General features: G+C 39.0%; 1 protein-coding gene across 3 annotated transcripts; it reads left to right on the forward strand.

Moving 5' to 3' along the window:
- The first annotated feature begins 6,978 nt into the window (after window positions 1–6,978).
- Window positions 6,979–33,239, forward strand: RESF1 (retroelement silencing factor 1). 3 transcript variants are annotated; one of them, XM_043562911.1, is made up of 6 exons: window positions 6,979–7,122; window positions 8,408–8,503; window positions 10,168–10,368; window positions 23,521–28,588; window positions 29,968–30,051; window positions 32,513–33,239. In XM_043562911.1, the coding sequence occupies exons 4-6, from the start codon at window positions 23,578–23,580 to the stop codon at window positions 32,677–32,679; spliced, it is 5,262 nt and encodes a 1,753-aa protein (XP_043418846.1). In that variant the 5' UTR covers window positions 6,979–7,122; window positions 8,408–8,503; window positions 10,168–10,368; window positions 23,521–23,577; the 3' UTR covers window positions 32,680–33,239. The 3 variants fall into 3 exon arrangements, with proteins under 3 accessions (XP_043418846.1, XP_043418847.1, XP_043418848.1); XM_043562912.1 differs by lacking the exon at window positions 6,979–7,122 and adding an exon at window positions 7,492–7,944; XM_043562913.1 differs by lacking the exons at window positions 6,979–7,122; window positions 8,408–8,503 and adding an exon at window positions 9,427–9,476.
- The last annotated feature ends 38,850 nt before the right edge of the window (window positions 33,240–72,089 follow it).

The raw sequence follows: 72,089 nt of genomic DNA on the forward strand, positions 1-72,089 counted from the left end.
TCTCAGACCTTCAGTGTCTTTAACAACATTCAATGTCATGTGGGATACCATCACTGAGAATTAACTGGCCCAACAAAACTGGGCTGAAATTCAGTCTTTAAAAACTAGTTTCCTGTGGTGGTAGAATTGATGGCCCCTTGGCCACAAATGTGGACAGAATAGTTATTTTTCAAAAAAGAATGAGCTGATCAGTTAGTAGCATTTTACATTCAGTCTCAAACTCAAAGCTCTTAGCATCTGAATGGCTGGTCTATTTTCTTTTTTGACTACTGAACCCTATGGCCACCTCCAACCCTTTTGCTCTTTGTTTTCCAAATTGACCTTGAATTTTGTTTTCCAGTTGGTAGTTCAACTCCAAATCTTTTTGACTGTTCAAATAAACACAACAAGGAGATCACTTTACATAAATTGAGAAGTTAATAGCCATTGTTAATGATGGGGAAAGGATAACTTTCTGGATGTTAATGCAAATTCTTATAGCCTTAAAAGGAAATAATCTGGCAATACCTGTTATATTAAAATCACATTTTAGTCCAACAATCCTCCTCCTGGGAATCCTTCCAATACTTGGGATTGTTCACCAGTGGCAAAAATGGGAGTTTCAATTGGGTAATGATGCATTTTAATTAATTATTAAAAATGACTTAGAGCTACTTCCATGACCTGGAGGATTGCTATGGCTTGTTGAATAAAGCAAGAATCAGAGAAATGTGTACTGTGCTATGTAATAAAATGATGACCAAAATGTCTCTATATGTATATTTATTAATACATGGTTGAATGAGCATGAAGAAAAGTACAAAAGTACACATGCATTAGGGTGAATTGATGGTTTATCCCTAAACCAAAACTACATTTATTATTATTTAGTAAGTCTTGAAATCAGGTTGTGAAAGTCCTTCGATTGTTCTTCAGGACTGTTTTTGCCGTTCTTGTTCCTTTCTATTTCCAGGCTCAGGTCTCCAATTATCCTTTCTTGTTAAATCCAAAGGATATTTTCCTATTTACTTTTCTGTGATATTTAACAAACTGAACATTTTTTACTCACCTGAACCAGTCTCTTTCTTTGCCTCTGTAACAACATTCTCCTTGTTTTCCATCTTTCTTTCTTGGCTATTCCTTTGGATCTTTAAGGCTTATCCTCCTCTCTTGCCATTAAACATTAGAGTTTTTTGAGGCTTGGTCCTAACCTCTTTTCTCATTTTACATTTCACATAAGGTAATACTCCTTCATATCCAGAGTTTTGATGAACTTTTAAAAGTCAGAAATTTACTTCTTTATTAGTAACAGTCTAGTTGGTCCAGGCTTCTTTACAGATATTTCTTCTTTACAGAGATTTCAGTATCTATTTTCCTTCCACTTTATTCCTTAAACATTGCCTTGGGTAGGGGTTATAACCTGGAGTCCATTACATTACTTCTCTATTACTGTCATCATAAGTTACCATAAACGGAGTTGCTTAAACAACACCTACTTACTATCTCACAGACTTCACTTCCAAGCCCATTCGTGCTGTTGGCAGAAATTACTTCCTTTTTATGTTTTCCATGCGGCCCCCTCCATTCAAACCAGCAACAGTGAAGTGAGCCTCTCTTATGCTTTCAATCTGATTTCCACTTCTGCCACATCTCTCTGGTCTCCTGCCCCATCTTCCTCTCCTGATTTTAAGGGCTCATGTCTGGATCCACCCAGATAATCCAGACTCATTTGCTTATTTTAAGGTCAACTGATTAGTAACCTTAGTTATCTGCAAAATCCCTTTTGTATGTAAGTAACATAACCTTTGGAGTAGCATCGGGAGGTGAAGATTATAAAGGCCAAAATCCTAACTACTACATTCATGGATAGGATTTAGTAATACCATGAAATTGGATGGTGAAAGGGTTTGGGACAGCCTGCCCCCTATGTGCCCCTTTGGTATGTTGACTATTTTGAACTGAAGGCAATCAAGACCCTGTGGGCTTAGGAGAAACTTTTGCCCCTCCCTTTACTACATCTAATCTAAATAGGAGGGTCTTTCTAGAATAAGGGTTATTAGCAAAGATAAATTTTACCTGAGTAACCCATCTGTATGGCAGGGCAAACATGTAATTACCAAACATCTGCTCTTTTCTTACTGCCCTGTGAATTACATTCCTTTCCTCTGAAGTCCCAGATCCCTACTTGCTTCTCCTTAGTTCAGAATGACATAAATATTCATTTTGCCTGTCTTTGAAATTTCATGTCTGTGTGGAGTCCTTATATGTATGTTATTAAATTTGGTTTTCTCTAGTTAATCTGTCTCATGTGAATTTGATTCTTTTTTTTTTTTTTTTGTAAGATTTTACTTTTAAGTAATCTCTATACCCAACATGGGGCTCAAACTCAGAACCACAAGATCAAGAACAGTTGGTTCATGCTCTACCAACTGAACCAGGCTGGCACCCTGTCAGTTTGATTCTTAATCCAGCTAGAAGGACCTTTGAAAAGGATATGAATAGTTGGTCCCCCATAATGGCAAAACAATTAACTCTATTTTCACTAACATTTTACTGAAATGTACCATATCCTTTGTTGATCTATCAAGAAGAGGCTGTAAATCAACCAAAAGATTTATTTAGGATCTTAGGGATTGCAATCAGGAAGACACAAGTGTCCACCAACATCCAAAGTATGCTTTGAATTGGGAATTTGTAAATTATGAGTGGGAAGTGCAGGCTTATAAAGGCAAAAACCACAAGGTAACATAATTTGTTTTGAAAGAATTATAATCAGTACTGGCAGAATTTAAACTAACTATCTAACACATGATTGGCTATTTAGCTAACAAGTACTAGATTATCTCTATTTCAGTCCATAGCAGAAGGATATGTTCCAGGAGATGATCCAGTTGCAACTGACAAGCTGCAATTGACAAAAGTCGAAAGTTCATGGTGTTCTAAGAATTGAAACAGGAGATGCGCATAGGCCTTACTTCTTAAATATCCTTCCAACTCTATTTTGAGTGACTATCTTAGCAATGGTTATTTCATCTTGAATCTTCTTTCATACCTTCAATTATGAATGTTGGCAAAAAAAAAAAAATTTCCACAGTAACATAACAGTATTAACAGTTAATTTGTCACCATTAAAATCACAGGTATTTTCCGGGCACCTGGATGGCTCAGTTGATTAAGCATCTGACTCTTAATTTTGGTCATGATCTTGGGTTAGTGAGATTGAGCTCTGTGTCATTATCTGTGCTGGCAATGTGAAGCCTGCTTGGAATTCTCTCTCCGTCTCTCTGTACCCCCCCATAAATAAACAAAATTTTTTTTTTTAAATCACAGGTATTTTCATATTATTAGAGTTAATGCAGATGATCTTGAAATATTTAAGTCCATTGGTTAAAAACAAAATCACAGTTGTTAGATCTTATCTGTTAACAAAAAAATACATATTACCATGTTACAATTTGTTTTTAAAAATGTTTTGAGAACTTTCAAATTGAATTAATTTCCTTCGTAGTCTTATGTATTTTATTTTAAGCATTCCCAAGCATTATTCTAAGTAGGGGTCTATGGGTTCTACCAAGCTGCTAAAGAGATTTATGGCCCCAAAAAAGAAAACAATTCCTGTCCTCAGGAATTAATCTTCTTTTGTATGGTTGAAATTTGGTTACTGCCTTTTCTACATTCCAACCCAAACAAATAAGAAAGATAGAGAACTTTTGGGCAAAAGCATTCCCTTAGGCGGAAGTTGTGTACAACATTTCTGCTCATAAGTCTTTGTGAGAGCTGAAATGTGGAAATACTTAGCTGCAAGGGAGGCTTGGGGAATGTAGTCTTCAGTTACATGTCCCTGTACCCAGCTAAAAACTACTAACAGGAAGGGGAAACAGAATATAGGGGACATTCAAGAAAAGAAAAAGAAAACCAATGACCCAATTTACAACTGAAATGAGTAAGAGTCATCTTTAGTACACCACTATACTTTTGTTTTATTATAGACATGCTAATGATGTCATGTACTTTTCTAAAACTTGTTTTATAAGTTTAGGAGTTAACCATCCTTGAGGCTAAGTATTATGCTCTTGGAAGATTGAGATAGTATCTATAGTAGAATTAAGTTTGAATTTTTGCTTTTGAATGTCGGGAAACATAGTGGGAGGATGTGTAATTTATGATAAGGGACATAGCATAGAACAATCTAATCTTTTGGGGGAATCTTTCCTCAGCCTGGCCAGCTGTGTAACAAGGTTCCTCGTTTGGCACTCAGTGTTACAAGTACCTTAAAAAGAAGGCAATGTAAAGTCGAGCCCTGGATTAAACATACTTTCAAGTCCTAGAGATTATGTCTTCTCTTTGCAAGTCTCTTTGCTGATGACCCTTCAGGGCTGCTATAATGATGAATGCCAGTTGTACTTTAGGATTTGTGGAAAGAAATACTTTTGGGAAATCAGACAAGCTTTACTTATCTCAAGGAGAAAGGAGAAAGTCAGCATAAACACAGACAAGGATACATGGCAGAGAGATCAGCAACTTCATCCCAAATACAGTTGTAGTTTCCTGGGCACTAAATCTTGCTGGGCATTAAGGCTTCCTCAGGCTCTATAGGAGTGGGGTCTGTATCAGACTTTCTGGCAATAAAACTCCCTCTTCCTTGGGTTGATTCCTTATTGCTGATCTGTGCAGCTTAGGCTCTGGAAAACCCCTTTTCTGAGCCAAGTGCACCACTCCACGTTCCAGGAGATGTTCTAAATTATGTATTAATTTATGGAATGACCTCAATAATCCTATGAAGTAAGTACAGGTGTAATGCCCGAAGTTCCGAAACCTCCCACAAGAGACCACCAGAGCCGTAAGCCAAAGCCAAGCGGCAAGGGTCGTTTACTGCAGGTTCGAACCCGGACCTCTGCTCACTCGTTGCCGGTGACGCTAAGAGGCCCCGAGTGAGGTTTTTACAGCCTTTTTATAGACAGGTACAAACAAGTTATGGGGAAGTTAGGGATTCTTCGAGGTTACAGAGCGGTTATTGGTTGATATCTTAATTTAAACACTTAGCAGAATTTAATTGGTCCCTGCCTTTAGGTCAAACCACAACTGGGGTGTGGGTGTCTTAATGATTGGTCAAGAATACGCGGTTACGCCAAGCAGTTGTACGGAAGCGGAACAAGCTGGTTAAGCAAGTGGATTTAAGCTAAGTTTGTTTTTCACAGACCAGGATGACTAGGCAAACAGTTTGCCCAGGTCTCTCATTTCTCCCCTTTCTCAAGTACCTGAGGAACCAAGGGGAAGGGGAAAATATGTTAAGCAAGCAGGTTTACAGAAGCGAGAAATGCCGGTTAGTTCATGTACAATCACTTATTCTATTACATACCAGACTACATTTAGGAAGTTTCACAACTTACTCTATTACATAGCGGGTTACATTCAGGAAAGGTTTCACAATGCTCGCAGCAAACAGCAAGCAAAACAGACTTCTCAGCAATTGTATTTCTTATCAAAGATCCATAATAAGCAGAAAAGAGAACTTAGCTTTAAACTAAGGCAGGGCTGTCATTTGGATTTAAAGCTGTTATTTTCACAGGTATCCCCTGCTTTTCACTTTTTGAAAGTTCTCCTTATGCCACTTTGCTTTTACAAAAGACCTACATTAGTTACCTGTTTTTGCTAACCCCAAAAAAATCTGAAGAGGATTTTTGCTTTCATGAAAAGAAGGTGAAAGGTGAATATAGCATTCATCATTTGTTTTGCACGTGCACCCTGAGTAGCGAGAGTGGCACCATTAAGTTCCTTCCTTGGGAACTACACTGTCTCAGCATCAAGCTGCTATATAGCTTTTAACTATGTCTGTGAGCATCTGTGCTTTATCGCCATTTATTTAACAGATATTAGCAAGATGTGTCCTAAGGAAAGCCTAAAAGGAGTTGTTTTGGGGGTCTGGGAATATTAAAAAATGTTCCCATATAAAGTAATGGTAATTGCTGCATCACTACACTATTTTGGATTCGCAAAGTTTTCATAGAAATTCTCTACTTTTGGATAGCAGGAGAAACCTGCATTCCTGTTATTCTCCTTTTATAGGTGAGAAAACTGATCAAAGACAGGTTAAGTGATTTTCCCAAGGTTGTAGATCTAGTGAGTGGGAGTGGCAGAGCCAAGATCCAAATCTTAGGTCAAAGGAATTCCCTGCCCACCCTTTGGCAAAAATTAACCACCTCTGCCCTTTCTTATTCTTTTTTTTTTTTTTCAACGTTTTTATTTATTTTTGGGACAGAGATACAGAGCATGAACGGGGGAGGGGCAGAGAGAGAGGGAGACACAGAATCGGAAACAGGCTCCAGGCTCCGAGCCATCAGCCCAGAGCCTGACGCGGGGCTCGAACTCACGGACCGCGAGATCCTGACCTGGCTGAAGTCGGACGCTTAACCGACTGCGCCACCCAGGCACCCCTGCCCTTTCTTATTCTTAACCACTCAGATGGGACTCCCTTATTTACTTCATATTATAAAAATCCTTGTATAGAAAACATTGATTTATTTAATTTATTTATTTAATTAATTAATTAATTTATTTATTTATTTGGAGAAGCTTCCTCTGCATTAATGGGCGTTCTCCCTATTCCATTGGCTTGGGGGAAAAAACATCTCCCTAGCTTCACTTTGTGTGCTTTCTTTCACATGCTTTATGGAAAGTTTGCCAACCCCATTCTCTACATCATTGGTTCTGAGACCAGCTGCAACAGCCTATCCTGGGAACTTGTTAGAAATCTACATTTTCAGTCCACTTTAGCCCTACTGAATTGGTTTTGCAGGTGGTGCTCTTCAATCCTTTGGACGATTCCGACGCAAGTGAAACGTAAAGTACCACTGATGGAGACGTTTTCTCCATAGGACATGTAAACCGGCCTTTGCAAATCTCGCCGCCAGGGACTGGAGGGCGGGGCTGGCCACAGCCGTTGTATACGTGTGGCACTAGGACCCGGGCGGCGCAGGGCTTACCGCTGCCGCTCACGGCCGGGGGCGGGGCCTAGCTGTTCGGGGAGCCTGGGCCTCGCTGATCGACCCGCCCCTGAAGGCGGACCGAGTTGACTTAAACTCAGGGGCCCGGGAGGCCCAGAGCGTCCTCCCCGCTTACCCGTGCTGGGCTCGGCGCCCGTCGGTAAGTGTGGGGCCGGGGAGCCCGCTGCCCCTCGCTCTCCTCAGGTCCCAGGCGCGGCGCTGGCCGTCAGGAGCCCAGGCGCCCGCGGGCAGGCGCCGCGCGCGAGGCGGCGGGCGCTTTTGTTCTGAGGCGAGGACGGAGTCTCGGGGTCGCGGGAGCTCGGGCGTCTCCGGGCCTCGGCCCCGCGACTCGCGCGCCCCACCGCGTGCCGGCCCCTTCGCTCGTGGCCCTGCCTGCCGCGCGGGGCTGGCCGGGGCCAGCCGCGGACGCCGAGCCCGAGCCGGAGGGCGGCGCCTCCTGGGTGTTTTCTTTAAATTGCCTCACTTCTTGCGGTGGAGGTCGGGGTGGAGAGAGCGAGTACGCATTTTGTTGAACTACGAGGTGGTGGGTGTGAGAGTACCTTATGTTTTTAATTATTTCCTGTCGGTGGCGTGGAAAAAAAAAATCTTTGTTTTGCATTTACGGTTTCTCGAGCGTTGCCTTCCTCCCCACCTCCATTATGCTGACCCTCCCGAAACAGAATTGCTCTGCTTGTATCTCCAAGTGGCCCGCGAACGCCTCTGTTCCGCGGATGCTTTCTGTTCCTCAGCAGTAGTTAGTTCCTCGAGGCATTTTTAAATGCACAAATGCATACCGATTTTAGGTGTTTTCGAGGGAGGCGAATGCTCTAAGCAAATGTCCTTAGGATCTTGAGTTCAGCAGCAACCTTTTGAGGAGAATCGTTTCAGTGAAAACAATTTATTTGTAATACTTTAAGGAGCCTACCTTCAAAATAAAGAGAACAGCCCATGATACGAGTCAGCTTGGGGTGCATTTGAATAGGTGGGTCGCAGAGCTTGTTTGGGGACTTTTCTGCTTGTAAATTGTATGTTTTAGTCATTGTTAGCATTCACGAATGTTAAGGTTTTAGTTACGTTTCCCCCTGTACAGTCGGATTCTCTTACTGTTCCAGTGAGGAAAGCTGGTAAGATAAAGTATTTCTGTTTTGGAATGGTAGGGCAATAGTGATCCTGGAGGACCAACTTGAATTCTAACTTAAACAGTGAATGGTATTTTAGGCCACACCTAGTTTCTATTTGTTACTTTCCACACCTAATGAGAATTCTGTAAACTTCGTATGTTTTTGGTGCAACCTTAAAGGAGGAACACAGTTTGGCACAGCGATGTCCTATCTAGCAAACAGAATAGCATGTGCTTTTATCATAAAGTAAGTTTCATGTGAATAAAAAAAATGCAGTTCATATTAAATTATCACTAATTATAAAATGTTTCTTGCTCTTCCTAGGACCAAAGAAGTATAATAAACACTGTGTGAAGGGGGACTGACATGCTTGGAGGGAAATGGGAACATAGTAGTAAAAGACTAACATTGTACTTAAAAGTAAGTATGTTACCTCCAAGTAGCCTGCTCTAATTTATTATGGAATTAAATTGTTAATTAAATGAATCAGCGTTGGTTAAATATTAAACAGTAGGGCACAATGGATTTGATGACAGAGCTTGAGGAGAAATATATGGTTGACATAGCATAGAGAATCTAGTTGTTAGTCTTTGCAAGAAAGAGTAGATTATGGGAGGTGACTGGTTCAGGTTACTCAGGCAGAGGTCTACTTAGGATTGCTCTATTTTTTAGAATTTTTGTAAGTTTATTTTATTTTATTTATTTGTTTTTGAGAGAGAGAAAGAGAGGGAGACCGAGATCCCAAGCAGGCTCCTTGCTGTCAGTGCAGAGCCCGACGTGGGGCTTGATCTCACAAACCATGAGATCATGACCTGAGCTAAAATCAAGAGTTGGAAGCTTAACTGGCTGAGCCACACAGGTGCCCCAAATTATATGAGTTTTAGTCATACAACACACGTGGGACAGCCCCTGTCTGTGAGTGGTAAGAGCTCAGTAAATTTTAGTTGTCCTGTTAGAGGAAAGATATTTTATGGCCTCAGACAGCATTGTATCTAATAGGAAATTCAGTTTGCTCCTTTAAGGTCTAAGTTTATCAGCTCTACGTTAATCAGTTTTGTGTTGATTAAACCCTTTACTGTAGATCCTGTTGTAGGTTATGTTTCTGTAGGGAAGTACTAGACACAACTCTGGTTTTTACCTCTAGGCTTAATTTGAAATCAAGAATATCTCCATTAAATTCTCCTTTTAAAAAAAAAATTTTTTTTTTGAATGTAATATTTTTGACAGAGACAGAGCATGAGCCGGGGAGGGGCAGAGAGAGAGGGAGACACAGAATCCGAAATAGGCTCCAGGCTCTGACCTGTCAGCACAGAGCCCAACAGGGCTTGAACTCACAGACTTCGAGATCATGACCTGGGCTGAGGTCGGCTGCTCAACCGACTGAGCCACCCAGGTGCCCCTCTGTTAAATTCTTAATTCAGGGCATATTTGCCCCAGAGCCTCGTTTTTCCATATTACTGTGTGATATTCAGGACTCCCTTACCATTTAGGTTATCGATGTCTTGTATAAATAGGAACCTAAATGTTTAGGGAATTGATCTTGTTGTTTGAAAAGGTATTTATAAAGATGAATTTCAAGGGTTTTGTGTGTGTGTGTAAGCAGGCCTTCTCCACCCTCCTGCCCCATCCCTCCCATTGAAACAGACATGGAAAGCATTCAATTTTTGAGATAAAGAGACAACGTTTACCAACTCTGTCTCTAGAATGCAAGTTAAAATTTACTTTGTAATAAGTCTTGTAAAGAAAGAACTAACTGGGGACTTTGAGAAATTCTAAATGCTTTGTTGGGAGGCAGCATTGTAGTGTGTATATTCTTGAGATCCTAAGTGTGCTTGTAAATTGAAGGGCAGTGTTAGAGGCTGGCCTCTTGAGGTAAATGTCGTGAGACATTTGCTCATAGTTCTAATGACTGCAAAGATTTAATGACAATCACTAAGATTCTCCTGGGATGTATTAAATTCTATGACTTCACTGTAAATTAAATCTTTAATTTATGGTTAAGATTGCAAAGTATTATAAGAAATTATATTGTCTACCCTATGTTTTAAGAAACAAATCGTAAGCAAATTATTATTTTTTTTAAGCCCTAAAAGATAATTTACTGGATCACATCATTAAGAAGTTCAAATAGTTCAACCTTCATGTTTGGCTGGATCCAGTATCTGAATATAAAGAAAGAAAAACTTTAAAGACTTTTGAGACCCTCCGTCTTTGAGCTCTGTTCTTCAGCATTGACTCCATTCTCAGGCACACCTTTCTTCCTTGAGTGGCTCTAGCATCTCCAGGTATGTATCCAATCAGCTTGAACTTAGACAGGCCTTTTGTATGGTTGCTCTACCAAAAGTCTATAATTTCATTGGCTTTCATTGGGTCATGTACCCATGTCGGTGCTATTGACAGGGAAATAACTATGTTTGGTTTTTAAACCACAGTTTAGGGATATAATTCATATGCCGTATTTATAAAATTCAGTTTGTCCATTTACAGTGTACAGTGTTTTTTGTTTTTTTTTTTAATTGTGGAGAGAGTGTGCCCTTGTGTCTGCGTGAGTGGGGCAGAGGGAGAGGGAGAGAGAATCTTTAGCAGGCTCCACTACTTGCTTGGAGCCAGATGTACGGGGCTTGATCCCAAGACCCTGGTAACTTAACCAATCAGGAGTCAAGACACGTAACCAACTGAGCCACTCAGGCACCCACTACAGTGTACAGTGGTTTTAAGTTATGTTCACGTGGTGTGCAACCATCATTGCATTCAATTAGAACAGTTTCTTTACTCCCAAAACAATCTCCATGCTCATTAATGGTGTTGATCCTAAAGGTGATGAATCTGCACAGCAACCAAAAAGGTTTATTTAGACCCTTAGGGATTGCAATCTGAGACACACAGAGTTGATAAAATCCAAAGTAAAGTGCTGCAACAAGTGGGGAGTGCAAGCTTACATAAGCAGAAGGCACAAGGTTACATAATTTGTTTTGGATGAATAAATGATTGGTTGATGGGTGCTAGCAGAGTTGAAACTAACTATAATACATGTTTGGCTTTTTGTAGGCTTTGGCTATTTAGCCAAAGTAGGACGATGCATTCCAGGAGGTGGTCCAGTTGTAACTGACAAAAGTCAGAACTTTGTGATGTTTTGAAAATTAAAACTGGGAAAAAAAATTAAAACTGGAGACAAGCCTCGACCCTACTTTCGATATTCATCTGACTCTATTTAGAGTGACTCTCTTAGCAGTGCTTACTCTGTTTCAGAATCTTCTTTCACAGATCACTCCCCCTTTTCCCCAACCCAAACATTCCCAGGCAACTATTAATCTAGTTTCTGTCTCTAGATGTGTGTACATTTCGTACAGATGGATTAATAATATGTGATCTTTTATGACGTCTCTCACCTAGCATTTTGTTTTCAAGGTTTATCTGTGTCCTTCACTGCTTTTTATTGTCAAGTAATAGTCCATTGCATGGATATGCCACATTTTGTTTATCCTTTAATCAGTTAGCAGACATTTGGATTGTTACCACTTTTTAGCTACTATGAATAATGCCCCTGTGAGCGTTCATGTGCAAGTGTTTGTGTAGACATACATTTTTAATTCCTTTGGGTATGTACCTAGGAATAGAATTGCTCCATCATATAACTACTTGGTCTTTTGAGAAACTGCCAGAGTGTTATTCAGAGTATTTATATATATTTAGATTTAGATTCTCAGCAGAAAGGCATAAGAGTTCCAGTATGTCCACATCCAGGGCAAACACTTGTCTTTTTGTGGTATGCTATTGTGGATTTTTTTTTTTTTTTTTTGCGTTTTTAAATGTATATTTATTTTTTAAAGATTTTTAAAAATACTCATTTTTGAGAGAGAGCATGAGTTGGGGAGGGGCAGAGAGACAGACAGACAGACACAGAATCCAAAACAGGCTCCTGGCTCTGAGCTGTCAGTGCAGGGCTTGAACCCACGAACCCGAAGATCATGACCTGAGCTGAAGTCAAATGCTCCACCCACTGAGCCATACAGATGCCCCTGCCACACCGTATTTTTGATTGCATTCTCCTGATGGTTAATGATGTTAAACATCTTTTCATGTGCATGTTGACTATATATCTTTGGAAAAACTTTCAATTTGAGTTGTCTTTGTATTGTTGAGTGGCAAGAGTCCTTTTTTGAATTCTAGTTCCTTATTGTAAATGTGAGGGTTTATTTTTGGATTCTGTTCCACTGATCAGTGTCTATCCTGTATCAGTGCCGCATGGTTTTGTTATCATAGTTTTGTAGTAAGTCTTGAAGTTGGAAAGTGTAAGTCCTCCAACTTTACTCTTTTCAAAATGAATTTCAGGATCAGGTTCTCGATTTCTAGAAAGAAGACATCTGAGATTTTGGTAAGGGTTGTACTGACTCTGTAGATGAATTTGGGTGGTGTTTCTACTTTAACAGTATTAAATCCTTTAATCCATCGAATGTGGGATGTTATCCCTTTTTTTAGGTCTTTAATTTTCTCTTCTCTTCTCCCCTCCCCTCCCCTCCCCTTTTCTTTTCTATCTCTGCATTCAGCATGGGGCTCGCTCTAATTCAAACCCTGAGGTCAAGAGTTGCATGCTCTTCCACCTGAGCCAGTCAGGTGCCCTTGGTCTTTAATTTCTTACAGCAATGTTTTATAAATTTTTCACTTTTGTTAAACTTATTCAAAGTGTTTGATTCTTTTTAATGTTACTGTAGTGAGATTGATTTCCAGATTAAGTGTTGTTTAGAAATACATTTGGCTTCTGTATACTGAGCTTGTAGTAGGCAACTGAGCTAAACTAGTTAATTAATTATGTTAGTTTTTTAGTGGATTCCTTAAAAGTTTTCTATATACAAGATCATGTCATCTGCAAGTAGAGATAGTTTTACTTCTTCTTTTCCAATCTGGATGTCTTTTATTTCTTTCTTTTCTTTCTTTTTTCTGAACTGCCATGGCTAGAACCTGTAGTACAATATGGATTAGAAGTAGCCAGAACAGGCATCTCTGTTTTTTCCCTGATTTCTTAGAGGATAAACATTCAGTCTTTAACTATTATGATGTAAGCTGTGGGTTTTTTGCAGATGCCTTTTATCAAATCAAAGAAGTTCCCTTCTTTTTCTAGTTTGAGTGTTTTTACCATGAAAAAGAGTTGGATTTGAAGATGCATTTAATTTCCATCCTGTTAGGTCCTTCTTCTGAATCTACTGAGATGATCATGTGGTTTTTGTCCTTTATTGTATTGATATTTTATATAACATTGATTTTTTTTATTATTATTTTTTATTATTATTTAAAAAAAATTTTTTTTAATGTTTATTTATTTTTGAGACAGAGAGAGATAGAGCATGAACAGGGGAGGGGCAGAGAGAGAGGGAGACACAGAATTGGAAGCAGGCTCCAGGCTCTGAGCCATCAGCCCAGAGCCCGACGCGGGGCTCGAACTCACAGACGGCGAGATCGTGACCTGAGCTGAAGTCAGATGCTTAACCGACTGAGCCACCCAGGCGCCCCTAACATTGATTTTTTTAAATCAACCTTGCATTTCAGGGATAAGTCCCACTTTGTTATGGTATATAATTATTTTTATATGCTGCTGTGTTTGGTTTGCTAGTTCTTTTTTGAGGATTTTGCATTGTAGTTGCATTGTGATTTCTTTTCTGGTTTTGCTATGGAGTTATCTTGGCCTCTTAGAATTAACTTGGGAAGTATTCCCTCTTTTGTGTTTTAAAAAAGTTTGTAGAATTGGTTTATAATATTTATGTTTTTGGTATGATTGTCCAGAGTGCCATTTGGGCCTAACCATTTCTTTTTGGGTAATCTTCTGGTTACTAATTCAATCTCTTCATAGGCCTAGTTAGATTTTCTGTATCTCAAGTCAGTTTCAGTCAGTGTCTTTTGGAGTTTTTTGGGGTTCTTCACTGAATTCCACTGTATGTGTGTGGAACAACAACAAGCAACAACAAGCAGTTCTCTGGGGACACCAGCTGGGTCTCCTACAATTCTGACACTATATACCTGGGGGGTAGCATCAGATTCTACAGGTTGAGGGCTTAGTCCCACAAGACTGCCTTCATCCATACTTGCTTGAGACACCAATCACAAACCCAGGTTATTCCCTGTGCTTCTGACGAACAGGTTACGGATTGGAGGTTTTTATAACTCCCCTCCTTGGACTTGAGATATGAGTCGCAAGTCTAGATTGTTTGTTGCCTGTACTTGTGTCTAACTGGCTATTGATTGGAGGTTTCCCCAACCCCTTCGTTGGAATCTATTAATTTGGTAGAGAGGCTAATGAAACTCGGAGAATCATTTTACTTACTAGGTTACTGGTTTATTGCAAAGGAATTTAAAGGATATGAATCAACAGTCTAGAAGAGCTGATAGAATGAGGTATGTGGGAAGTTGTGTGGAACTTCTCTGCTCCCTCTGGGCATGCCAAAGTCCCCAAATCTTCATGTGTTCACAAACCCAGAAGCCCTCTGAATCCTGTCCTTTTGAGTTTTTATAGAGGCTTTATTACACAGTCATGACTGATTAAAAATATTAGTCATTGATTTAACCTCCAACTCTCCATCCCTCCCTGGAGGTGGGGGAGGGCTGAAAGATCCAACCCCCTATTCACATGGATGGTTCTCCAGCCCGCCCCCACCTTTTGGTGCAGTCTAAAAGTCACCTCATTAACCTAACAAAAGGCACCTTTTTTCACTCAACACTTGGGAAAACCTCAGGATTTTAGGAATTCTGTGTGAGAAATAGGGACAAAGATCAAATATATATTTCTTTGTATAAATTACAATATCACAGGGAGCTTGTTCTTTTCTTTCAGATTATCGAATATATTGGCATGTGGTTGTTCATAGTATTCTCTTTTTGTTTTCAATGAAAGGTTGGTAGTAGTGTCTCTATTTCCTGATTTTAGTAATTTGAGACTTTTTTTTTGGTCGGTTTAGGTAAAGGTTTATTAGTTTTGTTGATCTTTTCAAGGACCCAAGTTGTGGTTTTGTTCCTTTTCTCTATATTCTCATGGCTAAAGTTGATGACAGCAAAGGATATAATATAGGACTAACAGAAAAGAGATGCATAGGCAAAGTCTGTGGAGGTGAGGCACATGCTTCCAGGTTCTTCCATGAGTACTGAATGGGCGTGCCATCTCTAGCTACAGTCAGCAGTGACAGATCAAGTCAGGAAGCATTTATATACATTAGAAATTCTTAAAAAAAATTTTTTTTAAATTTATTTTTGAGAGAGTGTGAGTGGGGGAGGGGCAAAGAGAGAGAGAGAGAAACACAGAATCGGAAACGGGTTCCAGTCTCTGAGCTGTCTGTCAGCACAGAGCTCGACGTAGGGCTTGAACATGAACAGCGAGATCATGACCTGAGCCACCCCAGCGCCCCAGAAATCTTTTTTTAATGTTTATTTTTGAGCGCACTAGTGTGAGTCGAGGAGGGGCAGAGAGAGGGAGACAGGATCCCAAGTTGATATCATAGAGCCTGACGTTGGTCTCACTAATCACGAGACCTGAGCCAAAACCTAGAGTCACATGTAACCAGTCACATTTAACCGACTGAGCCACTCAGGTGCCCTACCTCTCATACGTTAGAAATTCTTTAGGACCCTGAAGAATATTTATGTAGGTTATATCAAATCTTCTTCTGCGTTTAGTTTCTTGCCATGTGTTATTTTAGTTGAAGTAGTTGAGGGTGTTTATTGGAGGTCAGAAATTTATCTCAAGTAGGTCACTTTCATTATGGCCATAAAGATTCACTGCCACAACTTCTGTTGGTTTTTACATTTTCCTTCCACATGACCATGCTACTATACAAGGTGTTGTGGGTAAGGTGGCTTAGAGCATGGAAGTGATGAGTTCACAGTTGAGTGATTGCCATTCCTTCTCACCCACCATAACTTCCAGAGGTCCTCTATGCTAGTTGGAGAAGGAAGACCATAGACCTAGGGGATAAGGGTTGGAGGAGTAGGCAGAAACTAGTAATCTAATTTACCTCAGGCTTGTAGCTGCCTACTACTCTTAGTCAACATACTGCTGGCCAGTGGAAGATCTTAATCTTAAAGACTCTTAGAAACCCTCAGCAGTTGCTAATTTTGGGGGAATGAATGCTCTTGCGAGTGGTGTCCTTTAGGCCAAGACTCATGTAATTTATTCTGTTAGTCATGATTTCCATTGGTTTCCTGATTGAGGGAAAGCAGAATTCTCTTGTCTGTATCTTCTAGACTACAGTTATGGTTCTGAATTTAACTGGATCTGTCATCCCCTACCTGACCCTGATAATAAGAAAGTAGATTCTATCCTATAGGTCTCTTCTGGTACTTCAGGTCCCCTTGCGTCATTAGTCTTAACCTTTAGTTTTATAAAACCTGGATCTTAATGGAATGCCAACAAAATGCCTGTGTTAATATTCTTACAATCCTCCAAACAAAACCTGGTACAACCAGAGTAAACACTAGAGTATGGTCTATAATGACGAAGGTAACTAACTAGGTGTAACAGTTTTCAGATTTCTCTTCAAGGCAGTTGAGCCTGCTTTTATGGCAACTGTTTGGTTCTATTCAAAGAGTTTATCCATCTCAAGAGGCACAGAATTGGCTCATTCCTGTTGTAATAGTGGTATTTATCCTCCTAATACACTTTGTACTCCAACAGCATATTGCATCTTAGGTAGCTTATACTGGCAAACTACTCCTCTGTATTTGAGGCACTTGTCAGGAATTTCTAGATATTTGAGACCACCACCCCTCTAATGAATCTTGTTTGCTTAAGGTGGTGGGTACCTGGAGGGTTCTAAAATGAGTTGCTAGGCAGAACTCCCAGGAGGGATAACTGACTTTTTCATGTGTGCTCTCTGATATTTAATTCCCATTTTAGGGAATAGTACAACTCTAAAGTTAGTTTGAAATTTGTCTCTGACCTCTGCTCTGGAGACATAAGCGTAAACTTTCTAGCCTGAATGATAGATGCATTGCTCTGAACTTCCTACTGGCCAGTCATGATGGGGTATGTGTGATTGCCAGCATCCCACGCTCTGCTTAGATTAATCAGTGAGCAAAATTAGAGCAGTTTATTTCCCACTCCCTTGTTCTTCCAGAGAGAAAGCCATGTGACTCTTATTGGTGAGCCTTGATTATACCTGGGACGTTACATGGTTCTGTATGGGGAGCTTGTGGCCTGACCTCCACAAACGGCCTGATCATTCTGCCAGGGGTCAGGGTCAAGTCACTCTTTTCCAGTGTTGCCTAAGAAGAAGTACAGTTCGTTAGGGTATTTGAGTGTCCTGTGCTTCTGAATAGAATTTGTAGCAGGACACATGTAGGGTGGAGGGTAGAGATGTAGGGGGCAACTTCTCCATTGTACTCTGATGACCTTTGTCTATTCATGGGCCAAATAGGCAAAGTCTAATCTCTGTCTGACTCCTACCTTGGCAGGACACCCAGTAGGCCCTTCTGGAACAAAAGTTGATAAGAACTCTTGTGAGAAATAGCCACAGGGATGTTTTTTTTTTCCTGTTGAGCACAGGACTTTACCACCTCCCTTATCCTTGGGTTATATAGTCGCCAGCTATAAAATGGCTGCAGTTTAGAGTTGGCTTTTTGGCAACCTGTGTTCTCAAACACCTTGGGATCACCCTCTGGGAATAGGGACACTGATGTTATTTTTTTCTGTGTGGGTAAGTAATAAATTTGTATGTGAAGTTATATTCTTGTCTCCTTTCTGTCTCTGGCAATGTGCACAGCTGTGATAGTGGGATTTCTATCTAGCCTTGCTAGCCTTGCACTATTGCCTGGCTTCATTCATTTGTTGTGACAGTTGCGTGTGATCATGTATTTAAAGCATTCAGTGCAGTTCTTAACATATGGTAAACTCTCAAATGATAGCTGTTATTTATAGAATTGTATTATAAATAATGCAAAATTTAGAATATTCCTGAAAGCCTAATTCAAGGATTGATAGCCTAATTTCTTCTATGACTAAGGATACGAACAGCCAGAGCTAGAATAATAGGTTGAGAAAATCATGATACTTTTCGAATTTCTGAAAAGTGCATTTTACATTGAAGTGTTGGTATTGATGGTTTTGTTGATGTTACAGAAGCATCTATAGCTTTTGCTAACGTAAATCAGTTTTTTAGTGGAAAATAGTGGCTTTCCTCGTTTTGACCACATCAGCTGACACTCCAAATAGACTTTGGTTTGTGGAACACATTAGATGTCAAACTTAAGCCATAAGGGAAAGTTTCACTTTAAAATACCAGAATGGGGGGGAGGGGCGCCTGAGTGGCTCAGTCGGTGGAGCATCTGACTTCGGCGCAGGTCATCTCATGGTCTGTGAGTTCAAGCCCTGCATCAGGCTCTGTGCTGACAGCTCGGAGCCTGGAGCCTGCTTCGGATTCTGTGTCTCCCTCTCTCTCTGCCCCTCCCCTGCTTATGCTCTCTCTCTCTCTCTCTCTCAAGAATAAACAACATTAAAAAATTAAAAAAAAAAAATAAAAAATAAAATAAAATAAAATAAAATAAAATACCAGAATGGGGGGGCGCATGGGTGGTCCAATTGGTTAGGTGACCGACTTTGGCTCAGGTCATGATCTTGCGGTTCGTGGGTCAAGCTCCGTGTCAGGTTCTGTGCTGAACAGTTGCTCAGAGCCTGGAGCCTGCTTCAGATTCTGTGTTTCCTTCTCTTTCTGCCCCTCCCCTGCTTGTGCTCTGTCTCATTCTTGTCTCTCAAAAATGAATAAGTGTTAAAAAATTAAAAAAAAATACCAGAAGGGTTTTATGTTTTTTTCAGGTATAAGAAGAGTGTTTAATATATTTTTTAAGAAGTTCTATATTTTTGAAGTATTGAAATCATGTGATGTTTATGGCTGACACGAATCTGAAGGGAGAAGTGGGGACTTTTTCCCATCTGGAAGTTTAAATAGGGACTTCTTTTTAACTTGGTGTTCAGTACTTACAGATTGTGTTTATTCATTTAACAAACGTTTATTGAAGCCTGCTGGACATTGTCTAGGTTTGCATCTTTTGGGCTGCTCTGAGACAGTCTTTTTTTATGCCTATCATCTTGTCTATTAATAGCATTATCTTTCATTTTAATAATGTTCCAGTTTCTTTGACAAATTAACAGTCACCCTTGTATATAAAACAATTCTTGATGTGGCTCTGTTTGTCCTGTTCTATTTCTTACAATTTCATCTGACCTGTAGTAGGCAGATCATAATGTAACCAGTCTGTTTTCATAGAGTTCTGTACATGGGTGCGTGTGATTGTGTTTAAAATAGATACTAATATTACTATTCTTCCACAAGCTGTGATTTTTAGGTTATTTTTTTACTTTGAAATTTCTGTAATAAGGGTAAACTAAAAATAAAGTTGCTGGGTTGAAAATTTTTCTTTTTTTAAGTTTATGTTTTGAGAGTGAGTGAGCAGGGGGTGGGGGCAGAGAGAGAGAGAGAGAGAGAGAGAGAGGGAGAGAGAGAGAATCCCAAGCAGGCTCTGCAGTGTCAGCGTAGAGCCCAATGTGGGGCTTGAACTCACTAACAGTGGGATCATGACCTGAGCTGAAGTCAGATGTTTAATTACAGAGCCACCCAGGTGCCCTATTTCTCACAGTTTTAGAGGCTGGAAGTCCAAGATCAGGGTTATGGTTTCTCCTGAGGCCTCTTCCTTCTTGGCTTGCGGTCAGCCTCCTCCTATGTGATGTCACATGGTCTCTCTCCCCCCACCGTGTGCATATGCCTTTCTTATGAAGACAACGGTTGTTGTCCTGTTGGATTGTGGTCCTATCCTTCTCACCTCATTTAGACTTAATTACCTCCCTTAAAGGCCTGTTTTCAAATATAGTCACACTGGGGATTAGGACCTCAACATTTGAAATTGGTGGGGGGAATAATACAATTTAGTTCATAACAGCATCCCACCCCCAAGTACATACAAGAAGTAAGGGGAATTTATTAGGCATCATTAACTCTAGTAGAAAAGCTAGTTTGTATTATGCTTTGGCCTTTATTTATTTTTTTCTTTTTTAAGTAAACTGCTCTTAACATGGGATTTGAACTCACAGCCCCGAGACCAGGAGTTGCATGCTTTAGCAACTGAGCCAGCCAGGTACCCCTAGTCAGTTGTATTATTAAGGAGCTTTCCTGAGAGAAGGCATGTGAGGAATATACAGATCTGTCTCTTTTGGGGATTCGTTTTTAATTCAAAAGCATACATACCTTCTTCAATCTTGTTTTTCTTTTTAGTGAAAACACTATGACCCAAGACTTGATAGATGTAAAAGATCTGTAGATTGTTTTGGATTTAAAAAAATTTTTTAAATATTTATTTTTGAGAGAGAGAGAGAGAGAGAGAGAGAGAGAGAGAGAGAGAGACAGATCCTGAGCAGGGGAGGGGCACAGAGAGGCAGAGAGACAGCATCCTAAACAGGCTCCAGGCTCTGAGCTGTCAACACAGAGCCTTACACAGGGCTTGAACTCTCGAACCATGAAAGCATGACCTGAGTGAAGTCGGATGCTTAATCAACTGAGCCACCCAGGTGCCCCTGATTTAGATTGTCTACATAAACTCTGTGAACAGTTTTATGTTTTCCTTCCCAATTCTTATGCTTTCCAGATCTCTAGTACCATGGCGAAAAGAAGGGGTAATAGTGGCGTTTTCATTTTATTGTCAATATAAATGTTTGAAGCTGCTATTTATCAAAATTAAGGAAATTTCTATTGTTGGTTTGATATGATTGTTCTTCTAATAAATGGATATTGAATTTTATCAAGAGCTTTTGTACCTGTTGAAAATTTATCATCTGGGGCACCTGAGGGGCTCATTTGGTTGAATGTCCTACTCTTGATTTTGGCTCAGGCCATGATCTCATGGTTTGTGAGTTCAAATCCCGTGTTAGTCTCTGCACTGACATTGTGGAGCCTGCTTGGGATTCTCTCTCTCCCTCTCTACCCCTCCCCTGCTTGTGCTTGCTTGCTTTCTCTCTTAGATAAATAAATTATTGTCCTGTGATTACTTTGGTTAATTTTCAAATGACAAACTTTGTATTTTTGAAGTAAAGCCAGTTTGATCATGGTGGGTTATCCTTTCCATAGGTCACCCCATTTGGTTTGCTGACATTTTGTTTAGGATTTTTTTCATTGACATTTCTGAAAGAAATTATTAATTTTCCTTCTTTTCAGCATTTGGATGATAGCCTCAGTGAATGAGCTCTGAAGTGTTCTCTCTTTATCCTTTTTTTTTTTTTAATTTTTTTTTTTAACATTTATTTATTTTTGAGACAGAGAGCATAAACAGGGGAGGGTCAGAGAAAGAGGGAGACACACAGAATCTGAAACAGGCTCCAGGCTCTGAGCTGTCAGCACAGAGCCCGATGCGGGGCTCGAACCCACGGACCGCGAGATCATGACCTGAGCCGAAGTCGGATGCTCAACCGACTGAGCCACCCAGGCGCCCCTATCCTTTTAAAGAAGCTGTATGGGGATTGTTTTCTTTCATGAATGATTGTTGGAATACTCCAGCAAAGCCCATACAGGCCTGGCATTTTCTTTGTGAAAAGATACTTAATTATCAATGTAAGTTCTTTAAAGAGATAGGGTATTCTTATTGTGTTAGTCCTGGTTATATGTATTTTTCAAAGAATTTGTCTATTACTCCTAAATTTGAAATGTATTGGAATAAATACTTATTATTTTAGTGTCTATAGGGTCTATAGTCTATAGGGTCTAGTGGTAGCCTCTATTCCCAATATTGTGCTTTTAAAGTTTCATGATCCGTATTGTCAGAGGCTTAATGATTTTTATTCTTTTGAAAGAATCAACTTGTGACTAGCTGAATTTCTACATTTTTATTCATTATTTTATTTCAGTCCATCATCATTTCTTTCCTTGGGTTAACTTATTAGTCTTGTGATAAATACAAAGATTGTTTCTTGGTTATTTATTCATTCATTTATGAATGAATGCATGAGTGAGTGAATGTTTTTAAGTAATCTCTACGCCCAGGGTGGGGCTCAAACTCCCTGAGATTAAGAGTCACAAGCTCTACCGACAGAGCCAACTAGGCACCCCTCCCAGTCTCTTTAACATATTTATTTATGCTCTAAATTAGTGTTATGTGTTACATGAACATGGGGATAGGAACATGTTATGGACTGAATTGTGTGTCTTCTCTTCTCCCATTTGTATGTTGAAGCCCTAACGTCTAATGTAACTATTTGGAGGTGAGACCTTTATAGGTAATTAAGGTTAAATAAGGTCATAAGGGTGGGGCTCTGATCCAATAGGACTGATGTCATAAGTAGAGGAAAGAGGCACCAGAGAGCCTGCGTGCGCGCGCTCTCTCTCTCTGTCTGTAAGTGTAAAGTGTATTCTTTATTTCTCAATTACTTGGCAATTTTCTATTTACTTTGTTTTCTATAATTTCTAGATTGATTCCATCGTAAATTAATCTGAATAATTGAACACTTTGAAAATTGAGATGTGCTTATGGCTCAGCTAGATGGTCATGTTGGTAAAAATTCCATGTGCACTTGGGAAGAATGTATATTCTGCATTTAGGGTGTAGTATTAATATGTTTAAGTGAAGTTGGTTTTATTTTAATTGGTCTTTCCTCATTTACTATGGTTGTAGAATTGACCATTTTTAGATTTGTCAGTAGCTGTGGGTGAGAGTGTAAGTTATTTTAACCTTTTTGGAGGGCAGTTTGTATTGTTCGTGAAGATAATTTTAATGTCCTTTGACACATTGATTTCACTTCTAGGAATTTCCAGAAACATTTAGCCAAAAATGTAAAGTATAAATATAGAATCTTTAGGATAGTTTACAAGTGCAAAAACTTTATCTGCCAATAAAGGACTGGTTAAATGGTAATATATACTCAGAAAGTGTATGTTCTGCAGGCAATGAGGATAATATATTTGTAGTGAAATAATAAGGTATCCTAGGTATAGTAATGAAAATGAGGCAAAAAGATGAGGTTTCCTTTATGTATTTGTTTTTTACCTATAAAATTTTCTGTAAGAGGAGGTAACAATAGATACCTCTGGGGAATTAGACAATGGGGATAGACAATAAGGACTATTTGCCATGTGTTTGAAGTTTTTTGTTTGTTTTGTTTCAATGAACATGGGTACTTAGAATAAAGAGCCTGTTAAGATCAAAGTAATTGCCACTTAAATGGAGCAAGCAAAATACTATATTGTGTAGAATTTCTATAAAACACCCCAGAGATTTTATTGATACTTGCCATGTTTATTGTTAAATCCTTCTTTGCTCTTTTCTTTGTATCTCTTCCCCAAATTAAAGATGAAGTTTTGACTGGTCAGAGGTTTCTGGAATTCTAATAGACCATAGCATTGGTGTTAAGGTAAACTAATTTTCTTGAAGTTTTATGCAGACAAAACAAATTTTTAATGAAAGATCTTTATTTCCTACAGATTCCTGACATTCAAAACAACTGACTTTTAATACTCTGCTACTACATCAAATCAACAATGAATTGGAATGCAAAACCAGAGAATGTCACCTTACCACCACATTATCCTAAAAAGCCATCATCTTTTTTGGAGCAGGCTTTAATAAATACATTTAACACAACATCTCAAAGTTCTTTAAGCTATCCTGGAAGTAACCAAGAAGCATGTATGTTTCTTGGAAATTCAAATCCAGTTTCACAGCCACTGCTAAACATGAGAAATTATACAGCTCCTCAGCAAATCCCTATTTCTGATATACATACCGGGACAGTTGTGGCCTCACAAACGTCAGTAGAAAGAATAACATATGCAAATGTTAAAGGATCCAAACAACTAAATCACAATTTGCAGATGTCTTCAGGCGTTACCCAAAATGTTTGGTTGAACTCACCAATGAAGAATTCTGTGCATTCTCATACAGGGGCAACTGTATCTCATCAAACTAGTTTTGGAACTAATACACCTAATGTACATGCACTACAGAATCAATTTGTAACTTCAGATACCTGTTCTGTGCAACTACAAATGATCCCCTCCAATTCTCCAAGAGTTCCTATAACTTATCAGTGGACCCCAAGACTTAACCCATCTGTATCAGAACGACAGGTTGACTGGGCGCAACAGTATACATCCAGTGGACTGACTTATCCAGATTACAGACCGCTTCCAAAGCAATATAGTTACACATCACGAAGCTCTTTGCAAGATCCTTCCCTTCAGAAACAAAACCCTATGCCATCTGCATCATTGCAAATTAAAAATAGTCACCCTCCAGATCCTCCACAGACTTTACAGTCAAAGCAGACTGCAACTGTACATTCCTATCGATACGCAGTTCCTCAAACTGACAAAAGGCCTCCTCCTCCTTATGACTGTAGATACGCAAGCCAGCCTTTGCAAAGTACTCAGCATGTTATTAAACAGGCTTCTGTGGAAGTTCCTCAGAGTCAAGAAATGCACTTACCTGAAATGAGGAAAGACTTTTCTAGAAGTTTACAACTGCATTGGCAAAACCCTAATGAAAATGTCAGCACAGTTGGAAATTCCTGTAACTTGAAAGTAAATAGCAGTGTCATTCAGCCTTTTAATGAACCTGTTAGATCTTCTGTGGATGGTGTTCAGTCTCTTGCTCAAAATAATCAAGAGAGGAGAACAGACTCTTGTGATCTAACTTCAAATCAAGTATTGGACACAAGTGTCACAAAAGAAAAGTTAGTGAGGGATATTAAAACATTAGTAGAAATAAAAAAGAAGTTTTCGGAACTTGCAAGGAAAATCAAGATTAATAAAAATCTTTTGATGGCAGCAGGTTGTATTAAAACAACTGATACCTCTTATAGTGAATTAGCTCCAAATTCTGGATTGTCTCTGAAACAAACTGCCCAAATCCGGTCTGGACCACAGGTAACCCTAGTGACTCCAGAGAATAAACCACCAACAGTAATGGAATCTGCAAAAGAAACAAATAGAGCATACAGTACAATGAATTCCAACATTCAGGACCCCAATTGTGGAAATTTTAACCAAGTGAATTCTGTTTTACTAAATTCTGTCTGTTCAGAAAAGTTTCCAATGCCAGACGAGTTACAAGATTTGAAAGTTAGGACTTCTTTAAAGGCATCGACTGTTGAGATTACCCAGGCAACCTTAAATAACAGCCAGATTTCATCAGGAAATGTCAATGTTGAACTAAATGTGCCAACAAATTCTGAAACAACTTACGTTCCTCAGTCTGCGTCCTTTGAGGAATATGTTTCAAAATATCCAAATAAAAATACGCTAATTCTCAGTTTACTTACATGTAGAGATAAACCTCAGGAGAAGTTGTTTAAAAATGCTAGTGAAACTATTCAGGGTTCCAAACCACATAGTTATGAAGTTAATCCAAGTACCCAAATCACTGGTAACCAGCTAAATTTGAAAACAGTGGAAGCTCCAAGTACTTGTAACACAAATGCCAAGGTTTTAGATAACTCTTTTTCCCTTGAGCATAAATCCTCAACAAGTGGAATGCCTTCTAAAAGTGACAGTCACTTTTCCATGGAATTGCTAGCAACATGCCTTTCTCTGTGGAAAAAGCAACCTTCAGAACCTACCGAAGAAAAGCAGTGTAATGAATCAAGAAAAAATAGAACAGCAGTTGGAGTTTCCAAGCCTGTGGAAACCTGTGATAAGAGTCCATTTTCAGTTGTGGGAAATTCTCAGAATAAGGTGTTAAACAGCTCACAAGAAACAACTTTGTCAATGGTAGTACAGAATTCTGAGTCTTCAGGCACAACCAACACAAAAGGAACAGAACTTCAGGTGGCTGTAGTGTCACCACTAATTCTTTCAGATGTCAAAACCTTGTCTGTCAAAGGAACAACACCTGAAGCTTTATCTGAAACAATGTATCCAGTTATTAAAGAAGGCAGTGTTTGTAGCTTACAGAATCAGTTGGCAGAAAATACAAGTATTACTGCTGCTTTGAAAGCTAATGTTGATGAACCAGTAGCAGGTGCTACAACAGACACCAAGATGTTCTTACCAATTCAGAAGGAAGAGCAAAATGAGTCAACTAATGCAGCAGACACACCTCATGGCAATCAAGGAAAGCATATCAAATCAGAACCAGATACCCATTATACTGTGAGTGAACAGCAAGCTTCATACAAGCCAAGGAAAAGTGATATTGCTAGTGGTGATATGTTACATATTGAGAATATTTGTTCTCTTGTTGAAGGTGATACGTCTTATAATTCCCAAATAGCGGAGATATTCAACTTGCCGCCTTTGAAAAGAGTTGAGCCACAGAAATCTTCTCTCCCTAAGCAACAGGTGATTAGTAGTGGACAACAAAAAGAACATACAGACAATGTCACTGAAAATAAAGACTTTGGTTTTCAAAGTGATAATTTTTTAAAGTGCACAGATGTTTCACATAAAATAACTGACCAGGCAGAATCACCTCAACCTCCAGAATCATCTTTGAAGCATGTTAAAGCAAATAGTGGAATTTTAGAGGAAAGTGATTTGGAACATATCACTAAAAAAGAAAGCATGGCTAATGATATGTGTTCATCGGCAGCTATCCAACAGGGCAGTTGCCCTCAGGAAGCTGATGCAGTTTGCAATTACACTGCCCAAGATCCTACAAGAAATGAGATTCTTAATGATAAGGCATCCATCTTATACCTACATGATCAGTTGTCAGAACTTTTAAAAGAATTTCCCTATGGCATTGAAGCTGTGAACACACATGAAGGTTCTGTGGCCCAACAAATAACAAACCAAAACCCAAAAGGTCAAACTTGTGATAAAACTGGTTGTGACTCCAAAGACTCAACAGACCAAATACATATTACAATATTAAACTCAGAGCAAATGAAAGAATTATTTCCTGAACATGAAGATCAACTCTGTGAGGTAGACAAGTTGGGAGAACATCAGAAAGAAGAACCTGTAAACAAAGAAGGGGGCCAGTGTGACCCACAAACAGATACAGATGAAAAGAGTCATGATTCTATAATGGATTCAGAGAAAGATGATGTCCGTTGCTGTGCACTGGGATGGCTATCTATGGTTTATGAAGGAGTACCTCAGTGCCCGTGCAATTCTATCAAGAACTCAGCTTCAGAGAAAGAAGGGGAAGATAAATGTTCTCCTTTGAAGATCAACAGTTGTAAACAAGGAGAGAAAACTGATAGAAATGCCCCTGTTGAATGTAATAGTCCTCTAAATAACAATCCGGAGATTCCTTTGACTTGTCCAGATACAAAAAATCATCTTCCTGAAATAGAAGAAAGCAAAAATATAAATAAGCCCAAAACAAAACATCACAAATCACTGAGGACAGAACAAGAATTATCAGGTCAGTTTTTATCTAAAGGTGATAAAAAACTAGATTCCTTGCAAAGTCACAAAAGGAAAGGAAAACTGAAGTTTCATGAGATAACTTTTCATAGCAGTAATAAAATGACAAAATTTTCTCAAGAGAGCCTGCACCAGAAGCTCATGGCACAAAACTTACGTCCACTAAAACCAAAGGTGGGTTTTTTGACAAATAAAAATAAAGATCTGTGTATGAAGAATGGTTCTTTGGTACAGTCAGTATCCCCAGAGAAAATAAAATTGAAAGCAGGCGGCTTGAGACAAAAAGTTTTGGAAAAAAGGAAGTTAGATGATGGGGGCATACTTGATTCAAAGATAAAGAGGAAGAAATATGATAAACGAGAGCATAATAAAAATACGGGAGATGGTACATTTAAGTTGTGTAATTTTTTGTCACTCGCAAATGAAAGAGCCAGAGTTAAAGAAAAGACAGTATCAAATGCTAAGTCCTCAGGCTCCAAGGACGTTTCATCCAAAATGAGTAGAGTTCTGACACCAAAGGAGTATTTACAAAGGCAGAAGCACAAAGAAGCGATGGGTAGCAACACATCAAAGAAAAGCCACGTGAGAAATGTAACGTGTGATTCTCAGTACGTGAAGTCCAGTAAACTTTCCATGCAAGCAGGGAGTTGTGGGAAATCAAATGAGAGACACAATAGTGTACAGGCTTCTAAAGAATCATTAAATACTTCTTTAAGCCATGCTAAAAACCTCAAATTTCACCATTCTGAGGAGTCTAAAATGTGTATTTCAAGGAATGTTAAAGGGATAGTTGGTGGAAAGCAACTTGATAAAATGTGGATTGATAAAACCAGATTAGACAAAAGTTTGAACAGTATAGACAATGAAGTTCAATTCGGCCAAATGTCTCCCCAATCAAAGGATCAAAGGAAACTATATCTGAACAGAGTTGCATTTAAATGCACAGAACGTGAGAGCATTTGTCTCACAAAATTAGATAGTTCGCCCATGAAGCTTAATAAAGAGAGGACACCAGAAAATAAACCTCAGAGCTTCTTACCTGTGAAAGATGCCACAGAAAGACCAAACATGCTGGAGTTTAAATTATGTCCAGATGGACTGATTAAGAATACAAATTCTGATGACAACCGGAAGGATCTGCAGCCTTGTCCTAGCAAGGAGCAGGCACCTGTGCAAGGTCTGGTATGATTTTTTTTGATGATGTCTACAACATTGTAAGGCATGGTTTTAAGTTTATCTTCCCCTTACTGTAAATTGTATTCAATTTGTACTTGATGACAAGAGGTGTATGGAATTGTAAGGTTTGCCAAATACAAAGATTTCGTTTTGCACCAAGAAGCTGATATTATGAAAAATGTTTTTGTGCTAAGTTAGAAGAGTGTTAGTTATACATTATTTCAGTCTTTAAAAAAAATTTTTTTTAATGTTTGTTTATTTTTGAGACAGACAGAGCATGAACAGGGGAGGGTCAGAGAGAGGGAGACACAGAATCTGAAACAGGCTCCAGGCTCTGAGCTGTCAGCACAGAGCCCGACATGGGGCTCGAACTCATGGACCGTGAAATCATGACCTGAGCCGAAGTCGGCCGCTTAAACGACTGAGCCACCCAGGCGCCCCTCAGTCTTTTGTTGATTCTCATTTGGACTTGTGATTTCAAAGCTCTGTGAATTTGAAGCTTTGGTCTAAATATGAGGAAATAATCATTACATATTTGTGAAAACTTTTTATACATATGGAAATGGTTTGATTTACTATTATCTTTGAAGTAGTTGGTAACTGTTATCACGAAAGTTAAAGCGCTGTCCTGTAGTCTGCTCTTGAAATGGGAGGGCAACGGAAGCAGTCTTGTCCAATGTTAAATTACCAAGGCCAGAAGGAAGCATGACTGTCATTTGGCTGAATGATAGAATTCTCAGTGTAGTGCCAGGAGGGAAGGAGAAAATAGAGGACTAATTATTTGGTAGTCAGGAAACATGTAAGTGTTGTGAATATTACTTATAAAACATTGTGTTGAGAAATTCAGATTGGAAAAGTAAAGGATTTGAATGGCAATCTTCTTTTCTCCTGTGCTCTTCAGATGGTATCTGGGCACAGAAAGTTACAATGTAAATATAAGGTACATTTTCTTGGAAGGATATAGGGATGTATGGTAAAAATAGACTATAAAATTTATGTTGTAAAGTATTGGTGATTTCACTTGGCCATATAAATGTATCTGAGGCATGGGTGTAACAAGAACATTGGAAGTAGGTGGGGGCAATGGGAGGGGCTTTCTTTGTCTCATGTACCCTTAAATACCTTGGAATTTGTTGGTGTTCAGCCTAAGTGGGAGAAACAATTCCATACTGAAGATAAACTTTTAATGCAACCCATTTTTCATTTATAAGATACTCAGACACTTGAAATGGAAGGATTTTTGAGGCTTCTTTTAGACTTGCAGTATATGTGAATATATTTAATGCCTTCTAGGATTTATTTTATGTTTATATGACTTTCTTTCATTAAAGTACTAAAAGATGAATAGCAATTTCTAGAGATCTGAAAATGAATATTTAGTTTCAGGAATAAAAAGTACAAAAGAAGACTGGTTAAGAGGTGTAACTGAGGAGAAAAGGATGCCAGAAGCCAACCAAAAAATAGGTAAAATCCTCATGTATTTACATTTTTACTCTACGTATTGGGCACTTGGTCACACAGAAGCTGGATTATAGTTATGAAACTATTGTGAAGTTTGATTTTTATCCATATTTTTTGAATGATTGAGTGTATGGTAGGAAGATAATTTCTGATATTTTCTGTCATACTGTGGAGAGGGGAGCAGTGGTCTGTTTCCTGTTAACAAGAAAATATTTCTCCTCTTGATGAGTTAGGTAACTTTTCTGTGCAGGATTATGCAGTAAATACTAGGTTTTGCAGATCGTAAGGTTTCCTGAATACTCAACTCCGAGACTATAGTGAGAAAATGGCAGTAGAATAATAAATGAATGAGTATAGGCTATACTTGAGTATAGGCTATACTTCAGTTAAACTTTATTTACCACATTGGGCTAGAGGGTTAGCCATACCCTGTTTGCTAGCTCCTGGGTGGGGTGATTAGCAAGTTTAATTCATATAATTCTCAAAACCAGGTAGATGAGCATGTCCCCATTTTATCAGTGGGAGGTAAGGTCATTAGAAATTCCATAACTAATAACCAAATAGGGACTTGAACTTTGTCCCCTCTTTTCAAAGTTAATTCAGTGTGGAATTTGAGTTATTTTGATGATAAGAAACTGAGTCTCCTAGTTAAAATTTATTTCTCTTTGTATGGGAGGGATTTAGGCTGAGTGCCAACCAGAAAAACCAGAGCTTTCAGTATCTTACTTAGTGGAATGAATGCACTTTGTTTTTAGGGTTTTGCATTGAGAACTAGAAGCTAGGGTTCAGGAGTTTTATCTTAGTTTTGGTTAATTGAATATGAAAAGACAAGTGTTTAGAACTCATTGAAAATGGGTAGAAGCAGAATTTCACCATGAAAAATAAAGAAGCACATTTCTTAAAAGAGAGGAAGTGATGAAGTGGAAAAGAGAGTTTAAAACAAATATACATAAGCAGGCTTGCAGAAATCGAGTCCTGCACAGTAAAGGTACACATAGGAAAAAACTAAATTGATTTAAAGTCTTAAAGAAGAACTGCACTCTTCGTCAGAACAAGAAAACAGCTGAAGCAGGGCAAAATGAATTTTAAAAGTCCTAAGAGTGGAAAGCATACTTTTAAAGTTGGAACACAGGAATTCAAAAGTGAGAAAAATGGAAATGGGCATTGAGATTGGATAAGAAAGGTCCTTGGACATAGGAGCGATGTTACTCCATAGAGAAGGTAAGAGACATAATTGAAATATGAATCTGAAAATACTCATAGATGCCTGCGCAAATTGATCAGATATAAGCATGAGCTAAATGAGAGACATAAAGACAGCCACAAATAAGATGAGCAATAAACTGAAGTTGAGTAAACAGTGCTGAGAATCGTGATAAAAAAAACACAGACTGGGGCACAAGCTCAAGGAGATCTGCAGCAGGGTAAGGAATAGCCAAGATGCGAAGTGTGAGATGAATCACTATGTTGTACCCGAAACTCACGTAATATTGTATGTCAGCTATACTTCAATTAAAAAATAAAAGCAAATAATACTTACAATCCAAAAAAAAAAAAAGTCTGGAGATTCAGGAAAAGCGTGAAAGAACAAATACCAAGATGAAGAGGTGGAGAACATGAACCAGCGGGAAATGAGACAAAAAACAAATGTTGCAAACTCCCAAACAGATCAAAGAAACAGTTGAGATAATTATACATCTACATTTGGTAGCAAAGGTTTGAGTGTAGATGGAGCAAGTTGTGAAACTATCAAGTCAAGGTAAGGTACAGAGAAGAGGAAGTAACAGAATCCAGTGAAAAGTGACTTAGGAACCCATCTCGGATATCAGTGTCATAGAAGAAAGCTAATGAGGATATACAATAATTTGAAACTAAGAGGATAGAATGCGTGAGTTCCTAGGCAAAAAAAAAGTAAAACAAGACTATTATGCAGAAAGGAATGGCTATAGCAGGAATGAAAACCAAGGGAATTCTATTCTAGACCAGGGGAATTGGCTACTGAGAAGCACAGCCACATCTAGAAATGCAGGAGGTAGGAAAAGCTGGACCCATCAAAAAGATAGGCTAATATAACGCTGAAATGGTCTGACAACAGAAAGCTATAGACATGTCTTAGAATACAAAAACTTTTCCATTCACTGGTTGAAACTGGCTGGTTTGTGCTCTTTGTATTGCTAATTTAGATAGCTGTTAAAAAGGTCACATTTATAATAGTGTGCAAATGATAGAACAAGATAGCTGTGGGATGTGAAGATGGGATGAGAGTAGAAAAGAGTCCCCAAAAGAGGCAAGATGTCCTGTGTGTGTAATTTATAATTCTGTAGGTAAAAAGCCATAGTTTGTCCAACTCCTTGTCCTAATTTTATCCAAGAGAAGAGTGCAGGGTTACCCTCTCCATTTTAATTGATTGTATATTGGTCACAAACACTGAATAATAAAGTAAACAAAATTTCTGTTTCCTTAGATGATAATGTTTTGGCTAATGCAAGACTCTCCAAGAGAAGCTTCAGTGCAGATGGATTTGAAACACTACAAAATCCAGCAAAAGATTCAAAAGCAATGTTTCAAACCTACAAAAAGATGTATATGGAAAAGAGAAGCAGAAGCCTTGGTAGTAGTCCTTTAAAATAATTTCAAGGCTAATTTTTTTTGATGGTTCTGTAATGGGCACCAGGAAGTTTCTGCCAGTTTCTGTTTAGAATATTTTGCTGAAAATGCTCAGAATTGTAAAAAATGTCAAGAGAGTTTGGATACTACATAAGTTTTATACATCTATGAAATCAATTAAGTGGCTTGAGAACCTTGCTTGTGGGTACCAGACATAAGAGATAGATGGTATTTGTCAGCAAAACCATAAGGTATTGAATTTTGACATTACTGAACAAAGTTTACCATTGTTTATTTTGAAATGCTAACTATTGATCCTGAGGGAGGACAGTTGTTCTCAGTTAAGGACTTGTTTATTTTAGCTGGGACTGTAAATATATTTTTATTTCTAAAGCTTATTAGCAAAACTTATTTTTCAAAAATGCTCACTGTGAACGTCAAAGTATATTCTTAAGTATTTTATACCTAATTGTAAACTTTGTCAGAAGTCTTGTTTTGTACTTGTTAAGCTGAACATAATTTTTGGATAATGTTTAAACATTACTTTTCATACTTGAAATAAACATTTATTTTTTAAAAATATATATGTGAAGTCATAATGGATTGTGTTTCGTTTTCTACCCTCACAACAGGACACATTTTAGAAGGGTGTTTTTAAAAGGAGAAATGTTAAATTAAGCTGTCAGAAGTAAATATTTTCAGGTTGCATTCAGAAGAAGAGCAAACATTTTACTGGGGTCAGGAAATTGGAAGAAAGAAGGCAAAATGTTTCTGGGTTTTACTTTATGACTCCTAGAAATGTGTTGGTTAGTTTCATAAAATCTCAATGTCATATATATATTATATTTATTTATAAATTGTATATATTATATATGATATATATAATATATATGGCACTGAGATTTTATGAAAATATACATTATATATTATGTATAAATTATATATAACACATAAAAATAAATTACATATATATATATATGGTTCATACTTAACCACATTTCTGGGAGTAGGGAGAAATGGGGAGTTTAAGGGGAGTATAGTTTCAGTTTTGCTATTGTGAATATCCTTAACATCACTGAACTGCACACTTAAAAATCCTTAAGGGGGGCACTTGGGTGTCTCAGTTGATTGAGCATCCGACTTCAGCTCAGGTCATGTTCTCACAGCTTGTGAGGTCGAGCCCCACATTGGGCTCTCTGCTGACAGCTTGGAGCCTGGAGCCTGCTTCAGATTCTGTGTCTCCCTCTCTCTCTGCCCCTAACTCATTCATACTCTGTCTCTGTCTCTCTGAAAAATAAACATTAAAATCTTTTTTACTAAAAAAAAAGTCCTTAAGATAGTAACTTTTATGTGTATTTTATTACAAGTTTAAAAACTATGTTCCAAAGACTACAGAAGACTGGGCTTTTCATAAAATACTAAGCAGCTGTGCTCATTTTGACTATTTGATGGTTTCATGTCAATGATAAGATTCAGTTAGAAAAGCAGTGGTTGGGAAAACTGCTGGCACCATATTTTTTTTTTTTAAGTCTTAATGTCTTTGAAAAAGTAGTGAAAATTGCTAATATAATTAAACCTCAACCCTTGAGTACACGTCTTTTAAATATTCTAGGTGGTGAAATAGCAAGTACAGAAACTGCATTTCAGAACAATCTGAAGCAGAGATTATAAGCAATAATGATACATTGGTCATTGAGGAAAAATGTAACATTTTGACTTGGGAACTCAACCTTAGGATGTCATTTTTACTTGAAGGAATCATTGACATTTTTCTGAAAACTGCCCTCCTCACATTTCCATGAAAATAAAGATATTTATTACCAATGATAAAATGAGCTTTCTAAAAAAATTCAGATTTTGGAAAACTTATATCTGAGACCAAGTTTGATAGCATCTTACTACTAGACCTCTGGTCAGCTCAGTGAAAATGAGTTTGATCATTTAAAAAAAATTTTTACAGTAGGCTCCATGCCCAAAGCAGGGCTTGAACTCAACCCTGAGATCAAGAGTCACATGCTGAACTGACTCATCCAGCCAGGCACCCCTTAATGTAATTTTTGATGTATGTCAATATTTGGAAGATCTGCATAACTTAGTGAACCAATGTTTTCTGATGACCGATGCATGTTGATAAGAGATTATTGAAAATGCCAGGTAGACCAAATGGATTTCGATAGAAGAATGCAAAAAGATATCTATCATGTCAAGCTTCCATGTTGCAACTAACCTTTAGGGAACACTGTCAGCTTTTGGTGCAGTGTCCAAGAAGAATATTATGCGATTATCTGAAAAAGCTGGAAGAAAGCTCTTGTGCACATAAGCCATCTATGTGTGTGAAATGGGATTTCCTAATACACTTAAACCATGGCATGGCTCAACAACAAGCTGAATGCACAAGTAGGTAGGAAATTCAAGGGTCTTCTATCAAGTCAGACATTAAAGAGATTGGCAGAAATGTAAAACAAGGCCAGACTTTTCATAATTTTGTTTGGATATATATTTTTCATAAAAATGCTATTTATGTAACCATGTAATAGGTTTACTTTTAAACAAAAACACTTGTTAAATGTTTGAATTTTTCATGGAATAAATATTGACATATCTCAATTCCTCAGTTTTTTAAGATGGTTTAAAAAATCAGTGATTACAGTGGTGATTAAGGAGCAAGCACAGATGGATATGGTTAGTCTTTTTTAAAATTTTTTATTTTGTTTGAGAGAGCATGAGTGGGGTAGGGGCAGAGAGAGAGGGAGACAGAATCCCAAGCAGGTTCCATGCTGTCAGCACAGAGCCTGATGTGCTGCTCGAACCCACGAACCCTTAGATCATGACCTGAGCCGAAACCAAAAGTAGGACGCTTAACCACTGAGACACCCAGGCACCCTGAATGTATTCAGGCTTGCATCATTCCCAAAAGTCAACACTAACTTTCAAATATTTCAAAAAACTAGTATAGTATAAAACAGGGTTGTATATAAGGTTGCATGTAACAATGTTGAATGACTGCTTTTGTTATTCTTTAATACTTTTCATATTAGGAGTGCCTTTTACAATGTTAAGGCTAGAACCTTATAGGTACCAATGAACATTCTATGACAATGAATTTTCAAAGGACAGGAGAGAGTAGCCTGCATAAACCACTAAAATTAGTAAAAAGATAAATTCAGTCTTTTAGGTGTTTGAAGCTCTGAGCAGTGTGTCTAAAATATTCTTTATGCATAATACAGCAAAAGACAAACCCTCAATGAAAGAAAGACCAATGAAATTTCTTCAGGAAGAAGGGAACTGAAAATAGAAGTGAGATGCAAGAGTGAAAGGTCAAAGAAATCAGATATTCATCTAAAGAATGACTACAGAAAGAAAGCATTAATAAAACTGATTTTAAAGGAAAAAGCAAAAAATACATCTGGTAACATTGGGCAGCATGTTACATATACCTTAGTTCCTGGAAATGGAAATTTGCAAGTGTTAAATACCTATAATGTATGAAGCTCTGTGGAAAGTATGGTACTGCAACAGAAGCTGCAAAGAGGAGTAAAACAAGTTTTTCTAAGGAATTTCCAATCTGGAAGATGAGAAAAAGCAAGTGTCCAAATGTCAGTTGATATTTATGAGGGGCATAAATGTTAACAAAAGATGAAATACAATTACAGAAAATTTCTTACTTTGGAATGCCTTATATTACTTTACCACAGCCAGGTTAGTGCCTTCTCTTGCCTTTATCTAGATGGAAGTGGCCAAAACTACTACTCTTCCCAATTAATTTTTATCTGAGTTTCTTTTCAAGATAAGGGCCCAGAGAAAAGAGCACAAATAATATGTTGTTATTACAGTAGAAGCATAAATAATGTTGGTTTGTTACTATTTCCAGGTTTAAAGGAGTGCATTCAAGGTTCATTTTCTTGCAACTCTAGATGTTTAAAAATAGAACTCAGAAGTATTCAAAACTCTCCTATATCAAGTTTAGACTACAGAGCAGAGATTATGGAGTATGAATCAGGACTGCAGCGAAACTATAGTTAAATGAAGACTGTCACATCAAACAGCCATCGGGACTTGAAAGGCTTCTGAAATAGTCAAGAAAGCAAAGCTTGAGACTGAATGTCAGATTATTTTACATCAAGATTGGGAAGGTGCCCTGAAAAGGGTGTGAATACACCTTGAAGAAAGCTTTGCTGAGGAAGGTTAAGTGATACAAGCTGATAGCATTTCGATAGTCCTAGTAAACCTAGTAATCCTAGTAAACCTGCTGTAGATACAGGTAACCAGAAGGTAATCAATGAGCTTAATTGTTCAAAATGGTGGCCATTAGACATATGTGTCTGTATTGAGCACTAGAATATAAAATGCACTAGACAGTTTGAACCTATGTTCCAAAGGAAGAGCCAATGGAACTTGATGGTAGATTGGATAAGGGAGAACAAGAGGGAGTAATGTTTTTTCTAGATTGTGCCACTGAGTAGGTAGAGAGGCCTGCCTTGCCTGCGTAACTAGGGAGTTGAAGTCTTTAGGCTGACCAGGAATTGATTACGTTAAGCCTGTGTTCAGTTTCCATAGAGCTTTTACTTGGAGGCCAGCCTGCAAGGCAACAGTCTTGAATAAATTAACCCACACCTCTTAGTGGTTGAGTCAACTCAGCATAACTTTTAGAAAGGAATGGACTTGTACTCCGAACACCATTTTCACAGACATGATTATTTTCATAGCTGATATTTCAGGGTAAATTTCATAAAACAAATTGAGGTTTAATTTGAAATCTTTGTAGTTTCTCCCAACTTTTGCTTTGCTTAAGTAGAATGGATTTGTCTATGAGATAATTGTTGTTGTTTTTAATAGCAAGAAACAGACCATTGACCTAAATTGAAAGAGTTGGAAGGAGCAGGAAAGGAAATTGAGCATTTTCTTTTCTAAGTCCTTTTCAGTCACTTCCTTCCTGTCTTCTATTATCTGATCTCTCTGTAACTACATGTTGATAATGTTTGAGATTCTAGGCTGTTGTAATTGTGGGGATTTGATGATCAGAACTGTTCCTGTCACTTTGGGAACATTTTAGATGTGTTAAATTCCATTGGTCATTGGGAATTTGCCTGCTCTGATTGCTTTGAATTGCATATCCAAAATGTGGCTCCTATGTTGTTATTATTTTCTGGACCCCAAACACTTTTAATTATTTTTAAGACCTCATATCAAATGTAAAACATATACTTACTCATGACTGAATGGGCTGAGCAAAATATTAACTTCCTATGCATGGGGAGAATTAACTCCGTTCCTTTTGGATGCTTCAAAGAATCTTGTAGGAAACAAAACGTGTGGATAGTTAAGTTTTGTGCTCATACTCAAGTATGCCCTTTAGACCTTTACTCACTGCCTGTCATGAATGATTATTTAGTATTCATAGTAAACCAGGAAGTTATATTGTCCTTGTTATACATATAAGAAAACTGAGTTACAGAGAAATAAGGTCAAACAGCTTTAAAGTAATAAAGGAGCACCTAAGAATTAATGTAGTCATCAAAGAACTTCTAATTTGGTCCAAAACACCAAAATCGGTGATTACAATACATTCCTTACCAAGGAACGTTTCATTACATGATAGTTACGAACATTTGCCCTTTCCCCAGTATTAGAAGTGCTGGATTAATTTGCTTGAATATGTCTGCTATGTAATCCCAATATACTACTCCCACAGACGGCCCTTCAGCTTCCACCTCTGTTTGGCTTTGCACTTATAATTACTAGAGGCCTTGTGCTTCCCCCCACCCCCCACCCCCCACCCCCACCCCCAGCTTCACCTTGTGTCAGTGTGACCTTAACTTCTCTTACTCTTCCCTTCATTTGTGATTTAGTACTGTATACCAACTTCATAGATTTGGAACATACTATTATGTGTTTATCCTTTTGCAGACTGAAACTCATTGTTAGATTCCTCCATCAGGTACTGACACTATGTAAGGCTTAAAACATTATGTCACAGTTCATAAGTTTCAGAGATCTGGGTGTGCTGGGCTGAGTGCCTCCTTCAGGTCTCTCACAAGGCTGAATCATGGTTGTTGGTTGGGACTGTAGTTTCATCTGAAGGCTTGACTGAGGAAGGATCCACTTCCAAGCTCATGCATGTGATTGTTGTCAGGGTTCAGGTGTTTCAGGCTTTTAGACTGAGTGCTTCTGTTCCTTGCCAGCATTGGCCTGCAGCTTCCTTCAATTCTTTGCCATGCTGGTTTCTCGATAAGGCAACCTACAACATGGCAGCTGACTTTCCTCAAAGCAATAGAACATGAGTGTGAGAAAGAGCAGGCAAGAGGAAAGTCACAGTCTTTTTGTTACTTAATTTCGGAAATGACATCCTGTTGTTTTGTTATATTCATTTTTTAGAAATGAGTCACAAATTTCCAGCCCACATTCAAGGAAAAGGGGTTTAGGGGTCACTAGGGACCATCCTAGAGGCTCCCTACCACAGTCTTTACTACATTAAGCCCTAAATTCTTTTGTTGTATGGGAATGGAAGCATGACCTTTCTGTTAGATTTAGGTAGCTCTGTGTTTATTCCAGGGAAGCCTGGAATGGAAGTCTGGCTTCTTGGCCAAAATAAGAATAGACGATGATGCATATAGTTAAATGGTTACCTAACCTGGTTTTAACTCCCTAGTATATAGTATAAAACCCCTCAGTAAACTCATGCCTCAGCATCCCTGCTATTATAATATCTTCCTCCTATCTTGGTAGTTCATACTGCAAAGACAAAGTATGTTCTGTGTGATTAACCAAGGGCACTGGGAGCTGTGCCCTGAAGCCTCCGATCTCTATCTGCCTGTGCTTTCCTTCCTGTACTGTATCCTTTACTTTTACTAAAGCCTTATATAAGCATATCCCCTGGAGTCACATCATCCCTTTGAGTGATCCAGTCCCATGTGATCATTGCAGTTAGGCTGGTCTGTCCCCACACTGTGCACTTCAGATGTAGCCACTGTGTCTGAATCCCAACAGCATCCAGGTGGCTGTGGAAACTCCCAGCAGTAGTCAAATAACCCGTGGGGCTATGAAGAACCTCCTCAAATGCCTTTCCCTAAGGTCAGTTTTTCTGTGAGGGGAAGACCTCTTTCTATCCTGCTGCCCATGCCACTGTCCCCTATTGTTTCTTTATATAAAACCAGCTTGCTGAATTTTTATGTTGCTGTAGGAATGCTTATCATGTTATATTACAATTAATCTCAATCCCTAGACAGATTAGGAGCTTGAATGCAGGGACTCTGGCTTAATTTTATTTATATTCACAGTGCCTATTGTCTAGCACAATGCTGTGCAATAGCAATGAAATATGGGCCACATATGTAATTTTAAGTTTTCTAGTAATCCAATTAGAAAGTGTAAAAAAACGTCACTGCACTGACAGTATGGAGACTGCTTGGGATGCTCTCTCCTCCTCTCTCTCTCTGCCCCTCCCCTGTTCTCTCTCTTTCTGTCTCAAAATAAGTAAAAAATTTTAAGGGTAAAAAAATTGGTAAAATTAATTTTAATAATGTGTTTCATCTAACCAATATATTTAAACTATATTATCAACATGTAATATGAAAATTACTGAGATATTTCTTTTCTTTTGATATTGAGATTTTGAATTTTAGTGTTTATTTTATATTTACAGTACATCCTAATCAGATTAGCATTTCAGATTCTCAATAGTCATGTGTAGCCTGTCACCACTGAATGGGACAGTCAGGACATGTTAGCACATAAAAGGTGTTCAAGTATCTCTAGGTACATAAGAGGTACTTATTTGTTTAGAATTTACCAATTGCTATGCCAGCTTATTCCTTGACACTTAGCATATATTATCTCAATACACATACAATCTTGAGACACAGGAATCATTATTCTCAGTGTTAAACAGAAAACCGTTTTTTTTCCACCATTGTATACCCAATTCCTGGCTTATTTTTAAGATATTTATTTTATGAATAAATTAATGACTATTGATGAGTGAACATTTGGGCTTAAATGTTCAAAAGTGAGTGACAGTCTCAAACCCAGCTCTCTGACTTCATCCATGGGCTCTTCACTCTCCTGCTATACTTCCTCTATGGACAGGTGAAAGAACTGATATGTTAATTAATAAGGAGCATATTAATAAGAACCTGGAACTCTACCCAAAATACAAGAATCCAGCTTGTATCACTTACGTGAAGCACTTGTTGAATAACTAAATTATCCATCAGAAACTGTTTAAAAGTGGGGTTATTAGGAAAAATATGTTAAAAGACACTTGTGTTATGTCAATGACTAATAAAAAATGAATTCTTATTGCAACCAACCTTATTATGTATATCATGCCACTAGAAAGAGATGAGGATAACTCTTATTTTTATCTATTTTTTAGTTGAGGTATAGTTGACACACAATGTTAAATTAGTTTCAGGTGTACAACATAGTGATTTGACAAGTGCATACATTACGTTACAATCAAAACTGTAGCTCCCATCTTGTGTATGTTTATAAGTGTATCACCATACAACTCTATTATAAATACCACTGACTATATTCCCTATGCTGTACCTTTTATCCCCATGACTTATTCATCCCATGACTGGAAAGCCTGTACCTCCCACTCCCCTTCACCCATTTCACCCATTCCCCCCAACCACTGCCCCTCTGGCAACCATTAGTTCTCTATATTTATGAGTCTGTTTGTTCATTTGTTTTGGTTTTTAGATTCCACATATAAGTGAAATCATACAGTATTTGTCTTTCTTTTTCTTATTTCATTTCATTTATTTCACCTTCTAGGTCCATACATGTCACAAATGGCAAGATCTTATTCTTTTTTATGGCTGAGTAATATTGGGCTCTGTGTATGTGTGTGTATGTGTGTGTGTGTGTATGACATCTTTATTCATTTATTGATGGACACTGCTGCTTCCATATTTTGATTATTGTAAATAATGCAATAACCATAGGAACGCATATATCTTTTTTACTTTTTCTTTGGGTAAATACTCAATAATGGAAATGGATCATATGGTAATTCTATTTTATTTATTTATTTATTTATTTATTTATTTATTTATTTATTTATTTTTAAATTTGTTTATTTCTTAGAGTGCACAAGTGGAGGAAAGGAGGCAGAGGGAGAGAGAGAGACAAAGAGACAGAGAGAGAATCTTAGGCTCCATGCCCAACACTGAGCCTTCCATGAGGCTTGATCCCACAACCCTGGGAGCATGACCTGAACCAAAATCAAGAGTCAGACACTCAACCAACTGAGCCACCCAGGTGCCCCTATTTTTAATTTTTTAGGAACCTCCATATTGTCTTCCACAGTGGCTATACCAATTTGCATTTCTGACAATAGTACACAAGGGTTCCCTTTTTTCTACGTCCTCACCAACACTAATTGTTTCTTGTGTTTTTTATTTTAGCCATTCTAACAAATGTGAGGTGGTATCCTCTGAAGGTTTTCATTTACATTTCCGTGATGATGAGTGATGTTAAGCATCTTTTCATGTGTCTCTTGGCCATCTGTGTGACTTCTTTGGAAAAATGTCTATTCAGGTCCTCTGTCCATTTTTTAATCTAATGTGTGTGTGTGTGTGTGTGTGTGTGTGTGTGTGTGTGTGTGTGTTGAGTTGTATAAGTTCTTTATATATTTTGGATATTAATCCCTTATTGGGTATATCATTTACAAGTGTCATCTCCCATTCAATAGGTTGCCCTTTAGTTTTGTTGATGGTTTCCTTTGCTATGCAAAAGCATTGTATTTTGGTGTAGTCCCAATAGTTTATTTTTGCTTTCATTTCACTTGCCTGAGGAGACATATCTAGAAAAATGTTGCTAAGGCCAGTGTCAGATTACTGCCTATGGTTTTCTTCCAGATGTTTTATGGTGTCAGATTTCACATTTGGATCTTTTATCAATTTTGAGTTTATTTATGTGTATGGTATAAGAGAGTGGCCCAGTTTCATTCTTTTGTAGGTAGCTTCCAGTTTCCCTAGCATCATTTATTGAAGAGACCATCTTTTCCCAGAGAATAACTCTTTAAATAGCCTTTGAATTAGTATACTGCAATATCCCACAGACCTTCCTTTCATGAGCAAATTCTTGGATATGATTAAATGTGAAGCAGATAGAGAGGGACTGTTCATTCACCTGTGTAGCAGCTGCAAACTGGCATAGTCCAGACAGGTCCAAACCAATACTAAATGACTAGCAGAATCCGTGTAGGGATTGCCCTATTTGGTTCGATAGGCTTTTAGGGATTGGTTAGTCAGGGAAATATCACCAGCTACCCCTACTCTGGCTTTGTATAGCAGCACTGGCCAATAGTTCTGTATCTACATGGTCTAACTGCAGCTGCTGGCCACCTGTGTCTGTTGAGGAACTGAATTTTTAATTTTACTTAATTTTAATTAATTTAAAGTTAAATGGCTACATGTGACTATTTGACCACATGTTTCTTCTTGGATAATACAGTGTTACAGGGTGGGTGGAAGATTTCCACAGATGTATCTCTCTGTCACTGGGATCCCCATAGGCTTGTGGGAGTTATCAGTGGCACCCTGGTAGAGCCTGTCTGAGGCCTTATCTGAGTTCCCCTATGGGCTGATTCAGCACCTAGTTGCCCTCTTGCCTCCTGATGATAATTCTTCCTACCTCTAGGACATGGACGTATAACAATGAGTTTATCTATGTGTAGCTTAGACATCTGCCTTTGAACAATTTCCTTTCTTTTATAGAGTAAGATTTGTCATCTTGATATCCTGTAGAACTTTGGTCCATTTCTTTGATGATATTATGCTAACGAGATAGACCTGACAAATAGGAAAAAAAGTAAGCATTCTGTAAGACTTAATAAAACACACACATGCCAGAGGATGGGAAATAAATGTAAAGAAATTCAAGGACTGCCACATTAGTGAGATTTTGGGGGTCTGACTATAGTCTGGCGCACAAGTTGTACCACTCACCACAAAGAGGCACAGTGTTTGATGAACCTCTTTGGGGTCGTGGGTAACATACACCATAAACGGATGTGTTGCCCTAAGTAATTTATAAAGTAATTCACACAACTCTACCTTTATATGAGGCCACAAGCAAGAGAAGGCTCTATACCATGCTCAGGCTATGGTGCAAGTCATCTGCCCCTCTGGCCTAATGGCCCAGAGAGTCCAATGGTACAGGGAAGTTTGGTGCTGTATGAGTCCTCTCCAAAACCCTTTTTTTTTTTTAAAAGGGGAATTCTAGCAAAAACCCCTAGCATCATGCCCTCTTTTGTTGACAAGTATTCTCCATTTGGAAAAAGGGTTCCTAGATTGCTACCAGGCCCTGTTCTTAGGACAAAAATTGACTCTGCTGAACTGTCCATCATGAATGGGGTATTCTCTGATTCACAAAACTATATAATTGGGTTGGCACAGCAGCATTTCATTGTTACAGGAAACAGTATATACATGGCCAGTCCAAGCAGCTCTTTTTTTTTTAATGCTTTTTTACATTTATTTGTTTTTGAGAGACAGAGAGAGACAGAGCACAAGCTGGGGAGGGGTGGAGAGAGGAGGAGACATAGAATCCGAAGCAGGCTCCAGGCTCTGAGCTGTCAGCACAGAGGCCAATGTGGGGCTCGAACTCATAAACCATGAGATCATGACCTGAGCGGAAGTCGGACGCCCAACCGACTGAGCCCCTCAGGTGCCCCCAAGCAGCTATTAAGGCATAATTAGGATATATAAGCAAGTCACCTCAGTGTTCTGTCATACCTCAGTCCACACATATGGCCGCATGAGGAGTGAATGAAAAGAAAGAAAGTAGGGTCCTGGTTTATGAATTGGGTTTGTTTAGTATGCTGACTCCAGCCAGAACTATTTTATAGCCCTACTTAGAAATGATACTAAATGACAGTGATAAAGCCAACCTTGTTATAGCCTGCCACCAGGAACAGATGAGAGTAAATCTTTTAAATGACTTTTGAGTTACTTATACTGAAATACCCCACGGCCTTTATAAGAGCAGATTCTTGGATGTGATTAAATGTGAAGCAGAGATAAAGTACTGGTTCATTCACCTTTATAGCATCTACAAACTGACTAGTCTAAACAGGCAAAAAAATCAACAATAAATAACTATCAGAACAGGATTCCCTATCTGGTTTGATAAACCTATTAAGCAAGTACGAGAGTGACTGACGAGCCACTACATCTGGTTATCAACTTTGGACTTTGGTGGATAGGTATCCTGATGTATGAATTAACATTGATTCATGGACAGGGGCTAATGGGTTGACTTGCTGGTCGGAAACAGTATATCCAGTACTGTGGGTGTCAGTCAACCTCTTTCACCAGCCACCCTGGTGTTTGCTTATTAGGCCTATCCATAAAGTGAGATGGCAGCAGGGAAGTAGGCTCTGCATGGACCTCCCCTCACTTCTGCCTCTCCTGGGTACCCGTGTGCTGTGAGTCAAAGCCATGCTGAGTTCCAGACGGAGCACACCATTCTCCAAGGAACTGATGAGCTACTTGGAGGCAGGTGAGTACATTGGGCACTTTGCATCATGGAAGGAGCAGCAGTTTGTTCTCCTGGGCATAGAAACATATTTCAGAAATGAATTAACCTTTTCCTGCCCCAAGCGCTCCACCAGCACTAAACAGAAGACCATACTCATTGCCATTTATGTTCCATACAAATCACTTCAGACCAAGGAACTTGTTTATATGGAAGGACATAATGGAATGGAATTACACTCACAGGGTACACCAACATTATCACAAGCTCCAACAACCCAAAAGCATCTGGCTTGACAAAATGGTAGATTGGCCTGCTAAAAATCCAGTTACTACATTAGCTGAAAGAAAATTACCTTACAGGATTGAGATGCTGTTTTACAGGATGAATAATTGACTTAAATCAGTAGACAGCAAGTATACCTTTCCCTCGTAGCTAAATATATGAGCCCAGGAACCAAGGGGTGGAGGTCAGGGATGGTCCTATTCAGTCTTTTCCTTGTCTTTTAAAAATTGAGATGTGGGGCACTTGGGTGCCTCAGTTTGTTAAGTATCCAACTTCTGCTCAGGTCATGATCTCACTTTCGAGCCCTGCATTGGGCTCTCTGCTGTCAGCATGGGGCCTACTTCAGATCCTCTGTTCCCCTCTCTCTCTGTCTCTCACCTACTTGGTTTTTTTTTATTTTTTATTTTTTATTTTTTTATTTTTGGGACAGAGAGAGACAGAGCATGAACGGGGGAGGGGCAGAGAGAGAGGGAGACACAGAATCGGAAACAGGCTCCAGGCTCTGAGCCATCAGCCCAGAGCCTGACGGGGGCTCGAACTCACGGGCCGCGAGATCGTGACCTGGCTGAAGTCGGACGCTTAACCGACTGCGCCACCCAGGCGCCCCTCTCTCACCTACTTGTGCTCTCTCTCTCAAACATAAATAAAATTTAAATGTAAGTAAATAAAAATTGAGATGTAATGCACATTTACATAGTGTACAATTAATTATATTTTTGAGAGAGAGAGAGAGAACAAGCAGGGGAAAGGGTCAGAGGGAGAGAGAGAGAGAATCCCAAGCAGGCTCCATGCCCAGTGCAGAGTCCAACATGGGACTCGATCCCACAAGAGTCACTCAACTGACACTCAACTGACTGAGGCACCCAGGCGCCACACCATGAAGTGATTTTCTTTAAAATATATTCACAAAGTTGTGCAACCATCACCACTATCTGATTCTAGAACATTGTCATTATCCTTAAAAGAAAGCCTGTACCCTTAGTGGTGTCCCTCCATTTCCCTTCCTCCTAGCCCTAGGTAATCACACATCTACTTTCTGCCTCTGGGTTTGCCTATCCTGTATATTTCTTATGAATGAAACGATATATAATATGTGGCCTTTGTAGCTAGCTCCTTTCATTTGGTATGATGTTTTAAAGGTTCATTCACGTAGAATGTATCAGTACTTTATTCCTTTTTATGGCTAAATGATATTCCATTGTATGGCCTTTCACTTTTATCTGGTTTTTTTGGTTTTTTGTTTTTTTAAGTAAGCTCTATGCTCACGAGGTTTAAACTCACAACTCTGAGATCAAAAGTTGCATTCTCCACCAACTAAGCAATTATTTTTCTGAACTATAGCTCATTGATCTCTTGCATTAGTGGATTTTAAAAGGAGAATTCTTTAAAGGAAAAGTGGAAATTGAGGCTATTTGCTTTAATTCTTTGTTCCAGGATAATCTTGCCCAGGAATATAAAGAATACATAACTTCACTATTTGCTTTAGGATGTGCTTGCCAGTCAGTGTATCTGGGAAGATCATCTGTAGGAACGTTTGCTATTAAGATAACAGCTTGCTCACCTGGAAAAGAGCTTGCTTCTCTGACAACAGTTTACTTATCAAAAATTACTTTAAATCCTCACTTTGCTGTCATAAACTTTGCCAGTTCCAACCAGGTCTCTGTCTAAAAGGATCTTCTTTAAACCACTAAAGTCTAAACCTTCAAAGCCTTAATCCTTAACCCTTCCTTAATCCACCCTCCTCCCCTCCTTCCCAGTCACAATTGAGTCAAGGTGGCACTGTCCTCTCCTGCAGTAAATTTAATAAACTCAACTCTCAACTTTGAGTAGATTTCTCTGGTGGTCTTATGCAAAGTTGACAAAATTTGACAAAAATGACAACAATGACTGGGCATTTTTTACAATTTGTAGGTAAACAAAATTCTCTTGTCAAACACAGACTCTATGATCTAATCTTAGTTTCATATCTTACTTTCATTTTTTTCTTAGTTCACTTACCTATTTTTTTTAAGTTTATTTATTTATAATCTCTACACTCAACATGGGGCTTGAACTCACAACCCCGAGATCAGGAGTCTCATACTCTACCGAGCCAGCTAGGTACCCCTAACTGCTCACTTATCTAAACCAGATTAAAATGACAATACTTGTTTTGAGCCAACCAAAATAATAAAGATCTGTGGACGCTGTTAAAATCAGATTTTTATTTTCCCAAGTAATTATTAGTAGGCTGTCAATACAGGGTAAATATTTTTAATCAATATTAAGACGTGTATCTTCTAAGTACAGAAGCTACACAGTTACCTCTGATTTTGCATCTACAGTATATCTAGTTCCTTTAGCTTAATGTGGTAATTTATGGGAAATAAAATGTGGTTGTGTTTGTTACACTTTGAGTCTTTAGAGTGGTGTTTGAAAATATTTTTTTAATATTTATTTTTGAGAGAGAGTGTGTGTGAGTGGGGGAAGGGAAGAGAGAGAGAGAGAGAGAGAGACAGACAGACAGACAGACAGAATCCAAAGCAGGCTTCAGTTTCCAAGCTGTCAGCACAGAGCCCAATGTGGGGCTCGAACTCACAAACTAGAGATCATGATCTGAGCCAAAGTCAGACGTTTAACCAACTGAGCCACCCAGGTACCCCAATATTGATTTATTTTTGAGGGAGAAAGAATAAGTGAACAGGGAAGGGGCAGAGAAAGAGGGGGACAGAGGATCCAAAGTGGGCTCCACGCTGACATCAGATAGGCTGATGTGGGGCTCAAACTAACAAACCTCGAGATCATGACCTGAGCCAAAGTTGGATGCTTAACCAACTGAGCCACTCAGGTGCCCCAGAGTGATATCTTTAGATAAAATATTAGAGTAAAAATATTATCAGCCCTCTGCATAAGGTCTTCATTGGCTTGGCATTGCTCTGAAGGTAATTTCAATGTTCTTCATCCAAGTGAAAGGCACTGCATTGGCTCTTGCTGTAGTGTCAATTTTCAGGTCTCAACACTCCCCATCTCTCTCACTGTTTCCCAACACCCAAAGTTCCCTCCTTTCTTTGAACACCCCCAATTCCTCTGACATTCAAGGCCATCACATTTACAGTTACATTTCCTGGAACATTCCCCTTGTCTTCAACATTTCTTTCTGCTCCTCTAGGTCTCATCTTTTAGATGTCAACTTAAATAGCACTTCCTGGGATGCATCCCAAGGCATCCCAGTCTAGATGGGATAGTCTTAGTCATAGTCTTCTTTGCGCTCCACCTTTTCCTTCCTAGCGCAAACCGTCAGCTGTAAGGATACAACCATTTGCATGCTTATTCCATGTTGTGTCTCCCACTGGGCTCGAAGTTCTCTGAGGCACTTTGTTTACTGTACAGCACAGTGCCTTTCTCCTAGGAGTCCCTCCATAGATGCTTGTGGAACAGATGAATCAATTTTTATTTTTATGTGTTTTAGAGAGAGAGCGCAAGCAAGAGAGGGGCAGAAAGAAGAGAGGGAGAGAGAATCTTAAGCAGGCTCCACACTGGGCATGGGAGAGAAACAATAAACTCTCAGAGCTTGATCTCATGACCATGAGATCATGACCTGAGCTGAAATCAAGAGTTGAATGCTTGGGTGCCTGGCTGGCTCAGTTGGTTGAGCATCCGACTTCAGCTCAGGTCATTATCTCATGGTTTGTGGGTTCAAGCCCCGCATCGGGTTCTCTGCTGTCAGCAAGGAGCCCACTTCAGATCCTCTATCCCCTCCTACCCCCTCTGCCCCTCCCCCACTGGTGTCTTCGCTCTCAAAAATAAATACAATATTTAAAAAAAAAAGAGTTGAATGCTCAACTAACTGTGCCACCCAGGCACCTTGATGAATCAATTTTTAAAACTCACTTTTCTACATAATTATTCTTTCAATATAGGAAAGTATGCTAAGTAAAATAATTTTTTTTGCTAAGTTTTTTTTTTTTTTTTGCTAAATTTTAGATACAGTTACAACTTAGCTATGACTATATTAGTAGAATGACTTGAAGGAGTTCCACTTTTGTGGACCTTTCATACAAGATCAAAGTCTGGAAGTCCCTCTGGGTGAGAAGATTGAGTGGCTTCCTGTTTTCTTGGGTTATCACTTTTGGTGACTTGCTCCCCTAACCAATGTCCTCTAGTTCCTGGCTGCCTGCTCATGGTAAGAGTCCAGTACTTCACCAGTTAGAACCTTCATGAAGTAAGGGAGGCTTATCAGTGTGAGCATGCTGGTGCCAAGACTTCCAGAAGTAGGAATAAAACAACCAAGATATAAGTTTCTGCAGCATCTGGAGATATAAGTTCTCTTCCTTCAGTTTCTTTAACTATTAAAAAAAAACAACAAAACGACAAATTTAACTCCATAAGTTTTAAAGTTTTTTTTTTTTTTAATTCCCTGATTCTAAAGAGAGTAAGTCTATAGAGGCAAATTTGGAAAATTCAAAAGAAATTTAAAATGACCTCAAATCCCACTATCTATAGGTGACAATGATCAATTCTTGGGTTATTTCAAATAGTTTGTGTTTAGGGCTACTTCCAGAGCTCTAAGATGCAGTTTTGGGCTCAGTGAACATCCTTACAAGTTTACTTCACTCCAGTCTCAATGGCTTTTTTGTAGCTCCTTGAATGTTAGAAATACTCTACCCCAGGGCCTTTGTACTTACTGTTCTTTCTGCCTGGAAAAATATCTTCTCAGATAGCTACATGGTACATTCCCCGACCCTCTTTGTATAGGCACTCAGATGTCACTGTGATAGTTAAAATTTATGTCAGTTTGACTAGATCATGGGATGCTCAGATATCTGATTAAACTATTTTTGGGTATGTCTGTGAGGGTGTTTCCAGGAGAGATTAGCATTTGAATTGGTGAACTGAGTAAAGTGGTTTGCCCTTCTCAGTGTAGGTGAGTATTATCTAATCTGTGAAGGGCTTTATTAAAACAAAAAGTAGAAGGAAAGTTGAGTTAGCTTTCTGCCTGACTTCATGAGCTGGGGCATTGATCTCCTGCCTCTGCTGCTCCTTAGTTCTCAGGTCTTCAGACTTGGACTGGAATCTACCATCGTGTGTTGGCTGTCAGGCTATAGAGCTATACCATTAGCTTTTGTGCATCTCCAGATTGTACACATCAGATCTTGGGACTTCTCAGCTTCCACAATCATATGAGCTAATTAATACCTTACAATAAATCTCTCTCTCATTCTCTCTCTCTTCCCATCCATCCATCCATCCATCCATCCATCCATCCATCCATCCTGCTTCTGTTTCTCTGGAAAACCCTGACTATTACAGTCACTTTTCAGAGACACTTTCCTAGGCCACACTATCCAAAGTACACCCTCATCCTTGGGGCTGATTTATTTTTCCTCCTAGTGTCTATCACAGTGTTTTGTTATATGATATGTTTATTAGCTTATTGTTTCTTTCCCTGCTAGAATTTAAATCTCTGCGAACAGGGCTTTGCCTTGTTTCTTGGTGCCTATTTTTATTTCTTTAACAAAAACTTATATACCATTTTCTATATGCTGGGAAATGAGTGCTTTAAAAATATGAACTCATTTTGTCCTCATAATAATGTTCTGGAGTAGGTACTTCTCACTATCCTCCTTTTATAGATGGAGAAATGGAAGCACAGATTAGTAAAGTACATAGTCCAAGGTCACACAACTAGTAAGTGGCAGAACTGAGATTTGACCTGATTAAGTCTGATTCTAGAGTCTGTACTTTTGACCATGATTGTATGCTATGTAGAACAGTGCCAGGCATTATAGTAGGTATTCAATACATGCTAGTTGGATGAAAAATGCTTTCCTATGATTTTTCTTTGCACAGGTTCAGGCTAGTATTTTGTTTCAAGGCAAAAACTGCATCTCTGAATTCTGTATTTCAGGGCCGACATTGTCTCTCTCAGATAGTCACAACCTGACTATCAGCTAGTTGGAAGGTCAGGATGAAATCACTGCTCTCTGATTCTAAATCCTAGTGTATTCTTTGACTCCTACTAAATCTGGGATCACAGACCATTGGTGGGGGCGTCATTCTAGCATATGAATCAGATCAAAAGATTTGGAAAAAAAATTTTAAATTTTCTCTTCCGAAGGTAGATAAATATAAAATGAAAACAAGCAGGAGTCAATGTTGGCACACAATGCAAACCAACACAAAAATTTAAAGTAAAACTGGAACATATAAAACAACGTTTTGCCTGGGGTGCTCCCCGTTAGCAATACTCCTGCCAGTCAAGAGAAGCACATTTACTCTCCTAGAAGTAAGACCCTAAGGAGAAGGTACTTCACTGGGAATTCTGGAAGGTGGAGGACCCACAGGGGACAGCCAGGGAGGAAACAAGAAAGAGTAAATAACCTGAGCCATAAAACCAAGAGTTTGGGCTGTTACAGTTCACAGTGTGAGTCTTGCCTTGTTCTGCTTCCCCAGTGGCGGCAATGGAGAGGACATTGTAAACACTCAACCAAACGGTTGCCCTGTTTTGGATGATTTCACACTTACAGAAAATGAAAAATATGTGGCTTTTACATTTCCTGTCCTTTCCCTATTCCCTTCTTTCAGTTTTCTACCAAATCACTGGGAGTCTTTTATTAGAGAGCTGTACTCACTTTATAGCTTGATTTTGTTTACCCTGGGGCCAAGGACAATTCCATCTGTTTAAAGAGGCAGATGATAAGAAAATGTAAGTGACTCCTTGTCCTTGAGCCTGGCATGAAGTCTAGACAGTGGAGCAAATTTCAGGGTTAAGGGCCTTCAGGAGGGTGGCATTAATAAATACTTTACTCAAATTACTAAATGCTAAAGCCAACAACATTTTAAAATTTTAGTTAAGTAACTACCTGCTCTGTCTTGCAAATGTTTTAGACAGGTGTTAAGGAAGAGCCCTACTGGCTCAAACCAAGACTCTTCTTGAGTTAATTGCATGAAGTTGAAGAAAATTGAAAGATACTGTCGTGCAGTGTGATTTCTTGTTTTTTTTTTTTCCCTCATATTTATACCCATATTTTGTGAAACATTCCATTGCGCAGTAAGATTCCCACAGAAAACTTGTCTTATAATCCTTACTTACAGATGAGGACTCTTGAGATGACGAGGGGGTGTGTAATTTGTCCCGAAAACACACGGATGGCAAATGGCAGCAACAGAACGTGAACACGGGCATCAAGATGAACACTGCCCTACATTGTTGCTTTGTATTTTCGAGTCATGAGTAAAGATAGATGCCCCCTAACTTGATTAACTTTTTACTCTTTACTTCTTTTTTTTACTCTTCTCTTTTTTACTCTTCTTCTTTTTACTCTTCTACTTCTTCTTCTTCTTTTTTTTAACGTTTATATTTGAGAGAGAAACAGAACGCAAGTGGCAGATGGGCAGGGGGAGGAAGACAGAATCCAAAGCGGGCTCCAGGCTCCCAGCTGTCAGCACAGAGCAGGACATGGGGCTGGAACTCATGAACTACGAGATCATGAACCTGAGCTGAAGTTGGATGCCCCATTCTTCAGCAATTTTATACCGAGGAAGGATTCAAAAGAGAGGCAAGAATGTTCTAATTCCATAAGCTGCATTGTTACGTCTCCTGGAAAAAAGTTCTTTTTCATCTGAATATGGCTTTTGATTTCTTTTCCCCGTCTTTGTGAGTCAGTTTACTCTTGATGTTAAAAAATATTTTATTCATATAATTTTACAAAAGAAAATAAAAGCAACTATATTGCCAGAAACATTTCTGAAAAGTCTTATAAACTGATTTTAAAACAAAACAAAATCCTTTAATTTTATTATGGGTTTTCAGAATATATTTCAGCAAGGATTGCATTCATGAGCCAACCAAGAAGTAATTTGGAGCTGTGATAAAAATGATAAAAATACCTGTGCTCAAAAACTGCTTGGGAATTGAAAGGTAATCTCAGAGGACTAGGCTTTCATATGCTAAATAGAACAGGAGGAACAACGCAAATGTTCTTCATCTGGTGAATAGACAAAGCAAAACAAACAACTTATGGTAAATTTGTACTATGGAATGTTATTTATCAGTAAAAAGTAATGAAGTGCTCATATAACCTGAAAGAACCTTGAAAAGATTATGCTAAATGAAAGAGGCCAGTCACAAAGTACTCCACAAAGTGTGGAGGGATTGGGGCAGGGGAGGGGGGGGTCATAGGTAAAGACTATGTGGTTTCTATTTGAGGTGATGAAAATGTTCTAAAATTGATTGTGATGATGGGAGCATAATTGAATACACTAAAACCATTGAATTGCACACTTTACTTTTTAATTTAATTTAATTTCTTTTAAAGTAGGCTCCATATCTAACGTGGGTCGTGAACTCACGACCCTGAGATTACAAATCCCATGCTCTACTGACTGAACCGGCCCAGCACCCCTGAATTGCACACTTTAAAAGGGTAAATTGGATGATATGTGAATTATACTTCAATAAAGCTGTTTATTTATCTGTTGTGCTTAATCCTCTTTATCTGTTTGGTTCATCCCTCCACCCACCACTGCTCTGGCAACCACAAGTGTGTTCTCTGTGTTTAAGAGTATATTTTTTTCTTTGTCTCTTTTTTGTCTTTGTTCATTTGCTTCTTCAATTCCACATATGAGTGAAATCATACAGCCTTTGTCTTTCTCTGAAATGTAATGCCCCCGATTTCAAATCCAAGAGACCACCAAGGAGCCGATACTGATGCAAACGCATGAGGGTTTATTTGCAAGCTCGAGCTTGGGCCCAAGTATACCCGACACAGCGAAGCAGGGACTTGGACCCCTAGGTTAAAAGGCGTAGCAGTTTTATAGGGGCCAGTGGCCAATGAGATTGTAACACACACAGAAAGTTGCATAGTCATGTTAGTCCACACACAGGTGGCCAATTGAATTACAATTTACCCTATAGTAACTGTTTGAACTAGCCTATCACTCTGGTCAGAATTGGCGTGCAAGTTTGGCGGGCAAAAGGTGGGGTTTACATTCCTTGGTGGTGAGGGGTTCCGTATTCCTATATGAGCCGGTCTCCAGTAAGGGTGTGCTCAGCGGCTTGACTAGGGTAGGGGAGTGTCTTAAGCAATAAGTAGGTCATGTGGGGGTTATACATGAGATGGTGGGTGTAGCACAAAATGGAGTTAGTCTTGCTCTGCTTGTCCAGGGGTAGGGGATTTTTGTTAAATTCCTTGGGACCCACATGAATTATTTCATTTAGCACTATACCATCTAGGTCTATCTGCAAGGGCCACTGGTAGGCAACAGGCTTGAACAATGGAGAGGTGAGCAAGGCAAAGGGCCCATGGTGACCACCAAGCTAAATACAAACAGGCTCATTAAGGTTGATCTACTTTTGACTTCTTATTTCAGAGAAACTAAAGATATTTGGATCTATTGGAAAATGTGCTTTGTGCCTTACTGAAAATTTGTACTATGATAAATGTATGTTCCTAAAAATTATGAAATGTATTCAAAAATCTACCTAGTGTAATATGCTAGTGTACAATCCTAATGTAATAGACAGTTCACAGTTGGTTACTACTTACTTTTCAGTGGAGATGAAGGTTTCTAAGAATTAAACTCCTGCTAAATGTCATTAAGACTGATGGAGATGATAAGGAAAGCAACTCTGTAGGTGGGAAAGCAGGAGATGTGTAAGGAGGATAGAAGGAATGTGAATACATTTGTGTTGAGGGAAGAAGACAATTTTGTCCTAAAATGAGGTGTGTTATTTAGAGAGAAAAGGCTTAGGACAAAATCGGAATGCAAAAGAAAGTTGTAGGTTTGTGAATGGAAATCTTTAGAAAAGAATTTTATGTGTGGTCAGGACAGACTAAGATTGAAATGAGTGGATTTTAAAAATACACTGGTGAGGCACTTGGTTGTCTCAGTTGGTTAAGTGTCCGACTTAGGTCGTGATCAAGTCAAGATCTCATGACTCGTGGTTTCTAGCCCCGTGTTGGGTTCTGTGCTGACAGCTCAGAACCTGGAGCCTGCTTCAGATTTTGGTCTCCCTCTCTTTCTCTGCCCCTCCCCCGCTCACACTCTGTGTGTGTGTGTGTGTCTCTCTCTCTCTCTCTCTCTCAAAAATAAATAAACATTAACATTAATAAATAAAATCTTTTTAAAAATGTACACTGGTATAAGATTGAAACTCTTTACCCTCTGTTCAAAAGACAATATTTTCTTGGATTGTTGGTCTGCTCTTGATAAGAAAATGTAAACAAAGGGGTTTATTTCTTTATCTGTGCAGAAAACCAAAGCTTCTATGCTTTGTCTTTCTCAGGCCTTTGATTACTTAAGACAGTTAAAACCTCTCAATGTCAAGGAGCTACGTTTTGGAAAGAATTGTGTGGCTTCCTGGAGAATCTCTTACTGCCACCTTCATTATGTGTAAGTAATCCTATTTAGGCATGTGCTTTTAAAATTTCTAAGGTTTTTGAGGCATCTGGGTGGCTCAGTTGGTTGAGTGACGTCGGCTCAGGGCATAACCTCTCAGTTCAGAAGTATGAACCCTGCATTGGGCTCACTGCTGTCCCTCACTCTCTGCCCCTGCCCCACGTGGACTCTCTCTCAAAAATAAACATTATTTTATTTTTTTTTTTAACGTTTATTTATTTTTGAGACAGAGAGAGACAGAGCATGAATGGGGGAGGGTCAGAGAGAGAGGGAGACACAGAATCTGAAACAGGCTCCAGGCTCTGAGCTGTCAGCACAGAGCCGGATGCAGGGCTCGAACTCACGGACCGCGAGATCGTGACCTGAGCCGAAGTCGACGCTTAACCGACTGAGCCACCCAGGCGCCCCAACATTATTTTTTTTTTAATTTTCTAAGGTTTTTAACAAACCTCCCTGAGATTTTAATGATAAATGAAGTCCTTTTTTTTTTTTTTTTTTGACTAATTAGTCTTGTTTATTTGGTATCTTATGTTCTGGTATAAGGTCATCGCTTGATATTCTGATTATTGAGGTGTTATGTGTCACAGAAATAACCAGATTTCCATGTCTGATACTTTTGCAAATAAATTTTGTCTTCAAGGAAAGTCATGAAAAGGTCTTTTTTTTTTTTAAATAAATACAGGTATTTGATGTCTTTAAGATCATAAAATTGAACTGGGTGAGAATTTCCAGAACTAGCAAAAAAGCTGCAGCCAAACAATTAGAATTGGTAATGTGGGTCTGAATGAATTGACAAAGATGATTATAGTTTGTGTGACTCTTGGTTAAAACATTACAGGTTCTATAATGTCCGCTCTTCTAGATTGAGAAAATTTTCTGTTAAAATATCTGTGACTGGTTGGAGGGAAGATGGCGGCGTAAGAGGACGCTGGGCTCACCGCGTCCTGCTGATCACTTAGATTCCACCTACACCTGCCTAAATAACCAAGAAAACCGCCAGAAGACTAGCAGAACAGAGTATCTGGAGCCAAGTGCAGATGAGAGGCACGCGAAGAGGGTAGGAAGGGCGGAGAGGCGGTACACGCTCCACGGACTGGCAGGAGGGAGCTGGGAGAGAGGGGCAGCCCGCTGGCCAAGCAGAGACCCCAAGTCTGGCTTGCAAAAGCGGAGGGGCTGGATGGAGTGTGTTCAGAGAGCAAGTGGGACTTAACATCTGGAAGGTTATAAGTTACCAGATCTGCTCGGATAGCGGGAGGGCTGGAGGACAATGGGAGGGAGAGTTGTTGAGCCCCGGATGACAGAGTTCAGCTTGGCGGGGAACAAAGGCGCTCACCAGCGCCATCTCCCTCGCCCATCCCCCAGCCAAAATCCCAAAGGGAACCAGTTCCTGCCAGGGAACTTGCTTGCACTGCGCAAACACCCAACGCTGTGCTTCTGAGGATCCATCCCTCTGGCGGCGGGTCTGACTCTCTCCCGGCCACAGGGCCCCTCCCGAAGAGGATCACCCAAGGATAAGCGAGCTGAGTCTGCCCCTCCCGCCCCTGTGCACCTTGCCAATGGACTCCAGCTAATAGCCCAGATCCCCAGCACCACAAGCCTGGCAGTGTGCAAGTAGCCCAGATGGGCCACACCACCCCACAGTGAATCCTGCTCCTAGGAGAGGGGAAGAGAAGGCACACACCAGTCTGACTGTGGCCCCAGACATCAGGTCTGGCTGGGGGCAGACATCAGGTCTGACTGCGGCCCCCACCACCAACGCAGGTTATTCAAGACAGCACAGGGGAAGTGCCCTACAGTTCCGCACCACTCCAGGGAATATCCAAAATGACGAAACGGAAAAATTCCCCTCAAAAGAATCTCCAGGAAATAACAACAGCTAATGAACTGATCAAAAAGGATTTAAACAATATAACAGAAAGTGAATTTAGAATAATAGTCATAAAATTAATCACTGGGCTAGAAGACAGCAGAGAATCTATTGCTACAGAGATCAAGGGACTAAGGAACAGTCAGAAGGAGCTAAAAAATGCTATAAACGAGCTGCAAAATAATGGAGACAACCATGGCTCAGATTGAAGAGGCAGAGGAGAGAATAGGTGATCTAGAAGATAAAATTATGGAAAAAGAAGCTGAGAAAAAGATAAAAAATTCCAGGAGTATGAGGGGAAAATTAGAAAATAAAGAGAGATAATCTACGCATAATTGGTATTCCAGAGGAGGAAGAGAGAGGGAAAGGTGTTGAACGTGTACTTGAACAAATCATAGCTGAGAACTTCCCTGATCTGGGGAAGGAAAAAGGCATTGAAATCCAAGAGGCACAGAGAACTCCCTTCAGATGTAACTTGAATCGATCTTGTGCACGACATATCATAGTGAAACTGGCAAAATACAAGGATAAAGAGAAAATTCTGAAAGCAGCTAGGGATAAACGTGCTCTAACATGTAAAGGGAGACCTATAAGACTCGTGACCGATCTCTCTACTGAAACTTGGCAGGCCAGAAAGGAATGGCAGGAAATCTTCCATGTAATGAACAGAAAATATGCAGCCGAGAATCCTTTATCCAGCAAGTCTGTCATTGAGAATAGAAGGAGAGATAAAGGTCTTCCCAAACAAACAAGAACTGAAGGAATTCATCACCACTAAACGAGCCCTACAAGAGATCCTAAGGGGGACCCTGTGAGACAAAGTACCAGAGATATCGCTACAAGCATGAAACCTACAGACATCACAATGACTCTAAACCCATATCTTTCTATAATAACACTAAACGTAAATGTACTAAATGTGGCAACTAAAAGACATAGGGTATTAGAATGGATAAAAAACAAGACGCATCTATTTGCTGTCTACAAGAGACTCATTTTAGACCTGAGGACACCTTCAGATTGAAAGTGAGGGGATGGAGAACTATGTATCATGCTACTGGAAGTAAAAAAAAAAGCTGGAGTAGGCATACTTATATCAGACAAACTAGACTTAAATTAGAGCCTGTAACAAGAGATGAAGAAGGGCATTATATATTAATTACAGGGTCTATCCATCAGGAAGAGCTAACAATTATAAATGTCTATGCACCGAATATGGGAGCCCCCAAATATATAAAACAATTACTCACAAACATAAGCAAGCTTATTGTTAAGAATGTGGTAATTGCAGGGGAATTTAACACTCCACTTACAGCAATGTATAGAACATCTAGAAAGAGAATAAATAAAGAAACAAGGGCCCTGAATGATACATTGGATCAGATGGACTTGACAGATATATTTAGAACTCTGCATCCCAAAGCAACAGAATATACTTTCTTCTTGAGTGCACATGGAACATTTCCAGGATAGATCACATTCTGGGTCACAAAACAGCCCTTCATAAGTATACAAGAATTGAGATCATACCATGCATACTTTCAGACCACAATGCTATGAAGCTTGAAATCAACCACAGGAAAAACTCTGGAAATCGTCCAAAAGCATGGAGGTTAAAGAACACCCTACTAAAGAATGAATGAGTCAACCAGGCAATTAGAGAAGAAATTAAAAAATATATGGAAACAAATCAAAATGAAAATACAATAATCCAAACGCTTTGGGATACAACGAAGGCAGTCTTGAGAGGAAAATACATTGCAGTCCAGGCCTATCTCAAGAAACAAGAAAAAGCCCAAATACAAAATCTAACAGCACACCTAAAGGAAATAGAAGCAGAACAGCAAAGACATCCCAAACCTAGCAGAAGAAGAGAAATAATAAAGATCAGAGCATAAATAAACAATATAGAATCTAAAAAAACAGTAGAGCAGATCAATGAAACCAAGAGTTGGTTTTTTGAAAAAATAAACAAAATTGATAAACCTCTAGCCAGGCTTCTCAAAAGAAAAGGGAGATGACCCGAATAGATAAAATCATGAATGAAAATGGAATTATTACAACCAATCCCTCAGAGATACAAACAATTATCAGGGAATACTATGAAAAATTATATGCCAACAAACTGGACAGCCTGGAAGAAATGGACAAATTCCTAAACACCCACACTCTTCCAAAACTCAATCAGGAGGAAATAGAAAGCTTGAACAGACCCATGACCAGCAAAGAAATTGAATCAGTTATCAAAAGTCTCCCAACAAATAAGAGTCCAGGACCAGATGGCTTCCCAGGGGAGTGCTACCAGACGTTTAAAGCAGAAATAATACCTATCCTTCTCAAGCTATTCCAAAAAATAGAAAGGGAAGGAAAACTTCCAGACTCATTCTATGAAGCCGGTATTACTTTGATTCCTAAACCAGACAGAGACCCAGTAAAAACAGAGAACTACAGGCCAATATCCCTGATGAATATGGATGCAAAAATTCTCAATAAGATACTAGCAAATCAAATTCAACAGCATACAAAAAGAATTATTCACCATGATCAAGTGGGATCCATTCCTGGGATGAAGGGCTGGTTCAACATTCGTAAATCAATCAAGGTGATACATCACATTAATAAAAGAAAAGATAAAAACCATAGGATCCTGTCAATCGATTCAGAAAAGGCATTTGACAAAATTCAGCAACTTTTCTTAATAAAAACCCTCGAGAAAATCGGGATAGAAGGAACATACTTAAACATTGCAAAAGCCATTTATGAAAAGCCCACAGCTAACATCACCCTCAATGGGGAAAAACTGAGAGCTTTTTCCCTGAGATCAGGAACACGACAGGGATGCCCACTCTCACCGCTGTTGTTTAACATAGTGTTGGAAGTGCTAGCGTCAGCAGTCAGACAACAAAAGGAAATCAAAGGCAGCAAAATTGGCAAAGATGAAGTTTAAGCTTTCACTTTTTGCAGATCACATGATATTATACATGGAAAATCTGATAGACTCCACCAAAAGTCTGCTAGAACTGATACATGAATTCAGCAAAGTTGCAGGATACAAAAATCAATGTACAGAAATCAGTTGCATTCTTATACACTAACAATGAAGCCACAGAAAGACAAATAAAGAAACTGATCCCATTCACAATTGTACCAAGAAGCATAAAATACCTAGGGATAAATCTAATCAAAGATGTAAAAGATCTGTATGCTGAAAACCATAGAAGGCTTATGAAGGAAATTGAAAAAGATATTAAGAAATGGAAAAACATTCCGTGCTCATGGGTTGGAAGAACAAATATTGTCAAAATGTCAATACTACCCAAAGCTATCTACACATTCAATGCAATCCCAATCAAAATTGCACCAGCATTCTTCTCGAAGCTAGAACAAGCAATCCTAAAATTCATATGGAACAACAAAAGGCCCTGAATAGCCAAAGTAATTTTGAAGAAGAAGACCAAAGCAGGAGGCTTCACAATCCCAGACTTTAGCCTCTACTACAAAGCTGTAATCATCAAGACAGCATGGTATTGGCACAAAAACAGACACATAGACCAATGGCATAGAATAGAAACCCCAGAACTAGACCCACAAACGTATGGCCAACTCATCTTTGACAAAGCAGGAAAGAACATCCAATGGAAAAAAGTCTCTTTAACAAATGGTGTTGGGAGAACTAGACAGCAACATGCAGAAGGTTGAAACTAGACCACTTTCTCACACCATTCACAAAAATAAACTAAAAATGGATAAAGGACCTGGATGTGAGACAGGAAACCATCAAAACCCTAGAGGAGAAAGCAGGAAAAGACGTCTCTGACCTCAGCCGCAGCAATTTCTTACTTGACACATCCTCAAAGGCAAGGGAATTAAAAGCATAGATGAACTACTGGGACCTTATGAAGATAAAAAGCTTCTGCACAGCAAAGGAAACAACCAACAAAAGTAAAAGGCAACCAACGGAATGGGAAAAGATATTTGCAAATGACATATCGGACAAAGGGCTATTATCCAAAATCTATAAAGAGCTCACCAAACTCCACACCCGAAAAACAAATAACCCAGTGAAGAAATGGGCAGAAAACATGAATAGACACTTCTCTAAAGAAGACATCCGGATGGCCAATAGGCACATGAAAAGATGCTCAATGTCATTCCTCATCAGGGAAATACAAATCCAAACCACACTGAGATATCACCTCATGCCAGTCAGAGTGGCCAAAATGAACAAATCAGGAGACTATAGATGCTGGAGAGGATGTGGAGAAACAGGAACCCTCTTGCACTGTTGGTGGGAATGCAAACTGGTGCGGCCACTCTGGAAAACAGTGTGGAGGTTCCTCAAAAAATTAAAAATAGACCTACTCTATGACCCAGCAGTAGCATTGATAAGAATTTACCCAAGGGATACAGGAGTTCTGATGCATAGGGGCACTTGTACCCCAATGTTTATAGCAGCACTCTCAACAATAGCCAAATTATGGAAAGAGCCTAAATGTCCATCAACTGATGAATGGATAAAAAATTGTGCTTTATAAACACAATGGAGTACTACATGGCACTGAGAAAGAATGAAATATGGCCCTTTGTAGCAACATGAATGGAAGTGGAGAGTGTTATGTTAAGTGAAATAAGCCATACAGAGAAAGACAGATACCATAGGTTTTCACGCTTATGTGGATCCTGAGAAACTTAACCGAAACCCATGGGGGAGGGGTAGGAAAAAAAAAAGAGGTTAGAGTGGGAGAGAGTCAAAGCATAAGAGACTCTGAAAAACTGAGAACAAAGTGAGGGTTGATGGGGGTGGGAGGGAGGGGAGGGTGGGTGATGGGTATTGAGGAGGGCACCTGTTGGGATGAGCACTGGGTGTTGTATGGAAACCAATTTGACAATAAATTTCATATATTGAAAAAAAAGATAAAATAAAAATTAAAATATAAAATATATATATAAATAAATAAAAATTAAATAAAAATAAAATAAAATAAAATGACTTAGAGAAATGTGATTAAGTATTCTTTTTGTGAACAAATTGAAACATATTTTACTTTTCTCCCTAGTTGAACCCTCTGAAATTCAGAAACTCTTAGTGAGTATTCTCATGTTTGAGAGAGACATGCCTAGATTCAGATATGACCAGACAGCTCTAAGGAACTAAGGTTGACTTTATGGAGCCAATGAAGCTCCTTGGAAATGTTGGCCTGATACCTTTCTTACAGAGTTCCCAGCAGTGTTACCAGGTGAGTAAAGAATATCACTTTCTGGTAGGTGCAGGAAACTGAGGATATTTGGGGAACCTCGAGAAGAGAAATTCAGCCAAATCTCCAAGTATTGCAGGCATGTCTGATGGCAAGTATTTGGCTTGACTTCTGGCCTCGAGAGTCTATTAAAAGTTCAATCTAGAGATTCCTTTTGAAAAGTTCCAGAAAAACAAGTTTTAAAGAATCCATATGGTCAATCACTATTCTTACTAAGCTTATGTAAATAATTAGGCCAAGTTTGTTGAAATTGGACTTGTTTTTCAAGTGAATCAGTCTTGATTTGAAATGAGGATGATTTTAGAGAGAAAAATTGTGTTTCAATAATGCATCTTTGTGGATGTTAAATTCCATTTCTGATTGTCTTTGAATGTTTGTTGTTTGCTTAAGCTAGACAACTTAAAGTAGCCTTCGGAGAATTTGCCACAATAGCTCATGTATAGACAATCTTTGTTCTTGATAATAACAGAACCCCATGGACATATGATTATTTGAACAGCTATAAAGTGGGATGGACTGCCCGACAGCTGTATAACTCAGGTATCACCTTGGCCAATTCTGTGTGGCTGGAATGACAAAATTATTCCTCAAAAGCTGGAATGTACCCCACTCCATAAGGTTAATTATGGGCTTATGATAGAAATAGTGGATGGCCCCACTTTCCTTACGATTAAATAGAGGATACACTTGGGGATGCCCATATCCCCAGACAAGTCTTCTCCCACTTCCCCGTGATTCCTCATAATTAGGATATTTGTTAAGGTTAGACATCAGACAAAGAGGGCTTGTTGGTGGTTTTATCCCTTAGCTGTATTTGTCTTAGGAATGGCCTCTGTTGATGCAAAGTTGCAAATAGAGTTTTTTGCCAAACCTTTAACCTTTCACCAAACCCAACATGTAGTCACCTACAAATTCAAAAGGTGGCCCTCTAAAACCAAATGGCCCTTGATATCCTGACTGTAGCTCAAGGAGGAAACTCTATTAAGGTAGTGTTATGTATATAGTCTAGATTCCCACAGAATTGTGACAGGGATACTAAAAGACATGAATACTCAAATTGGCACCTAAATGATCTCTCTCCTTTACTTGGTTAAACTTCTGGACTGGAGGGAGATTTTTGTCAACCATCAAAGCTCTTTTATTTGGGCTATTCTTTCTCATAATAGTAATAATCTTATTGTCTTTTCTGAAGTCTCTCTGACTGGTTCCCAGATTCCTTCACTGTCATATATTCAAGCTGACAGATGATCCTTTCTTAATCAGGGAGATTCATGCATGCTGTCTACCTTGGATTTGGCTGCCTCTGTCCTTTGTAATTCTTACATATAAATTCCCAACTGACCAATGTTGACCCAAAGGTAGGGATATCTCTATGCCCCTCATTGAGCAGGAAGAAGCTACTGAAGATGAGACCTCCTCCCACATGCCAAAGATCTGTCATTGTTGATCTGTCAGGGGTGGGGGAATGTCAGGGCTGCTTTAGGCAATAGGCTTGAGCAATGGAAACCTGAGCAAGGCAAAAAGGCCCATAGTGACCACCAAGCTAAATACAAGCAGGCTTATTAAGTGACCCACCTTGAAATGGCCACAGGCCCTAAATGACCAATGAGCTACTTACAACCAGGCACAGTTCCTAAGATTACCAAAAAAGGGAAAATCCCATCTGCCCCCATACTCCCTTAGTCCACTCTATAACTGTGACCCCTTACCACTTCCTTGTGGCAGATAGCAGGCACTGCCTTGCTGTCCCTGCCTGGTGCCCCCTTGCAGTATATTCAATAAGCTTTATCTCTTTTGTTCTGCCTTGAGTGAATTCTTTCACTGCCCATGCTGCTGGCCCCCACCTGATCGGAGTGCCCCACACCATCCATATTGTTGCCAATGGCAAGATCTTATTTTCTATGGCTGAGTAATATTCCATTGTGTGCATGTATGTATACATATATATATGTATGTGTGTGTGTGTGTGTGTGTATCTCACATCTTCTTTATCCATTCATGTATTGATAGACACTGATGCTTCCATATTTTGGTTATTGTAAATAATACTGCAATAACCATAGTGTTGCATATATCTTTTTTGAATTAGTGTTTTTGTTTTCTTTGGATAAATAGCCAGTAGTGAAATTACTAGATCATATGGTGTTTCTTGGTGTCAAATTTAGACATTCTTTTTTTTAAGTTTATTTATTTATTTTTGAGAGAGAGAGAGAGAGAGAGCACAAGTTGGGGGAGGGGCAGAGAGAGATGAGAGAGAGAGAATCCCAAGCAGCCTCCATGCTGTCAGTGAAGCCCAATGCAGGATTCAATCTCACAAATCATGAGATCATGACCTGAGCCGAAATCAAGAGTCAGATACTCAACCAACTGAGCCATCCAGACACCCCCATGTGGTGTTTCTATTTCTGATTTTTTTTGAGGAAACTCCGTACTGTTTTCCACAGTGGCTACACCAATTTGCATTCCCATCAACAGTGCTCAAGGTTTCGTTTTTCTCCAAATCCTCACCAACACGTGTTGTTTCTTATGTTTTTTATTTTAGCCTTTCTGACAGGTGTGAAGTGATATTTCTTGGTGGTTTTGATTTGCATTTCCCTGATGATGAGTAATGTTAAGCATCTTCTCATGTGTCTGTTGGCCATCTGTATGATTTTTTGAAGAAATGTCTATTAAAGTCCTGTGCTCATTTTTTAATCAGATTGTTTGGTTTTTTGGTGTTGAACTGTGTAAGTTCTTTATATATTTTGGATATTAATCCCCTGTTAAATATGTCATTTGCAAATATCTTCTCCCATTCAGTATATTGCCTATTTTTAAAAATATTTTTTTAAAGTTTATTTATTTTAAGAGAGAGAGAGAGATAGAGAGAGCAAGTGGGGGAGGGGAAGAGAGAGAGGGAGACAGAGGATCCCAAGCAGGCTCCATGCTGTCGGCACAGAGCCAGATGTGAGGCTTGAACTCACAAACTGTGAGATCATGACCTGAGCTGAAAACAAGCGTTGGGTGGTTAACCAACTGAGCCACCCAGGCCCCCCTATTGCTTATTTGTTTTGTTTGTGGTTTCCTTTGCTGTGCAAAAGCTTTTTATTTTGGTGCAGTCCCAACAGTTTATGTTTGCTCTTATTGCCCTTGCCTGAGGAGACACATCTAGAAAAATGTTTCTACAGCTAGTGCTAAAGAAATTACCGCCTATGTTTTCTTCTAAGAGTTTTATGGTTGCAGCTCTCACATTTAGCTCCTAATCCATTTTAAGTTTGTGTGTGTGTGTGTGTGTGTGTGTGTGTGTGTGTGTGTGTGATGTAAGAAAGTGGTTCAGTTTCATTCTTTTCCATGTAGTTTTCCAGTTTTCCTAGCACCATTTGTTGAAGAGGCTTTTTCCCAATGCATATTCTTACCTCCTTTGTCATAGATTTGTTAACCATGTAAGTGTGGGTTTATTTATGAACTCTCTATTCTATTCCATTGACCTATGTGTCTACTTTCATTCTAGTACCACACATTGTCTTGATTACTATAGTTGTGTAATATATCTTGAAATCTGGGAATGTGATACTTCTAGCTTTGTTCTTCTTTCTCAAGATAACTTTGGCTCTTCGGGGTCTTTGGTGGTTCCATACAAATTTTAGGATTATTTTTTCTGGTTTTGTGAACAGTGCTGTTGGTATTTTGATAGGGATTGCATTAAATCTGTAGATTGCTTTGGGTAGTATAGACATTTTAACATTGGTTCTCCCAACCCATGAACATGAAATATATTTCCATTTGCTTGTGTCATCTTCAGTTTCTTTCATTAGTATTTTATAGTTTTTGAAGTATAGGTCTTTCACTTCCTTGATTAAGTTTTTTTTTTAAGACACATTTATTCAGCATCATGATGAGACTATTACATTTAGCAATCAACAGCATGGGTGCAAAAAAAAAAATCTACATTAAAACCCTTTGTTGGCATGCTTTACACTTTCCACGGAACAGAAACTAAAATAATCTCTTATACAATTAGTCACAAATACAGTCCTCAAGTTTTTTGCCCATACACATGAGTATTGTCTAAAACATGTCTTTGTAGGAGCTAGGCCCTGCCACTACTGTCTGTGGCTGAGTTCACAAATCTGTTGTAACCTGTAGCTTCCCTGTCACTTCTCTGGATCTTCTCTCCTGCTAACCTTTGTTTCCTGGCAGTGATTAAAACCTTCTGCCATTGCCATAGCTACTGCTGCTGCTGCTGAAACCTCCATAGCCACCGTGGTTTCATGGTTTAGCAAAGTATTGGCCTCTACCACCATAAGGGCTAAAGCTTCTGCCTCCAAAATTTCCTCCTTTCATGGGTCCAAAATATGAAGATTGATTGTTGTAATTGCCAAAATCATTATAGCTTTTCCACCACCTCCAAAGTTGCTTCCATCCACCAAATCTGTTATAGCCATCCCCACAGCCACCATATCCACCACCCCCTGAACTGCCACCAAAGCCACTTTGCCCACTGAAGTTTCCTCCACGACCAAAGTTGTCATTCCCACCAAAACCACCTCCAATTTCCAGAAAGAACCACTTTGACCTCTTTGGCTGGATGAACAACTGGCCATTTCTTGCTTAGATAGGACTTTCCTTACTTCACAGTTGTGGCCATTCACAGTATGGCATTTTTGAATGACAGTCTTGTCTAGATCATGGTCATCATGATCATGGTCATCAAATGTTACAAAAGCAAAGCCTCTCTTTTTGCCACTGCCTCGTCGGTCATGATTTCAATCACTTCAGTTTTCCCATACTTTTCAAAATAATCTCTTAGATGATGTTCTTCGGTGTATTCTTTAATGCCACCAACATCTTTTTCACAGTTAAGTGGGTACCAGGTCTTTGAGAATCTTCTCTTAAGACAGCCCTCTTGGGTTCCACAACTCTTCCATCCACCTTGTGTGACCCTGTATTCATGGCTGCACCTCCTCCACAGTGGCACACGTGACAAACCCAAAGTCTCTGGAGTGCTCGGTGTTTGGATCCCTTGTTACCACAGTGTGTGAGCGTTCCCCATTGCTCAAAATGACTCCTTAGACTCTCATGGGTTGTCTCAAAGCTCGAAACTCTGATGAAGGCTCTTTGGGAGACTCTGACTTAGACATGCTGGTGGTGGGAGAGGAGACTTTAACGATGCTTCCTCGACGCTGTCCATAAGCAGAAAGTCCTTGATTAAGTCTTTACCTAGACGTTTTATTCTTTTTGATGAAATTGTAAGTGGGACTGTTTCCTTAATTTCTCTTTCTGCTACTTCAGTATTAGAGTATAGATATGCTGCAGTTTTCTGCCTATCAATTTTGTATCCTGCTATTTTACTGAATTCATTTAGCAGTTCTGGTAGTTTTTTGGTGGAGTCTTTGGGTTTTCTCTATACAGTACCATGCCATCAGCAAATATAATCATAGTTATTTTAAGTTCCAGTTTGATAATGTCAACATCCCTGCCATGTCTGATTCTGATGCTTGCTCTATCTCTTCAAATTGTGTTTTTTGCCTTTTAGTGTGCCTTACAATTTTTCTTGATAGTTTGACAGGATGTACCAGATTAAAAAAAAAAACAAAACCTGCTGTAATGTGGTGCCTTTAGTAATGTGGTGAAAAAGTGTGGCAGTAGGGGAAACGTTCTGTAGTCCTGTGATTAGGTCTCAATCTTGGTGAACCTATTTCTCTGGATTTTGAAATTTACAAGTATTTTTGTGTTTTTTTCTCCCAGCTTAGGTGAGACAGGATGGCTAGAGTGGGCTGGAGTTGGATATTTTCCATCTTGCAATTCAGTTAGGCTCTGGTTAACTAGTTAGGCTCTGGTTAACAGTAACCCCTGAAGGCAGACCTTGTTCTTAACACAGTGCTCTGGTATATTTCAAATTGGTTCCTTTTCATCTCCTCCTATCAGAAGCACAAAGAGATTTTTTCCCAATATTTACAGTGAGAACTGTAATATGTAGATCTCAGTGAGAACTGAGATATGTACTCACTGAGATATGTAGAGCTCCTGGAGGTATAACTCACAAAAGTATAGTGGCCTTTGTATGTCTGAGTTCTTCTGGAGTTTTTAACTCTCATATTTGTCCATGTTGAGCCTCTAACAATTTGTCAGTTGCAGATTGGGTTTCCAATCCTGGAGGTTTCTCATGGTGGTTTCCATTTGAGTCTCTGCTCCCTGTATTTACCTGTAGGTCTCTCCAATCTTGGGAACAGCGGGTTGCTGTCCAAGAAGAGTTGGATCCAACAAGAGTAATTGATTTTTCAGTCTTTTAAGGTTTTTACTTCTTGCTGGGACAGAGCGGAGACTTCCAGACTCCTAACATGCAGAACCAGAACCTAGAAGTCTTTACTATTTTTTTTTTAAGTGAGCCAGAATGAGAGAGAGAGCTCATGAGCAGGAGAGAGGCAGAGGGAGAGGGAGAGAGAGACTCTAAGCAGGCTCCACACCCAGAGAGGCGCCTGATGTGGGACTCAATCTCATGGCTGTGAGATCATGACCTGAGCTGAAATTAAGAGTCAGATACTCAATTGACTAAGCCAGCCAGGTGCCCCTAGTAGACGTCTTCTATGTACTTATCACTGTTTTAGGAGCACTGTATTAAAGGACAGCAGCAAATAAGACAATGACCCTGATCTTAGAGAAGTTAAAATTTGTCAGGAGAGACAGGTGGTGTTTTTTAAAAAAATTTAAATCACATCATTCTCACAACACACACACACACACACACACACACACACACACACACACACAATGTGAGGTGATAGGTATGTTAATTGGCTTGACTGCAGTAATTATTTCATAATGCATATATATCAAAGCATGACATTGTATACTTTAAATATATACACTTTTTATTTGTCAATTATACCTCAATAAAGCTGGAAAAAATAAATCATATTATATTTTAAAGATATTTTTATGGGAAAATACAAATCCTCTATGAATTCCATTTTAGTGTTTTAGATTTTAAACTCTTCTGGCTGGCTCAGTCAGAAGAATATGCAACTCTTGATCTCAGGGTTGTGAGTTTGAGCCCCACGTTGCATGTAGGGATTACTTAAAAAAATAAACTCTTTTTCCGAAGCCTCTTATTTTTTTTAATGCATTTAATACTGAGATCTCAATACAGTTTTCCAGACATTTAAATACAAAAACTCCTGTCATAAGTGAAGGCCAGGGTGAAAAATGGCTTATTTACTAAAATAATGAAGTTTGCCTGTAGGTAAAAGCAGTATAGGAAAGTAGACAATTTTTTTGAGAAATTGTCCGTGAATAATATCTTTTCTTCCTAATTTGAAAAATACAGAAATTACAAAGAATAGTATAACAAACACCTGATGGGGAAATATAATTAAAAACAAAAATCTCCCAACCCAATAAACCTCTCCACAAAGGTAGAAGAGAAAGAGAATAGTTTTTATCATTTGCATAAAAATTAAACTAGAACTTGATATTCATTACAGGCATTCTGCTAACAAATTACACAGAAATAAATCTCACAGTTTTTATATAGCCAGGCAGATACAACTCACTGTATATATGTTCTCAAGATAAACAACAAAACTAGTTCTCAAGTAGGAGAATTTGAGAACATCATTTGTCACATATAGTTCCTCCTAAATTCACTTGGAATTTGGAGTAACCATGTTTGTTAGTTGGCTTTATTTATTTATTTTTAATGTTTATTTATTTTCAAGACAGAGACAGAGACAGAGTGCGAGCAGGCGAGGGGCAGAGAGTGAGGGAGATGCAGAATCTGAAGTAGGTTCCAGGCTCTGAGCTGTCAGCACAGAGCCCGATGTGGGGCTCGAACTCACCCAACCTGAACGGAAGTCGACACTTAACCAATGGAGCCACCCAGGCACCCCTGGTTGGCTTTACAATGAAGGAAAAACCAATTTTCATATCTTTATGAGAGCTGGTAGTTTTGCAGTTTGGAGCCAGATGCCCACCAAAATTACTCTCCTAGTCTCCCATGGGAACTGGCAAGTAGGGGTGGGTGCTATCTCCCTTGACATTTACATTTCAAGGAGGTGGCCCCCAGCTCCTTGAGAAAAATATTCCTGGGTTATAAATCTGGCAAAAAAGCCTTAAAAAGGATTTACATCTCAAACCTAAAAGTTTTCTAAAGAAAATGCTCTAAGAAAAGGGAGGAGTCTCTTCCTTCATTTTTAACAGAGAGCATTAAGCCTTTAAGTTTCAATTTTTATTTTCCCTTACACACCCAAATGCCTACCACATACAAGTAATAAGTACTAACAGTTAATTATGTTTGCTTCACATTTTTTTTATAAAAATTTTTTTAACGTTTATTTATTATTGAGAGAGACAGAGTGGGAGCAGGGGAAGGGCAGAGAGAGGGAGACACAGAATCTGAATCAGGTTCCAGGTTCCAAGCTGTCGGCACAGAGCCCAATGCAGGGCTCGAACTCACAAACTACGAGATCATGACCTGAGCTGAAGTTGGATGCCTAAGTGACTGAACCACCCAGGCATTCCACATTTTTTTAATAAAAGAAAAAATATGGAGGTTAAAATTCCTTCTGTGCCTTCCCCACCCTCCATCTCTCTTGCTCTCTCCTTTGAAGCCGCCACTACTCTATATTTGGTGTGCTTCCTTCCAATTGTGGTAATAGCGCTTTGTTTACTCTTACAATTTGTAATTAGAAAATGCCTCTTTTACGTGCTGCTTCTATCTGTTTGGCTTTTTTAGATTCCACATATAAGTGAGATAGTGAAGTATTTTTCCTTCTGTGTCTAGCCTCTTTCACTTAGTATACTGTCACCAGGGTCATCATGTTGTTGCAAATGGCAGTATTTCCTTCATTTTTAAGGCTGAATAATATTCCACTGGATATACACACCACATGTTCTTTATTCTTCCATCCGTCAACAGATACTTAGTTTTTTTACATATCTTGGCTGTTGTGAGTCATGCTGCAATGACTATGGGTGCACTGATTTTATTTTCTTTGGATATATATCCAGAAGATGGATTGTTGTAGTTTTAGTTTTATGAGGGGCAGAGAGGTAGGGGGAAAAAGGAGACGTTGATCTATGGATACAATGTTGCAGTATATAGAATGAATAAACCTAGAGATCTAGTGCAGTGAATATAGTTAATATTTATTGAATACTGGAAAACTGCTAAGAGAGTA

Source organism: Prionailurus bengalensis, chromosome B4, assembly GCF_016509475.1.
Source record: "Prionailurus bengalensis isolate Pbe53 chromosome B4, Fcat_Pben_1.1_paternal_pri, whole genome shotgun sequence".
NCBI classification, from domain to species: domain Eukaryota; kingdom Metazoa; phylum Chordata; class Mammalia; order Carnivora; family Felidae; genus Prionailurus; species Prionailurus bengalensis.

Coding starts and splice junctions, on each gene's coding strand:
- RESF1 (XM_043562911.1), top strand. CDS start 23,578: ATGAATTGGAATGCAAAACCAGAGAATGTCACCTTACCACCACATTAT. Junction 28,589..29,967: donor GGAGCAGGCACCTGTGCAAG/GTCTGGTATGAT, acceptor ATGAATATTTAG/TTTCAGGAATAAAAAGTACA. Junction 30,052..32,512: donor AGAAGCCAACCAAAAAATAG/GTAAAATCCTCA, acceptor CTGTTTCCTTAG/ATGATAATGTTTTGGCTAAT.